Genomic DNA, 72,089 nt, shown 5'->3' on the forward strand with positions numbered 1-72,089 from the left:
GGCTATCGGCGACTGCTTACTCAGGCAGCTAATCATCTTCTACCTCTCGCCCATCCACCGAGCGATCTACGACACGCCGTCAATAGTCGGCGGGACGCACGGAGCTCCATCAACGCTTCGCGCGAACGACGACACGAGAACGTGATTCGGTGCCGAGAAGAGTATGATCGGGACCACGGCGTCCCTGCGCGAAGTCAGGCCACCACAGTTGAGTCGGCTTCGACAGGCGGCACGACCCGAGGACGGTCGAGGCACCACGTCAACAACTCCCCTCCCCAGGACTGACATCACCATCATCGACAGGAGGACACGTTTGGAGTATCGGCGCTCACCCCATGTCTCAGGGCCATTCAGTGGCCCTCTGACTTCAAAGTCTCCAATGTTGACAAGTACGAGCCTAAGCAGGATCCGGGAGGCTGGTTGGCTATCTACACCACCGCCGCCCGAGCCACTGGAGCAACTGAAGATGTGATGACCACATACTTGCCCATCGTCCTCGGGCAGGATGCGCTGTAGTGGCTGCGACACCTACCCCGACACTGCATCGACGACTAGAGCGACTTCAGTCGGCGCTTCATCGCCAACTTTCAATCTCTCTCCGACAAACCGGCGCAGCCATGGGACCTCAAATCCATCAAGCGCCGAGGGGACGAGACTCTACGGTCATACCTCAAAAGATTTCAGACCATGAGAAATCGCATCCCAGAGGTTGCGAAAGCAGCAGTAATCGAGGACTTCTACCGAGGATCTAATGACTTGGCCTTCGTCCGAGCCATACTGCAAAAGGCACCGACTACCTCCGAGAAGCTATTCCGGGAAGCGGACCTCTACATCATCGCCGACAAACGAGCTCAGGACCTCATCGGAGGAGCGAAACCTGCACCGGCGGCACCACGACGCGACACGAACCAACAACCCGACAAGCGTTGGGAGAAGAGGCCTCACGAAGAAGTCCACGCTGCCGGACCACCCGCCTCTCGCGCCCCACGAGCACCTCATGGAGGCGAACGTACATTGGACGACATCCTCGACGCCCAGTGCCCATACCACTAGGACATGCGCCACACCCTCTAGAACTGCAGAGACTTCAAGCATTCCGTCGGGAACGGCCGACCCTTCCAACCTCTGCCACCTCCCCCACCACGAGGAGGACCCGGAGAACCTCGACAGCCTCAGCAGCAGGAGGGGGGAGGAGGCGGAGTGTTCCCGCGCGTCGACGGAGAAGTCAACATCATCTTTGGGGGACATGGGTCGCAAGAAAGTAAGAGGCAACAGAAGCTCAACGACCGTCAGATACTGGTGGCGACCACCAGCCCTCTCGCCCCGTATCGATGGTCTGAACACCCGATTACCTTCACTCGGGCGGATCAATGGCTCAACTTCGATCACCCTGGCAAGTACCCGCTCCTCGTTGATCCGGTGATCCGAGAGAGCCAGGTAAAAAAGGTGTTAGTGGACGGGGGAAGCAGCATCAACGTCACCTTTCCTCGGACGCTTCAAGGCTTGGGAATCGCACTCAAAGAGCTCCATGAGTCAGACACTCCTTTCTTTGGCATCGTGCCGATTGAAGGAGAATATCCACTCGGACACATCTACATGCCGATCACCTTTGGAACTTCGGAAAACTACAGAACCGGGTTCCTGAGGTTCGAGGTGGCGAGCTTCGACTACGGATACAACACCATCATCGGCAGGCCTTGGTTGGCGAAGTTCATGGCTATTCCGCATTACACATACATGATATTGAAGATGTCGGGACCACAAGGAATCATCACTGTGCACGCTGACTTCCAAGGTGCCACGGAGTGTTTCCGAGTGGCCATTCATGCGGCCCTCACCACCAAACCATCGACGACTTCTTCTGCGCAGGCGAACTCAAAGGCTGAGGAGGACCTCACAGTACCTGCGAATGAAGCTCAAGTTGTGACCTCTATGTGGCTGACTGAGGAAACCAAGAGGATCAACCTCGGGTTCGCTGATGAACGTAAGACTGCCATCATCAGCTCCAGCCTGGATGACAAATAGGAAGGCGCGCTCGTCCAGTTTCTTCAAGATAACCGAGACGTATTCGCATGGCAACCTGCGGATATGCTGGGAGTCCCCAGAGAGCTGGTCGAGCATAAACTGAAGGTCTATCCCCAGGCGAGGCCGATCCGATAAAAGTTACGTCGTTTCACGCCCGACAAGAGAGAAGCCATCCGTGCTGAACTGGCTCGCTTGGTCGCGGCAGGATTCATTAGAGAAGTACTACATCTTGAGTGGTTAGCAAATCCTGTTATTGTACTAAAAAGAATAAAGTGGATTGGCGCATGTGCGTCGACTATACGGATCTCAACAAACACTGTCCGAAGGATCCCTTCGGACTTCCTAGAATAGACAAGGTGGTAGACTCGACCGCCGGGTGTTATGTGTTATCCTTCTTAGATTGCTACTCCGGGTATCATCAGATTAGCTTAGCAAAAGAAGATGAGGAAAAAACAGGACTCATCACCCCGTTTGGAGCTTTCTGCTATACCTCCATGTCGTTTGGCCTCAAAAACGCTGGAGCGACTTACCAGAGAGCCATTCAGACATGCTTAGCCGACCACTGGGGCAAGCGTGTAGAAGCTTATGTGAAGGATGTGGTGATCAAGACAGAAAACTCAAAAAATTTCATTGAAGATTTGCAGCTGGTCTTCAACAGTCTACGGTGATATCGATGGAAGCTTAATCCAGAAAAATGTGTCTTTGGAGTACCAGCAGGAAAATTACTCGGATTCATTGTCAGCCACCGAGGAATTGAAGCTAACCCAGAAAAGATCGAGGCTATCATGAGAATGGAAGCACCGCGGTCACAGAAGAAAGTACAAAGACTTACTAGATGCATGGCAGCCTTAAGCAGGCTCATATCAAGGTTGGGAGAAAAAGGCCTGCCGTTCTACAAGTTGCTCAAGAAGGTGGACAAGTTCCAGTGGACTTCAAAAGCCCAGGAAGCTCTTGATGCACTGAAGAAATTCCTAACAACACCACCAGTACTAAAGCCACCGCGCCGAGCTAGCCGGCCAAAGATCTGTCTTTATATATCTCTTGCACGACTCACGTGGTGAGCACCGCGTTGGTAGTCGAGCGAGCATAAGAAGGACATGCATATCCAGTATAGCATCCTATCTATTTCATCAGTGAAGTTCTAGGACCCTCAAAGAAGAAATATCCTCAAGTTCAAAAACTAATGTATGCAGTACTTCTAACTGCACGCAAGCTCCATCACTACTTTGACGACCACAAAGTCATAGTAGTCACTGGATTTCCAATAGGGGATATTCTCCACAACAAAGAAGCCATCAGAAGAATAGCCAAGTGGGCTTGCGAGCTGGGAGCTCACGACATCGAGTTTCGACCTCGCACTACAATAAAGACTCAAGCACTAGTGGACTTCGTATCAGAGTGGACCGAGCAACAAGTGCCTGACAACCCGGAGACTGCAGATGTATTTCGATGGCTCGTTGAAGCTACAGGGGGCAGGCACAAGAATCCTCTTCATCGCACCTGGAGGTGAACAACTCAAATATGCCCTTCAGTTGTTATTCTCAGCGTCCAATAATGCAACAGAGTATGAAGCTTTGATCAATGGACTGAACATTGCCATGTCACTAGGCATTAAGAGACTGATGGTATACGGAGATTCACTGGTGGTTATAAGTCAGATAAATAAAGAATGGGATTGCTCGAATGACTCTATGGGCAAGTATTGCACAGCCATCCGAAAGCTGGAGGACAAATTCGAAGGGCTGGAGTTCCATCATGTAGAGAGAGATCGCAACACGGCAGCAGATGCGTTGTCGAAATTAGGATCCAGTTGGACCCAGGTCCCACCTGGGGTTTTCGTCCAAGAAGTGCCACGCCCGAGTATTTCCTTAGATCAGGCAGAAGAATGCAATGTTCTGAGCCAGCCAGAGTCAGATTTAGATGACTGGAGGGAGCCAATCATCAGATATATAAAGAATGAAGAAGAGCCGGATGACAAAACTACGGTGGAACGCATCGCAAGGTAGTCAGCCCACTACACTCTCATCGGGGAAGCACTATACAGAAAGGGCGCGACAGGAGTCCTCATGAAGTGCATTCTTTCGGCTACCGGGAAGCAACTACTAGATGAGATCCACGCCGGGCAATGCGGGATACACGCAGCATCCAGGACTCTAGTTGGGAAGGTCTTCAGGTCTGGTTTCTACTGGCCAACAGCAAAGAGTGATGCAGTCGAGCTAGTCCATAGGTGTGAAGCTTGCCAATACTTATCAAAGCAGCAGCATTTACCAACACAACAATTGCAGACCATACCCGTAACATGGCCATTCGCGTGCTAGGGACTGGACATGATTGGACCATTCAAGAAAGCTCAAGGAGGATACACTCACGTGCTGGTTGCCATTGACAAATTCACTAAATGGATAGAGTACAAACCCATTGCTTCTTTGACTTCTGCTAAGGCAGTGGAATTCATATAAGATATAATATTCAGGTTCATAATACCGAATAGCATTATAACTGACCTGGGCTCCAATTTCACTAGCTCAAAATTCTTTGATTTCTGCGAACAAAGAAGCATCTAGATCAAATATGCATCAGTAGCAAACCCAAGAGCCAACGGTCACGTAGAAAGGGCTAATGGAATGATATTGGAAGCGCTTAGGAAGAAAGTCTTCGACAAGAATGAAAAGTTCACAGGGAAGTGGATCAGAGAATTGTCGTATGTGGTCTAGAGCCTAAGAACTCAACCTAGCCGAACTTTGCATGAAAATACTCCCTTCTTCATGGTCTATGGTTCGGAGGTAGTACTACCTGCTGATCTCAGGTTTGGGGCACCAATGCTGATCTTCGAAAACATAGCTGAAGCTGAAGCCACTAGACTGGAGGATATTCATATGCTGGAAGAAGAACGATTGAATATAGTAATCCAATCAGTCAGGTACCAACAAACTCTAAGGCGCTATTATGATAAGGCCATACGTCATCGATCCTTCGCAGTGGGAGATCTGGCCCTCCGCCGAATTCTAACGGGGGAGGGACGACACAAACTGTCGCCACTATGGGAAGGGCCATTCATGGTAGTAGAAGTCACTCGGCCAGGATCATATCGACTTACTCAAATGGATGGCACGAAAATAGGGAATTCATGGAATATAGAGCATCTCAGGAAGTTTTACCCCTAGCTAGATTTCAAAAGCTATCGGGGCAGCATTGTATTCTGTAATTGGAAAAGTATGTCATCAATAAAAAGACTTCGTTCTCAAAAGCTCTCAAACTATTTATTATCGATCTACATGCTTACTTAACTTAGGGTGACCACTATACCCTGTTAACGAAGCAATCGACTTAAGTTGGTAGTGACTTAAGACGGTGTGACATGCTTACACTTACTTAACTTAGGTTGACTACTATACCCTACAAACGGAGTAATCAGCTTAAGTCAGCAGTGACTTAAGATGGTGTGACATGCTCATGCTTACTTAACTTAGGGTGACCACTATACCCTACTAATGGAGCAATCGGCTTAAGTCGGCAGTGACTTAAGACGATGCGACATGCTCACGCTACTTAACTTAGGGAGGCCACTATACCCTACTAACGGAGCAATCGGCTTAAGTCGGTAGTGACCTAAGACGGTGCGACATGCTCACGCTCACTTAACTAAGGGTGACCACTATACCCTACTAACGGAGCAATCGACTTAAGTCAGCAGTGACTTAAGATGATGCAACATGCTCACGTCTACTCGACCTAGTATAAACATGCTTACGATCACTCATCTTAGGGTGATCTCTATGCCTCACAAAAATAGGAAGAAGTTTCGAAACTAGCATAATGCATTTACTTCTGCAATCATAACAACTGTTGAATGCAAACAACAGAAAAACAAAAACAACATTCAGTACCAAGAACACATACTAACATAGTATTCGGGCGCATCAATCACACACACATATGGTTCATGAATGTATTCTGTATTTCTACTTGGCAATGTTTTTCTTGGGAGCAACTGATGAAGAAGGGCGACTTGAGGAATCAGGAGCAGCTTTGACATCAGCGACTATATTATCAAGAACGATCACGCCAAGCCTTCTCATCAAAATCCTCCCCGCGCGAATGGCTTTATCCATAGCTTTGTCGCGTTGGGCCTTCAGAATGGTGGAATTGTCTTCGGCAATCTTGGTAGCCAGTTGAGCAGCTTCTAGCTCATGGACGACCGATCTCTTGGAGGCGCGCAGATCCTTGATGACAGAATCTTTACTCGACACCAACTGCCTAAGACGAAGGACCTCATCCTGGGATACTTGCAGCTCGCGACGGTGGTGTTCCAAGTCTGCCATGGTAAAACGATGGCTCCTCTCCAGGATAGTCACAGAATTGTTGGCGTCACGATACAACCTATCAAGATTATCGCGAGAAGCTGCAAGTACACGTTTTTCCTCCTACAAACTAGAATCATCCCTCAAACACTCAGTAAGCAGTAAAAATACAGCAGAGAAAGTCAAGTAAACTTACTTCATTAGCCGCCCTTTCAGAGTCAAGCTGAGCACTGAGAGAGGAATTCGATGAAGTGGCATCATCTAAGGAAGCAGAAACCTGGGCCAGGTCAATCTGACCTTGAGAATACTTCTCCTCAAGTTCAAAGTACCACCGGGCCATATCTAATAAAAAACAGTTGAAAAGGATACTTAGTGAAAAACAGACCAATCAAGTAGCCAAGGAAGAAACACAGTCACTAACCAGCATTTGTCATTTTCAAATCAGATATCTGCCTCTGAAGCAGCATCAGATTCCAATGCGTCAGAGACAGAGCTCCTTCTAGGACAGAGGCACCTTGTGATCTCAATTGACCAGCCATCCCGTCGACCAAAGCCTGATATTGAAAACAAATGAGTACAAAGACAGCAATTTGCCTGGAATATAGCCAGAACAGGAAAAGCCAAATTACCTAAAGATTAGAGAAGAATAAAGGAAATCCCAAATCACGAGAAGCCAGGTGGTAGCTCGATGAAGGAATATCAACTGGAGCAATCTGAAGAGCATCACCAGGGATCAACTCAGCGCCACCAGCAGGCATCAGAACTCTAGCATCCGGTGCGCCGACCTCTAAGGCAACTTCCTCATTTGAGGCATGCACTGTTACCATGCCTTCAAAATGTGAAGGAGAAGACCCAACGTGGACATCCATGGAGGTATGAGAAGGGGAGCCCGCTTGGACACCCTCGGGGGCTGGGTTGCAGCCTGCAATGCCCATCGGAGCCGGATCACCACCGGCAACACCCTCGAGGGTTGGGTCGCAGCTTGCGCTACCCACCCGATCCGGATCATTATCGGCAACACCCTCGGGGATTGGGCAACTGCTGGCACCATCCTTAAAAACTGGGTTCTCCGCAACAGCCACCTCTAAGGCTAAAGGACTTTCAGTCAACTCCATGGGAATAGAGCAACCATGACCAACCTATTGACTCCGAAGACCGCTTTCCAAGGTCGACGAGGCACGAGACGCTACTCAGAATAACTCTAAACCCACCTCTGGGATGTCAGAACAAACGTCCATCATATCACCATCAGCTGGCTCGGACAGCATATCTTCAGGATCGACATCTTTGAGAGCCTAATCAAAATTTGCTATGGATAATTCTTGCAGACCAACAAGAGCAGACAAAGCTGGAGAAGGAATATCGCTACTCCCCCCACTAACTCTGTATTGCCGACTGTTCTTTCGAACTAAGGGGACTTCCTCTTCCTCATCCTCGTCAACAATACGGACAATATACGGCACAGGGTCCCACCCATTGGGATCAGCTCTGTCAGGGTCACACCCATTGGGATCAGCTCTGGCAGGGTCACACCCATTGGGATCAGCTTTGGCAGGGTCACACCCATTGGGATCAGCATCAGCAGGGCCACACCCATTGAGTTCAGCATCAGTAGGGCCACTCCAGTGGGATCAGCAGCAGCAGGGACACACCCATTGGGATTAGCCCTAGTAAAGAGTTCCACTGGTACTTCTTCAGCAGCAGGAATAGAAGGGCCGGCATCACAATCCAAACACGACACTCGCCGAAGCCGTCTCTTTTTCTTCCCCTCGGCAGGAGCAGCTGGATGACTGACTTGGCGAAGACGTTTTGGGCGAGTACCCTCAGGCCTTCGAGTATCCACGGTTTTCTCAGGCTCTGGGATAGTTGCAATAGCCATTGTTTCAACAGGGACCGAGTCAGAAGAATCCCCAGCCAACATGTCCAGCATAGCGCTTATCTCTGTATCACCCGAACTCATAGGCATCTCAAAGTGAACTTGCCTCTCATCATTGGGAAAATCTCCAAGGGAAGCAACCAGAACCTCAACTTCTTCAAGAGAAGGTCGCACTCTAAGACCCAAACCACTGTCACTAGCAGGAGGATTTGATACATAATCGAAAAAGGACTTGGAAGGCGGCAGATTCCAGGCAGAATATGCAACAGGAGCACCAATGTTCGATACCTTGCCTCTAAGGATCATTTCTAGTCGACTCACCAAATCCATAGCAGGAATCCTCTTGTTGGAAACCCAGGTTGAATTGGTGACACCACTATACAAATAAGCTGGGTATGCTCTATCCTTCAGTGGCTGAATATACTTAAAAACAAAGTCTGCAACCACAGCTTCAGCGGTCAGACCTCTCTCCTTCAACAAGCAAATTTCAGCAAATATAACTTTGGCTTCTGCTATCTCCAAGTCTGTGGGAGACTCAATCTAACTTGGAGCGCAAACATTCGGCTGTCTCCCTGACCGAGCGGGGAGAGACTTGCCATGGTTTTCCACAATGAACCACTCTAAGCGCCATCCTTTCATGCTATCCTTGAGTGGGATGTCAAGGTATTCCATTTTCCTCCCACGGCGCATCTCCAGACTCGCACCACCCACGAGCTAATGCTTACCCCCAGCCATCCCAGGGCGACAATGATACAAGTACTTCCACAAACCGAAGTGAGGGAGAATTCCTAGGTAAGCTTCACATAGGTGAACAAAGACAGAAATTTGCAGAATAGAGTTGGGATTCAGGTGAGTTAGATTCAGATGGTAAAAGTCAAGGAGACCGTGAAAGAAGGGAGAAATGGGAAGAGCAAGGCCGCGGAAAAGAAAAGGGATGTAAACAACAGACTCGAGGGTATCCTCTGTCGAGACAGTAACCCCACGACAAATCCGCCAAGAGCAAAGCTCCTTCGGAGGAAGAACTCTGACGGAGACAAGATGGAGAAGATCCAACTCGGAAACAACAGATATATGATTACCTGCGAAGGGCAATTGACTGTTGAAATTGATAGGAGGAATGATCGCTGCAGCAGAATTCGGACTCTTCCGCTTGGGTGCCATCGCAATCTCGTTGGTGGGCTAAGCGGAAGCAAAATAAAAGCGAAACAGAGGAAATTCGGAGGCGAAAGTGAGGCTAGGGCTTAGAATGCAGAGGCGTGCGGCGACGTGATACAAATGGGGTTTTCCCGGGTCAGATACCGTTTCTAAAAAGTGCTTAGTCATCACTCGGTCGTTATTTCTAAAATGCCGACGTGGCCTGATACGACTCGGTTGTTACCTCTAAAAACGCTGACGTCGCCAGTCATCACTCGGCTGTTATTTCTAAAACGCCAATGTGGTTCGAAACGACTCGGCTGTTTCCTCTAAAGCGCCGACGTCGCCAAGCACCACTCGGTTGTTACTTCTATAACGTCGACGTGGCTCAGCAGAACTCGGATGATGCAATCTAAAATGCCGATGTCGCCAAGAACCATTCGGCTGTTACCTCCGAAGACGTCCGCGATAACTCAGCCGTTCTTTCTCCATGTAAATGCAGGCAAAATTAAAATGCAACACAGCAATCGCAAGTCATTACTCGAGCGTTATCTCTGAGAACAACGGCTACGTTGGGCACAAATACAAACTATCGATCGACTATAAAAAGATGATGGAAAGCTGAGAGAGGTGCACAAAACGGTCCGAAATTTTCTTCATTATATATAAAAAGGGAAGTTCTTCCACAAACTTAAAGGCCGACTCATTATGAGCCGGTCTTCTTCCCACTTTTCGCCACATTACATTACTACATTACATTACACTATGCTATACTACTAACTACTACTACATTATTCCACTAATACTACTTCTACTACTATTTATCTATACTAATATCTAAGCCAGGGGCGCTTTGCCACTGGCCTTGCCGCTGCCGCTACCACTACTGCCTTTGTCATCGCCCTTGCCGCCGTCGCCGTCACCATCGTTGTCGCCTCCGTCGTCGCCATCGCCCTCGTCGTCGCCGTCACCGCCGCTCCCCTCCTCGGACGAGTCAGAGGAGTTCTCCTCGTCCGAGGAGACCTCCGACTCATCCGAGCCCTCGAGCCCAGAGCGCTCGAGGGCCCGGATGTATGTCCACACCTCAGCGACGATCCCCTGGGAATCATTCGAGTCATCGAACGACTCCGGGGGAGAGGCGTGGACTGGCGACCCCTCGGACTTGGAGGAGAACTCCTCCTCTGAGTACTCAGAATCACCGAATTCCTCCGAGGGAGGAGTCGGCTCGCGCTTCCGCTTGTCACCGGAATGGTGCGATGAACTTCCGCTTTTCTTGCTCTTGCCCATGGTGGAGTAGAAGGGAAGAGAAGAGAAGGGAATAAGCAACAAGCGACAGAGAGATGTGTGAAGACGCCAGTGCAGCAAGCGCTCTATTTATAGAGGAAGAAGGCAACCGCTCATCTCCTACCACGGTCACTGAACAGTCGCAAATATTCAATAAGCAATTCAAATCGTCTGGAAACAAGTCAGGCGGCTGACGCCGTTTCACGTAACACGACACCCATTGGGACTCAAGTCAACTGCTTGGACGATATGATTACACCCGCGGTCACATCAAGTTACTACTCAGGGGCAGTTTGCTAAACGCTCAGCGCACCAAGCTGTCCCTTGCCCACACCCATTGGAGGGGGACGTCCAGGAATTTTCAATAGATTTTCCCAAGCAGTCACATCCACACAGTATACGCAATGAATGTATCAAGACAGAAGGAAGATATCGATGGAGATCGGAGGAAAGCCAAAAATAGCTGATGAAGTACAAGTCTAATCAACAGGAGCATTAAAGCACAAAGCAAAATGAAGACCAGTCAAGAGCCATCTACCGGATGTCCAATCTGTCGCAGATCAAATAAATTTCAAAACCTAACAGGACATGGGTAGACCGCGCTGTTGATCTCAAAGACAAAATTGTATGCTGATTTCTAAAGCATAAAGCTGGCGATATAATGCTGAACTATAAGGCATTCGACGAAGATAAAAGGATGATTTCTAAAAAGCATGAGATGAAGACCTTTGAGTGGATTATTTTCAGTAATCCATTCAAAGCTTGGGGGCTACACCCATTGGGTGCACCTACGGTGCACCCAATAGATCATTAACTCCAAAAAGATGGAATGTTGATCTCTAAAGCATGAGCTAATGATAAGATGCTGATTTCTATAGCATGAGACAAAGATAAGACAATGCTGATTTCTAAAGCATGAGATGAAGATGAAAATGGTTTCTAAAAAAGCTTGAGATGAAGACCTTCAAGTGGATTATTTTCAGTAATCCACTCAAAGCTCGGGGGCTACACCCATTGGGTGCACCTTCGGTGCACCCAATAAATCTCGAATCCCAGAGAGCAGAATGTTGATCTCCAAGGCATAAGCATGAAACAAAGCACTGGCCTCTAAAGAATAAAGCGAAGACCAATGAGTAAAGATAGTAGAGGATAGCATAAGATCATTTTCACCAAGTTACTCAGAGTTCAGAAGCAACAACTCATTTAGGCCCATTTTTCAAAGGTATTCTTTATCAAATTCAAGGACCGCAAGCTGGACCTAGAATCTTTGGGCCGATTATTTCAAAATCAACTCAAAGATTGGGGGCTTGTGCGGGACAGATATCCCCCGGGTCCACTAGAAGGCTAGAAGACCTCGCGAAAGGCTCTGGGCCCGATGTTTCGCAAGGCCATCCCTTCGTGGGCCTGGGGAGGGACGCTCGGCGAAGTGGATCAACACAAGATCGGATGAACTCGAGCTCAGACGGCCCAACAGATTCGAGCAACATCCACAGCAGTAACCCGACTTTCCTGCGCTGCATCCTCAGGCATCGAAACTGAATCGCGATGAGTCGGTAGATTTATAGGAAGATAGACTCAGTCAGTTCACTATTACTTAGGCTCACGTTGTTATCATATCCGCATGTAACACCCCACGGTCGAGTATATAAGGCCTAGGGGCATCCCCTCAAAAACATCTCACTCCTTAGCCATTTACTCAACTCTCTAGCATCTCCCATTCTAAAGAACTCCCTTGTAACCCACCACACAAAAGATCCACACCAAGACGTAGGGTATTACGCATCTCAAAGCGGCCCGAACCTGTACAAGATTGTCTACTGTTTCTCGTGCATCCGGCACGAACCATCGAGCTACAGTCGGTAACACCATCCTGCTCCAAAAAGCACCTCAAGGGGCAACCCCGGGTGCGCGGTCAAACCCAAAACACCAACAGGGGAGTCGGGCTCTGCTCCACAAATGTCAAAATAAAAGCAGTTCATGGCAGGTGGGTCTTAAGGTGGTGGTGGTGTAGCTCTTTCTTCTTCAACTTCTACTTCTTCGTTTTCTATATATATCACATATATAACCATGAATGCTCATGTAATGCTTATGAAAATGCAAAGATAAAAAAGTATATTATCTTATGTCTTGAATACAATTTTCCTTTACAGGACTCCAAGAAACTAGGGTTTTTGGAGTCAGAACTGTAGTTCCTAGGGCAAACATCACTAGAAGATTAGGGTTTTGGAGTTTAGGCACCAAACATTGTCCAAATCATGCCAAACTTTACCCAAGGCTTCTAAATAATATTTAAAGCTTATCTAAAAAGTTTAGTGATTTTTGGAGTTAATAATCAATTTCTAAAATTCCAGGAGTATGTTTTGGCTATTTTAAATACTCCAAAATTCCTTATTTGGATTAAAAATCATAAAACTTTTTTTATTAAATAGTATAGAATTTTAGGAGCCTAGCAAAATTGGTCTTGCATTTTTAGCATTTTCTACAATTTTCTATGAATTCTCTAATCCTGGCAGAAAAAGAAAAAGGAAAAAACATGAATAGTATTGGGCTGAAACTGGCCCAACACAACCCATGCCCAGGCGAAAACACGCGTGCCCGCGCCCGCGCCCGTGCTGCCGACTTTGCACAGAAGACCCTAGCTTTTTAAATAACCTGAAAGAGTCTGCGACACTATTGTTTTGTCTCACTAACATTTGCATCAAGGTCCCTCCCTTTCTAATTCTTTACAACCTGCGGTCCTCGACGGCGAACCGCGCCAGGTCGAGCTCCGGCGAGCCTGCACTGGCCGAAATACGCAACGACTAGCTCTCCCCTTTGCTGGACACCGAATTCAACCCTACGCAACCATTTCCCCTCACTTAATTGCTGGAATTGGGCTCTAAATCACCCCGTCCACGGAGACTGTGAACTTCAGATGAACAGAAGTGTTCCCGATGATCTAGCGCGGTCTAGCTTAATTAAACGGGTCGAGGAGCATCAGGGGCATGTAAGGGTGCTGAAACAAGAGAGTAGAGGACAAGATCGGAGCTGAAGCGCACTGGCCAAGGTGAGAACCTTTTCACGGCGGCGGAAAACCGATTTGGGGGAAGTGAGCAATTCGGGGGCTCTGGTGAACAATTGGAGGCAAGTGCTGGTGCTTTGGATGGGTAATTACCCTACGGAGCTCATGGCATGCTCAATTTATAGAGTCCATGAGTGGTGTTGCCCAATTTGAAGGGATTGCGTTGGCGGCCGAGAAGGGGGTGAGTCACTGCGGTGTTCTACCGTGGCAATCGCAGGGCGACTGAACTACGACGGTTACTGGATGGTCACTACAGCTCATACCGACATGATAAACGTCCTAAGGCGTGGCGCCCTCACGGTGAATGGCGAACACGCTGGTGACGGCCGCTCGGCCATGTCGCCGGTGCGCACAGATGAACAACCGAGCACACATTACTTCCAAGCTCATCCGCGGCAAGATCTTTCACCCTGTGATCGTTATCTGCGTTTAATTCGGGCGTGAATCGCGGCGATAGCACGAATCCACGCGCAAGGTCGCCGGCGGTGAGGCACATGAACGTGGCAATCTGATCCTAACATTGTACCATCGTGCTGCTCATTCAGTCATCCTGATAGAGCCTGTTTGGGGCAATTTGCTCCAAATTTTGTGTTGTGACCAGATCAACATTCTGTATCAAAGTTGTAGCCTAACAAACCGGCTCTAACTTTGTCACACAGGTTTTAGTTAAACATCCAACAATTCGAGCTCCACATGGTCCCAAAGTTGATCCAATCCACTGTCTTCTCTGAATATCATGGAGTCTGGGTCTGACAGCTAGACTTTAGGGCCAATTATCTCCACTTTTTGTATAACAACAATGCTTAGTCACTTAAGCAAAGTTGTACACCTATAGTAGCTCTAGACTTTTGATGTGTTGACCCTAGGCAAATTCCTAATATTTTTAAAACTATAGAGCTCCAAAATCAGCCTGTTCACTGGTTTTCAGACTTAGTCACATGAGAGGTGTAGAGTGGCTTTTTGCAAATAAGCCCAAATCTCATCTTTTGGCTTGGAAATCCTCAAATGTGTGAACTTTATGCTTTGGGGTACCCTAATACCTTTGTTTTTGCACTTGGGTCCAAAAGTGTGCAAAATTTACATATAACCCCCTAGGGTTTAAATTTGTGGTTTTTAGTGGTCTTTTAGGGTTTCTGGTACTTCTAGGGTTTGGATGTCACTCAAGATCATTAATGGTGATATCTTATGACCATTTCTAATGAGTTTTGAATTTTTCTCATGTTTGGGCTATATCATCACCCCTAAGCCTAATTTAGGGTTAAGTACCCTACCCTAGGGTTTCACCCATGACCAGTCACATCAATACAACTTGTTTGAAATTTTTTTGCCTAGTGAATGCAATCTAAGTGTAACAAACACATGATATGCTAATGCTCATGATGTTATGCTCAAATTTTAGTGACAGTAACACCAGGGGTGTTACAAAGATCATTAATGTTAATTGGAATATGGAGCTTAACTTGAGAAACACGTGCCACCACAAGGGAGGAATGGGACCCCTTGGCTAACTAATTAGGAAAGCTAGTGGAAGACTACCTTACCCGAAAGGGGCAAGGGCAGTAGGGAAGTTGCATGCAAGGAGGTTCTCGGGTTGATTTTGCTGCGATGGCGGTCAGACGGGGGATTCTTGCAAGTGCAATTCCCATAAACTGTAGCGGGTTTTTGGAAGCTAGTGGAACTTTGTAAAGGCCTCGTAGTGTTGCCCTGCCTCGCTTCCTTGGTAGAGGTGTATGGGAGTCGTGATCCCTTGGCAGATGGGTAACATGACTTGTGGGTATTGGGTACAACCTCTGCAGAGTGTAAAACTGGTATACTAGTCGTGCTCGCGGTCATGAGCAGCTCAGAACTCTTGCATGATTAATTTATGGAACTTAAATTCAATTTGTCATTTACATTGCATGGGATTATTTATTAATTTTGTTCTATTACTTTATTTAAGGTTTGGTATTTACTTACATTTAGTAACTGCTAATAAAATTTTGACCAACTAATTAAAAGCAATGTTCAGCTTTAACCCATGTTGTTGATTAGCCTTACACATCACATGAACTCACACCTTTGGTGCGTTCATGCCCACTGGTTCCCCACAACTTGTTGAGCTATGATCGTGTGTGAGCTCACCCTTGCTGTCTCACACCCCCCCCCCCCACAAGAGAAGAACAGGTGGTTCAGGAGGAGCCACAAAGCGAGGAGTTTGATCTGATCTAGGTGGCGTTTCCTAGTTGACTTGCGCCAAGGATGATCCTTAGTTCATTTTATATTTATCTTTTATTTTATAATAAGACTTCCGCTATGTAATAAATACTCTGATGTTATTGTGACATTTATCTCTATACACTCTGTTTATATATGTTGTCTTCTTGGCACATGTATGAGATGCACCTGACTTTGTTCCTTAAAGCCCGGGTGTGACAGAAGTGGTATCAGAGGAAATGTTGACTATACGACGAAACCTAGATAGAAATGGACAAAACCCTTACCTACTTACCTTACTCTGATTCTTTCTATACTTATCTTATCTTGATCCTGTCTCACCTTTTGCAGTCATACTCTGACTACTCTTACCTTTTCTACTATAAGACAAGATGGATTTCACACCTTGGAATCCTACAATTATGAACTTTTTAAGAAATAGGGAACCTAAAACGAAATTAAAACTATTTTCCTCTATTTAAAAATGTTGGGTGATTGTTCTGATGATAAATGTCTGATTTGCTTCTTTGATTGATTGAAATATTATATATGGACATCTTAGCATGTACCACCATAAGGTAATGAATTAGCTATGGTAGGTAAAACATTAATCTGCTTAGCTAAGAAATTCCCCCAAAGTAACATGATTCGTAATAACATGCCTTGTCTACTATTCTTTCCTACCATATGTTTCTAACTCAGATGGTCAATACCAGGAAGGGTGGTGGAATTGATCTACCTCCCAATCGACACACTCGGAGGATATTTAGACAACCCCAGCCACAACTATTAGAGATGGATCCTCCACCACCGCCTCCACCAGTCGGAGTTGACCCAACTGTTGCAACACAGATGAGGATAATGCAATAGATGGCTGACACTATGGCGGATATACACGCGCAGATGCGGCAGGAACGCCAGGAGATGCGCCAAGAGTGAGAGGATATACGACAGGAGATGTGCTAGGAACGAGAGGAGATACGCCAAGAGAGAAGGGCGCAGCAGCAACAGCAGCAGCAACAACAACATCAGCAAGCACCACTGCCTCCACCACCACCACCAGTTCCACCCTAGGACAAGCACCGGGAGTTCATGAGCCATAAGCCACCAACATTTGCTAGCTCTCATGATCCACTGGATGCTGATGATTGGCTGAAATATGTGGAAAAGAGGTTGAATATTGCACAATGCTCTGACCGGGAGAAGGTTCTATATGCTTCAGGTCGTCTGACAGGTCCTGCTGCTGATTGGTGGGATTCATACACTACTACCCACGATGCTGCTGACACTATCACATGGGCGGAGTTTGCTACACAGTTCAGGAACTATCATATACCAGCTGGACTGATGAAGATCAAGAAGAAAGAATTTCTGTCGCTGAAGTAGGGAAGCATGTCAGTCAGTGAGTACCGCGACAAGTTCATCTAGCTATCCAGATATGCACCTGATGAGGTTGCTGAAGATGAGAGGAAACATGAGCATTTTATTGAAGGACTCAATGGACCTCTGCAGTATGCTCTTGTGGCACATACATTTCCATCATGCCAGAGGCTGCTTGACAAGGCCCTAGCTATTGAACACAAGCGTGTTCAGCTGGGAGATTTGAAGAGGAAGGCTATATCCCAAGGACAAGGAAGCAGCAGTGTTCGTCCTCGCTACAGTTCACCCCAGGGCACACCAGTTCGCACTGGTGGAGGCCAGCGCCCAGTTCAACAATCACCTCAGAGGACTCCACCGCCTCGTTAGGCTACCCCCACTGGTACCCCGACGAAGTTTTCAGGACAGAGTGCAGGCACTACTTGCTTCAAGTGTGGGAAGACTAGACACTATGCAAATGTTTGCCCATAGAGGATTGCTACTACCCCAGTTCAAAGCAAGCAGCAGACTCCAGGATCTAGCAAGGGATACTCTATTGCCAGGGTTAATCAAGTCAGCGCTGATGCTACCCCTGACGGAGCTGACATTGCACTTGGTATGTTTTACATTAATGCTATACCTGCAACAATATTATTTGATTCTGGTGCTACACATTCATTCATGTCTGCTCGATATGCCAACACAAATGAGATACCCCTTCTAAATATGAGAAAACCAATGATAGTGATTACACCTAAAGGGCCTGTTGAGGCAAATCATATGACACGTAGATTGACATTAACAATTATGGGAAGAGAATTCTGGGCTACCGCTATAATATTAGAGGCAAGCAGTATAGATCTAATCCTTGGTATGTCATGGTTAAGAAAGGCAAAGGCCATTATAGCATGTGGTAGGGGTACTATAGAAATCACCAGCCCTAAAGGAGAAAGATTTCAAGTTCAAGTTGCAGTAACCACCTCTTCCAAACGTGCAATGTTCTTTATAGCTGAGGAGTTTGTTGGTGACAACATCCGTGTGGTTAGGGATTTTTCGGATGTCTTTCCAGAGGAGTTACCAGAGATGCCGCCAGATAGGGAAGTTGAGTTTGTAATAGATCTCTTACCTGAAACTGCTCCTATTTCTAAACGGCCATATAGGATGTATGTAGAAGAGTTAAAGGAACTTAAGAAGCAGTTAACGGAGTTGCAAGAGGCTGGGTACATTCGTCCGAGTTCCTCACCTTGGGAAGCGTCGGTTCTGTTTGTACAGAAGAAAGATGGATCACAAAGGATGTGTGTGGATTATAGATCCCTTAATGATGTTACTGTGGAAAACAAATACCTGTTACCCCGTATTGAGGACTTATTTGATCAGATGAGAGGTGCTAGGGTATTCTCGAAGATTGATCTCCGATCGGGTTACCATCAAATGAAGATTAGGCCATCGGATATTCCCAAGACGGCTTTTTCGACTCGATATGGATTATATGAGTTCATGGTTATGTCATTTGGACTAACTAATGCACCAGCATATTTTATGAATTTGATGGATTATATGAGTATTTGGACAGATTAGTCGTAGTATTCATCGATAATATTCTTATTTATTCCAAGAGTGATAGTGATCATGAGGAACATCTAAGATTAGTGCTACAAAAGTTACGAGATAATCAACTCTACGCCAAGTTTAGCAAGTGCGAATTCTGGATTAGTGAAGTGCCATTCCTTGGACATATCATTTCTAATGGAGGGATATCAGTGGATCCTGCTAAAGTTAAGGAGATAATGGCGTGGAGCATACCCACTATAGTTACGGAGATTCAGAGTTTCTTGGGGCTTGCAGGATATTATCGGAGATTTATTGAAGGATTTTCTAAGATTGCTAAGCCCATGACCTCGCTTTTGGAGAAGGGAAGAGAGTTCAAGTGGGATGAGAAGTTCCAAGATAGTTTTGATCAAGTAAAGAAGAGGTTGATGTCGCCACCAGTGTTGGTTATGCCAGATCTATAGAAGGGATTTGACATTTATTGTGATGCATGTAGCCAAGGCTTGGGGTTTGTAACACCCTGAATTTGGGGTGTAAAATTTCTTTTTTTTCTAATATCCACCAAATTCAGGTGTTACTCTCTCTTTTCCTTGCTTTTCTATTTTTTTAATAATGAAGTGTTATTTTGTTAACGTAAGCCTACTGAATTGAACCCTAGGGAAGCTTTGTGTGCTCCATTTCATGCTGAAGCATAGTTTTGTTTGCTATCGCATTTAGTTTTATTTAAATTATTTTGGGCTGGATCTAATATATATTTAATTTCTACTATTCCTATATACGAAAAGAAGAGAAATAAAAAAGAGGAGAAAAGAAATAAAAGAAAAGAGAACGGCCGTTCAGCCCATCTCCCTGAACCACCAGGCTCTCATCTCCCCTCCCTCCCTCTCATTCTTACAAGTGGGCCCCATGCATCATCTCCTCCACTTCTCCCTCTATCTCCATTGTGATTCACTTTCCTGTTCACGTCGTTGGCGGTTCCAAGTTTCCCCGACGAGCACGCCCTCTCTCCCTACGCGTCCGACCATCCCAGGACTATCTCCCACACCTGTCTCTCCTCTGTCCTCAGCGCTGTAGCGGTCGTCCGGCTCGATTGCCTGGAGCGAAGGCACAACACGATCCGCGGCCAGCTCAGCTGCCTGGCGCGGCAGCCTCGGCTCGGCGGCCCACGACCTGCCAACGCAGCGGCGCGCTGGCTCGGCGCGACAGCCTTCACAGCTCGCCCGCAGCGACGCGACGGCCCAAGCGTGGCCATGGCGCGTAGGGCCCACCGCGCCCCATCCAACAGCGCGCCCTCCCCCTCGACCCACCCTGCGCAACCGCATCCGCAGCCGCTGCCCCCGCCCTGTACCATCTCGGACATTTGGCCCAGCGCGCCCCCAACCCACCTCTCGTGCTGTTTGCCCGGCTGCACAACGTGCACGCGTGGACAAGTTGCCCAGCCCGCAAGGCACTATTCATCTTCCCAAAACCACCTCTCTCCTCTGGCTATGCCCATGTCGCCTCTCCCTCACCAAAACCGCTCGCCCAGCCGCCCATGACGCTCCAGATCAGCACCTTGCTGCTCGCCCTCGTCTTCCTGTAGCTGCTCGTCGTGCCGCCAGATCGACGTCTGCTCGCTGCTGCCGTGTAGGTAAGCTCCATGGCGTCCTCCCACTCCCACCTCGTCCCAGCGAGCTCACCCTGTGCCATGTCGCGCTTTGCCTCATCGTCTGCGTCATGCCGCCAGTGAGCCGTCATGCTGGCGAGCTGCTAGCCCGCCGAGCTCTCCTGCACGCGCGCCGTCAATCGGCCCGCCCAGCCGTGCCTCCACCTCCCCATCTGCTCACGGGTCCCATGCGCTCGCCGTGGCACCATCCACCGCGCCCCTCTCCTGCTCCACCGCCGCCGGCCATGGCAGCACAGCGGCCACGCCCACCCCGACCGGTGGACTCCTTCCCCTTGCTGCTCGTACATGGAAGAAACTGTCGGGCGCCGCTACCCTGCTCCACTGGCCGCATCACCGTCGCCTGGCCATGGCCGCCGACGCCGACGTGGTCCATTCCATTCCCTGGCCAGCAACTGACTCGCTTGAATGCCCCTTGCGGTTAATCGTACGCGTCATGCATGGGTGCAAGGAAAAGGCATGCAAGTAGAAATGCCCGTGGGCCCCATGTTGCATGTTGCATGTCGTATTCCCCTCCTGGCTGCATGCGATCAAGGGAAATAGTCCTCCAAGGATCCCATGTGGATGCAAAATCCATGACCATCCTTGAGATTTGGCTCGGACCAATCACAACGCACCACATCACTTTAAATTTGCGGTTTATTAAATACATGTTAGAGTTTATGTTAAATCCATTTTATTTTGTTCGGATTGCGTTAGCTTAATAATAATGTCGTGCACACATTAAAAATATTGTTTTGTCGAGACCCATGTTTTATTTATTTAGTTAATTGTTAGTTCGTTCGTTGGTTATTAAAAAATAACAGTTAGTTAAAACTAACTTATCGTTTTAAGCTACCCTTTTATAAATACATGTTAATGTGATTATGCCAATTCAAATGTTTTTTAATTTATTCTTGCTTAGTATAAACGCGACATTAGTTAGTCATTCGCGTGTGTCGTGCGCACCGTTTTCGCGTGTCGTACACATTGCCGCGTGTCGTTCGCGCAGTATCGCGCGCTGTCCACGCGTGATATTAAACCCTTAGCTTATAATCTCTCATGTCAGTTAATTAGCTATTTCTTTAATCGTCCACTATTAAAATAGTAAGTTAGTCAAAACTAAGTGATAATCAATTAATATAATTATGTTGAATTAAATGTTCTAACTAATACTTGTTTAGCGTAAACTTGATAACTTCTCGGCCGTAGCTCCAACTATCGCGGTTATTTTCCTCGCGTAATCGTAGAAGCGCTCTCTATTTTATATTGCTCGCTTTTATAATATTTTATCTTGTATGGTGTAATGTTCTTATGCAAGTATATGTTTACTTGTGCCTATTTGTATTCGTTGCGCGACACGAATAGACTATGATCCATTCCGAGCTTCGAGGAATCGACGATCAAGCTTCGGCGACCAAGAGATCAAACTCTTCAAGTTCTACAAGGCTGAAGACCCTGAGCATATGTTTGGTGAAGGCAAGTGTCCTCTGACACATTATGTCCCATTTACATTATAATTTATTGTCTTGCATACTATGAACAACATAAGGATTGACTAGCTTTCTATTTACCTTGTCCTTGATTACCTTTTGAGTTACTATGGTTAGCTTCATGCTAGCGCTTTACTTTAATCAATGAACATGATGAGATACAATGATGATACTATGGTTTTATTCTGGATATGATGATATACTTGTGGCATTTAAGGGGACTCGAGTTGTTTCACGAGTGCCTCTCCGTAAGGACTGGTTCGTTGGATTACCGCCCGGGAAAACAGTGCAACCATGAGGGTGGAATGAGACGCCCTTAGCTGAATAATTAGAGGAACTCGGGTGTAGTTCGCTTCGTCGTCGTGCCGTTAATGGGGCTCGGTGTATGCGACTCGCTTTGCCAAGGTTGGTTCGCCCCTTGGGGAGGAGTGCATTGCATTTAGGAAACCTAACGGGCGGCTACAGCCTTAGGGAATCTTTGTAAAGGCTTCATAGTGAATCTCTAGCCATTCACCTTGTAAGTGAATAAGGGTCTAGCAAGCCTGGGCTAGAAAGGGAATCACGACTTGTGGGTAAAGTGCGCAACCTCTGCAGAGCATTATGAAACTGATATATCAGCCGTGCTCACGGTTATGAGCGGCCAAGGGAGCTCCATTGATTAGAGACACATTGATCAGAGATGTTCTGTTTACAGATGATGATGAGGATAATGCTGGTTTCTATTATGATTATGGTTTCTAGTATTCTTTCCGTTTGGAAAGGGTACTTTTGGGTTAACAACTCGAGTTAATGTTAAAACCTGGCTCTCTACTAGTAATAATTACCAGATCAACTAAAAGCAACTGCTTGATCTTAACCCCACATAAAGCTAGTCCACTACAGCCAAACAGGACATTTGCTGAGTACGTTGTTGTGTACTCACCCTTGCTTTCACAAAACACCAGGTTGCCCTTGGTGCAATCTATGCTCAGGTAAAGAAGAAGGTGTCGAGGTGGATCTCCAGGAGTTCCAGGACTTCGACGAGTTCGAGGATTAGGCTTGCAACCTCCCCCAGTCAGCTGCCTGTGGTGGGTTGTTTACGATGGCTACGTTTCGATTCTGTGTACTTTGATTTATATTATGTAAATGGCTCTAGTTTGTAATATTATTACTTACTCTTTATTGTAATTCGAAGCATTGTGTTATGATGAGTCATTTATGTAATCGTTGTGTACATGAATTTCTGATCATGGCACGTACATGGTTCACATTCGGTTTACCTTCCAAAACCGGGTGTGACATAAGTGGTATCAAAGTCGTGCTGACTGTAGGACCGTTAACCTAGAGTAGCATTAGCCGTTTTAAAGACTTATTGACTATTACTTCACCTCATCCTTGATGTTGCTTCAAAATATTAGTCATATTGACTAATTCTATGGTGTGCTCCTATATGCCTCCTTGCTAAAAAAGTATTTTATTCTAGTATGGTCTATACTTCTCTCAATCTATTAGATCTGACCTCACTCTTGTGCTTGCGACATATTTGTAGGTGCCCCCTGACCATAACTTTCTTGTCTTTCAGGATTCTTTCCTTTTCTATCGTTAAATTCCCAACCTTTGACAATATTTATTACATTGGTATTGACATGCTACATCTTTTAGATTCTTCCATATCCCTTAATTCAAATACTTAACTCTAAAAAACTCTGTTGCCTATTTAAACATTCCAGTTTATATTTTCATGACCTTCCCGTCTTTTGAGACCCCTTCCTATTCCGTTGTGAAGCCGTCACCTGTTGGCTTTTTTTATTCTCTTGGTCTTGGTACGCTCGTACCATTTGAATCTTGCATACTATTATTTTTATACATGCTTACCTTTATATCTCAATGCTTGTTTAAGACATTCCGGTTAACATGCTTTTGACCAGCCTTATTTCTTGGTGATCCATGAATGTCCGTTCTATTTCGCACATCCTTGATGATCTCATCATTTCTTTATAACTTCCCTCGGTAATAATTTCAGTTACTTCAACCATTTTGTTGGAATCTTACCTATCTTACCCTTGCTTGTTTTCTCCACTTCGTCAGTCTTGCCTTAACTTTGTCCATGGTTATGCTTTTCATCATTATCACCTTTATCCTTATCACCTCTATATCTTACCTTGATGTTTATCTTATACCGGTCTTTAGAATATTCTCTTTTTCATCTCAATCTGATCATTGTATTGTACCTACTCTTCCCTTGGTCGTATCCTCTTCTTTGTCACCTGCAAGTTTTTTTAACTCTATCCTTTGTTGTGTTTTGTTTGTCATTTCCTTTACCCTTCTCATCACTCTATCCTACCTTGTGATTACATTATGTCTATTATCTAAAATCTCTAATCTCCCATCTCAGTTCGAGAGTGGTGTTTTACTTATTCCGCCCTTGTTCGTAACCTCATCTTTGCCATTTGCAAGTCTTGTCGTGATCCCATTCTTAGTTGTACTTGTACTGTTGGCTCTTCAATGCCTTCATCTTCTCTCGCATACCCTTGTCTGTTATCGCCTTTGACCCTTGCAAAATTGATGTCTTCTACTTGAATGCTTACCTTGAACTTATCCTTTAAAAGTCTCCCCTTTCTTTCAACCTAGTTTGAGAGTTGCGAGTTACCTATCTCTCCCTTGATTTCTTTTCACTCCTTGTCACCTTACAAGTTTTGTCTTAATTCCATCCTTTGCTGTGTGTTTTATTTGCTTCACCATTACCTTGTCATCCATTGGTCTTGCCTTAATACTTATCTTTATTCTTGCTCCTTAAAAATCTCCTCTTTTCCACCTCAATTTGAGAGTGGCAGTTTACCTATTTGGCCCTTGGACGTACCCTCTCCTTTTCCATTTGCAGGTCTTGTCTTAACTTCATCCTTTGTGGTATTTATATTCTTGGTTCTTATGCACATTTACCTCCTCTCCTACATCCTTGTCCGTTATCACCTTTAAACTCTCGTGATACCTATGCCCTTGCCCACATGCTTACTTTGAACCTACCCTTTAAAGCCTCCTCTTTTTCATCGCTGTTTGAGGATAATGCCTCACCTACTTCACCATTGATTGCTTCCCCTTCTTTGATGCCTTGCAAGCTTTGCCTAAAATACATCCTTTGTTGTGTGTTTGTTCATAATCACCTTAACCCTTGTCATCCCTCGATCTTTACTTTGATGCTTATCATGTACCTGCATTTTAAAGTCGCCTTCCCCATTTCATTTCAAGAGTGTCTGTTCCCTTTTCCTCTGTCGCGTTGCAAGTCTTAGCTTTTGCTCGATATCACCCTTACCTTCCTAATATCTAGATCTTTCCATGATGCTTATCCTATGCCTACCTTTTGAAATATCATCTTTCCCATCTCGATTTGAGAATGGTGTTTTACCTACCCTGCCCTTGGTTGCATTTTCTCCCTTGTCGATTACAATCCTTGCTTTAGCTCCATCCTTTATTATGCTCATGCCCCTACCCTACATGTCTTATTATTCCCCTTGCCTTTCGATGGCCTTAGAGTAGTATCCCCTTTTTAAGGAAAGACCACCATCTAGTTAACATTAACGTATAGCAACGAGATGTTTGTTGATGTGTTCTCATGATGTTTGTCCTTCTGCTATGACTGATTTGCTTCTTTGGAATGAGTGTTGATGTGTTGTGGCCCTTGGTTCGCAATGACATCTGTTTACTAGGTGAGTGTCGTAGAGTTAAGTAGTTGGGTTCTCCCCCTGCTCTCTCTGATCCGTCTGTACTTACCTTTTCTCGCTATTCTTTCCTCTTGCGCCTATCCATTTGGCAACCTCCAACTCCTCCAAATCAGTCAAGATCAGAGTCGGCAGCATCTTCATCAAGTGTGTATCAATGCTCCTATAAAGGGGTTAGCCGCTAACCCCAATGAAGACAACGCGATCAACATCAACCAACAAGATCAGAGTGGCACAACGAAAGCGTGTGTGGGTCCTAACCCACAGGTCCAAGAGATCCTCAAGAATTGCATCAATCAGTCTCAATCATCTAAAGGTCAAAGCAACCGGTCCGCAAATTAAAGTTGCCAGAGTCAAAGTCGAGTTAGAAGAAGCTATGAAAGACCGATGAACCAATCTCATTTTCTTGCTTGCCTCTTCTTGAATCTCGAGGGCGAGGTTTCTGTTAAGGGGGTTAGATTTGTAACACCCTGAATTTGGGGTGTAAAATTTCTTTTTTCTAATATCCACCAAATTCAGGTGTTACCCTCTCTTTTCCTTGCTTTTCTATTTTTTTAATAATGAAGTGTTATTTTGTTAACGTAAGCCTACTGAATTGAACCCTAGGGAAGCTTTGTGTGCTGCATTTCATGCTGAAGCATAGTTTTGATTGCTATCGCATTTAGTTTTATTTAAATTATTTTGGGCTGGATCTAATATATATTTAATTTCTACTATTCCTATATATACGAAAAGAAGAGAAATAAAAAAGAAGAGAAAAGAATTAAAAAAAAGAGAACGGTCGTTCAGCCCATCTCCCTGAACCACCATGCTCTCATCTCCCCTCACTCTCTCATTCTTACAGGTGGGCCCATGCGTCATCTCCTCCACTCCTCCCTCTATCTCCATTGTGATTCCCTTTCCTGCTCACGTCGTTGGCGGTTCCAAGTTTCCCCGACGAGCACGCCCTCTCTCCCTGCGCGTCCGACCATCCCAGGACTATCTCCCACGCCTGTCTCTCCTCTCCCCTCAGAGTTGTAGTGGTCGTTCGGCTCGATTGCCTGGCGCGACGGAGCAGCACGATCCGTGGCCAGCTCATCTGCCCAGCGCGGCAGCCTCGGCTCGGCGGCCCACGACCTACCAACGCAGCGGCGCGCTGGCTCGGTGCGACAGCCTTCACAGCTCGCCCACAGCGACGTGACGACCCAGGCGTGGCCATGGCACGTAGGGCCCACCACGCCCCAGCTCAGCAGCGCACCCTCCCCCTCGACCCACCCTGCGCAACCGCAGCCGCTGCCCCTGCCCTGGACCATCTCGGCCATTTGGCCCAGCGCGCCCCCAGCCCACCTCTCGTGCTGTCTGCCTGGCTGCACAACGTGCACGCGTGGACAAGTTGCCTAGCCCGCAAGGCACTATTCATCTTCCCAAAACCACCTCTCTCCTCTGGCTATGCCCATGTCCCCTCTCCCTCACCAAAACCGCTCGCCCAGCCGCCCATGACGCTCCAGATCAGCACTATGCTGCTCGCCCTCGCCTCTCTGGAGCTGCTCGTCGCGCCGCCAGATCGACGTCTGCTCGCCGCTGCCGTGTAGGTATGCTCCATGGCGTCCTCCCACTCCCACCTCGTCCCGGCGAGCTCACCCTGTGCCATGTCGCGCTTTGCCTCATCGTCTGCGTCATGCCGCCGGTGAGCCGTCGTGCTGGCTGCTAGCCCACCGAGCTCTCCTGCACGCGCACCGTCAATCAGCCCGCCCAGCCGTGCCTCCACCTCCCCATCTGCTGACGGGTCCCATGCGCTCGCCGTGGCACCATCCACCGCGCCCCTCTCGTGCTCCACCGCCGCCGGCCATGGACCCTGCTCCACAGGCCGCATCATCGTCGCCTGGCCATGGCCGCCGACGCCGACGTGGTCCATTCCATTCCCTGGCCAGCAACTGACTCGCTTGAATGCCCCTTGCGGTTAATCGTACGCGTCATGCATGGGTGCAAGAAGGAAAAGGCATGCAAGTAGAAATGCTCGTGGGCCCCATGTTGCATGTCGTATTCCCCTCCTGGCTGCATGCGATCAAGGGAAATAGTCCTCCAAGGATCCGATGTGGATGCAAAATCCATGACCATCCTTGGGATTTGGCTCAGACCAATCACAACGCACCACATCACTTTAAATTTGCGGTTTATTAAATACATGTTAGAGTTTATGTTAAATCCATTTTATTTTATTCGGATTGCGTTAGCTTCGTAATAATGTCATGCACACATTAAAAATATTGTTTTGTCGAGACCCATGTTTTATTTATTTAGTTAATTGTTAGTTCGTTCGTTGGTTATTAAAAAATAACAGTTAGTTAAAACTAACTTATCGTTTTAAGCTACCCTTTTATAAATACATGTTAATGTGATTATGCCAATTCAAATGTTTTTTAATTTATTCTTGCTTAGTATAAACGTGACATTAGTTAGTCATTCGCGTGTGTCGTGCGCACCGTTTTCGCGTGTCGTACACATTGTCGCGTGTCGTTCGCGCAGTATCGCGCGCTGTCCACGCGTGATATTAAACCCTTAGCTTATAATCTCTCATGTCAGTTAATTAGCTATTTCTTTAATCGTCGACTATTAAAATAGTAAGTTAGTCAAAACTAAGTAGTAGTCAATTAATATAATTATGTCGAATTAAATGTTCTAACTAATACTTGTTTAGCGTAAACTTGATAACTTCTCGACCGTAGCTCCAACTATCGCGGTTATTTTCCACGTGTAATCGTAGAAGCGCTCTCTATTTTATATTGCTCGCTTTTATAATATTTTATCTTGTATGGTGTAATGTTCTTATGCAAGTATATGTTTACTTGTGCCTGTTTGTATTCGTTGCGCGGCACGAATAGACTATGATCCATTCCGAGCTTCGAGGAATTGACGGTCAAGCTTCGGCGACCAAGAGATCAAACTCTTTGAGTTCTACGAGGCTGAAGACCCTGAGCATATGTTTGGTGAAGGCATGTGTCCTCTGACCCATTATGTCCCATTTACTTTATAATTCACTGTCCCGCATACTATGAACAACGTAAGGATTGACTACCTTTCTATTTACCTTGTCCTTGATTACCTTTTGGGTTACTATGGTTAGCTTCATGCTAGCGCTTTACTTTAATCAATGAACATGATGAGATACAATGATGATACTATGGTTTTATTCTGGATATGATGATATACTTGTGGCATTTAAGGGGACTCGAGCTGTTTCTCGAGTGCCTCTCCGTAAGGACTGGTTCGTTGGATGACCGCCCGGGAAAACAGTGCAACCATGAGGGTGGAATGGGACGCCCTTAGCTGAATAATTAGAGGAACTGGGGTGTAGTTCGCTTCGCCGTCATGCCGTTAATGGGGCTCGATGTATGCGGCTCGCTCTGCCAAGGTTGGTTCGCCCCTTAGGGAGGAGTGTGGTGCATTTAGGAAACCTAACGGGCGGCTACAACCTCAGGGAATCTTTGTAAAGGCTTCGTAGTGAATCCCTGGCCATTCACCTTGTAAGTGAATAAGGGTCTTGCAAGCCAGGGCTAGAAAGGGAATCACGGCTTGTGGGTAAAGTGCGCAACCTCTGCAGAGCGTTATGAAACTGGTATATCAGCCATGCTCGCAGTTATGAGCGGCCAAGGGAGCTCCATTGATTAGAGACACATTGATCAGAGATGTTCTGTTTACAGATGATGATGAGGATAATGTTGGTTTCTATTATGATTATGGTTTCTAGTATTCTTTCCATTTGGAAAGGGTACTTTTGGGTTAACAACTTGAGTTAATGTTAAAACCTGGCTCTCTACTAGTAATAATTACCTGATCAACTAAAAGCAACTGCTTGACCGTAACCCCACATAAAGCTAGTCCACTACAGCCAAATGGGACATTTGCTGAGTACGTTGATGTGTACTCACCCTTGCTTTCACAAAACACTAGGTTGCCTTTGGTGCAATCTATGCTCAGGTAAAGAAGAAGGTGTCAAGGCGGATCTCCAGGAGTTCCAGGACTTCGACGAGTTCGAGGATTAGGCTAGCAACCTCCCCCAGTCAGCTGCCTGTGGTGGGTTGTTTACGTTGGCTACGTTTCGATTCTGTGTACTTTGATTTATATTATGTAAATGGCTCTAGTCTGTAATATTATTAATTACTCTTTGTTGTAATTCGAAGCATTGTGCTATGATGAGTCATTTATGTAATCGCTGTGTACGTGATTTTCTGATCCTGGCACGTACATAGTTCGCATTCGGTTTACTTTCCAAAATCGGGTGTGACAGGATGTGTGCTCATGCAAGAAGGACATGTGATCACCTACACGTCTCGTCAGTTGCGGAAACATGAGTTGAACTACCCCACTCATGACTTAGAACTGGCAGCCGTTGTGCATGCGCTTAAGATTTAGAGACATTATATCATGGGAACCAAGTGCCAAGTGTACACGGATCATAAGAGTTTGAAGTACATATTCACTCAGAAGGATCTCAACCTTAGGCAACGCCGTTGGTTGGAGCTTATTAAGGATTATGATTTAGAGATTCACTATCACCCGGGCAATGCAAATTTGGTTGCAGATGCCTTGAGTCGAAAGGAGCACGTTCATGCAGCTGTTGTTGCCCAGCTACCTAAGGAGATTATTGAGGATTTCAGGTGACTTAACCTAGGGATATTTGCTCACACTGAAGGAGTTACTATTGATGTGGAACCTACCTTGGAGCAAGAAATCCGGAAAGGTCAGGTTGGTGATGCTAAGATACAAGAGATTAAGGATCTGATTACTGAAGGTAGAGGTCCAAAGTTCACGGAGGATGAGCAAGGCACTGTGTGGTTCAAGGACAAGATATGTGTTCCTGATATTGAAAGCCTTCTTGAGACTATTTTAAAGGAGGCCCATGACTTAGATTATTCTATTCATCCTGGTAGTACCAAGATGTATCAGGATTTTAAGCAAAAATACTTGTGGTATGGTATGAAGAGAGATGTGGCTGCGCATGTGGCTATGTGCGATGTGTATCAAAGAGTTAAGGCTGAACACCAGAGGCCAGCTGGACTACTGCATCCACTAAAGATACCCGAGTGGAAGTGGGAAGAGATTGGTATGGATTTCATTACTGGATTGCCTCGCACCCAGAAAGGATATGATGCTATATGGGTGATTGTGGATAGATTGACTAAAGTAGCTCATTTCATTCCAGTCAAGACTACTTATAAAGGTTCTCAGATGGCAGAGTTATATATGGCTTGGATTGTGTGTTTACATGTAGTACCAAAGAAGATCGTGTCTGATGGGGTTCGCAGTTTACCTCAAGATTCTGGAGAAGCCTCCATGAGAATATGAATACAAAGTTGAACTTTAGTACTGCTTATCACCCTCAGACTGATGGACAGGCTGAAAGGACTAATAAAGTATTGGAAGATATGTTGAGAGCTTGTTCCCTTCAGCATAGGGGAAGTTGGGATAAAAGTCTACCATATGTTGAGTTCTCATATAATAATAGCTATCAGGCCAGTCTGAAGATGTCACCATTCGAAGCTTTATATGGGAGGAAGTGCAGGACTCCTCTATATTGGGATCAGACTGGAGAAAGACAGTTCTTTGGGCCTGAACTGATTCAAGAAGCAGAAGAACAAGTCTGTATCATTCGAGAGAATTTGAGGGTAGCTCAGACTAGACAAAAGATCTATTCTGATAATAGAAGAAGACCACTGGAATTTGAGGAAGGAGATCATGTGTACCTCAAGGTGTCACCACTTCGTGGAATGAGGAGATTCAAAGTTAAAGGCAAATTGTCCCCTCGCTTTATTGGACCATTCATGATCTTTAGGCGAGTTGGGGAGATGGCATACCAACTCGATCTACCTGCTAATCTATCTAATGTGCACAATGTATTTCACGTGTCTCAACTTAAGAAGTGTCTCTGTGTTCCTTAGGAACAGTTACCAATGGAAGAGCTCAGTGTTCATGGTGATTTGACTTACACGAAGTATCCTGTCAAGATTCTTGATACATTGACTCGAGTTACAAGAAATAAGGTGATAAAGATGTGCAAAGTGCAATGGAGCCATCACGGAGAAGATGAAGCTACTTGGGAGAGAGAAGAAGAGCTTCGCATAGATTTTCCCCATCTTTTCCCTAGTCATTCCTAAATCTCGAGAACGAGATTCTTGTTAAGGGGGTAGGATTTGTAATACCCACTTTGTAAGAAAAGTCTAAAAAGAGAAATTATATTACTTTATATCTATATGTGTTATCTATATTTCTCATTTCATGTGAACACCACAATTAAACAAATAAATAAATGACAAAAGACACCCAAAAAAATACATGCATCATGCTGGGATTTTATTTTTGTGCGCATTTTGTGACAATATAAAGATAATGTGACAAGAAAAATATTAAAGTCCCAAAGTGGGAATTTAAGATTTAAAGGGAATTCTAGAAATGTGGAGAAAAAATAAAGGGTATGAAAATATAAATAATATATATAATTATAATTCTAAAATTGGTACTTTTAATTTCACAATATAATTGGAGGATAATCTGGCACAAGATTTGAATTTAAATCTGAATTTAAAATGGAATTTTGAAATAAAGAATAGAGAAAAGAAAAGAATAAAGAGAAAAGGAAAGAACTCATTTGGGCCCCAAAAACGCGCAAATCGGCCCAACCTGGGTTCCCACCGCTCGGCCCATCTAACCTTTCTCTCCCCGCAGCCCAACCCTCTGTGCTACTAACGTGCGGGTCCCACGGACAGCATCCTAAGCGCGTTGGCCGCAGAATACTCGCTCTGGCAGGCGGGCCCCCAACGTCAGAACGTCCGCACCGTTCCCTTCATTGTGTCCACGCGCACGTCTGCTGTCAGTCACAGGCAAGTGGACCCCTCCTGTCAGCCGTTTCTTCCCCAGCGCAACAGAACCGCGCGGGATTGCCGCCGCGCGGCGTGGAACGTGGCGAAGACCTCTCCCTCCTCCCAGGCCCAGACTTCGGGAGTTAAATAGGAATCCCCATGACCCGTTCTCTCCCCAGCCACCGTCACGCATGTGCTTGTTTGCCTAGAACACCACCACCGTCGTGCGCCATTGCTGCCAAGATCCGCCCCGGCGAACTCCCCTCTGCGCCACCATCTCGTCTCTGTTACATCGCATGCCAGAAGTGCCGGGCGCGGGAAGCCGTACATACCTTGGCAAGGACCGGACGGCCGAGGAATCCTCCATCCACGCGTTTCGCCGCCATGGAATCTTCCTTCGCCGCGGACTGACCTCTTCGCCACGACGATTGCTGGTGAGGACACCTCCTCCAATCTGGCCTTGGACTAGTAGTGCCGTCGAGCATGTTTAATTAGAAAATGGGGGCGGCGATGGCGAGACCGGACAACTCCGGCGAGGTTGGGTAATGGCGTCGTCGTGGGGGAGCTTTGCTCCGCTGCCGGCATTTGTTCCGTGGGTGGGAGATATTTTGGTCGTTGATCTCTCAAGCAACGGTGACGATTAGAATCGAAATACCGATTTGACCCGGGGAATCTACACCGTTGGATGAAATCAGACGGAGTAGGGTTGATCGGGGGAATTTTAAATCGTGACCGTTGGTCCTCGATCCGAGGGCGGCTGACGCGTACCGGTTTAGGATGAAATCGGATCTAATCCGTGCCGTCTGCGCACGATCCAGGTTCAAATATTCACCGTGTCTAGGAATTATTACCCCGAGACCCCTGCGCTTCACAGTAATTGACTCCCAATCCAGAATGTTATGAAACCATGGAAATTAAATTATAAATGGATTATTAATATATAAATAAGTGCTAGAATTTGTAAAATTCATAGAAAATTCATTTGTAGTCCAAATTACCTCATTCTAGTTTCTAAAATTTTGTAATATTATTCTCTACCTTTTAGAGTCTCTGTTTTGACAAAAAATAGTAAGAAAAATAATTTCTCACTTAATCCGATTTCAAGCACATAAAACCTTTGGAAATTCATATCTTAAAATCTATAACTCCAAAATTAATGATTCCTGTTCCTAGGATTTTATTTTAATGTGTAGATTATTATTATGTATTTTGTTTACATGTTTAGTGTGATGTTAATTTTTTCTATACATTGTGCTTGTTTGTATTTTGGCGAGTAGAAGAACCTGTGATTAAGGATCCTGGTGACCAGTAGATAGAAGTAGCTAAGCAGGAGCTCATTGAAGGCAAGTTGTGCCCTTGACCACTTTTCTTTACCCAATAATGTCCTTTAATATCACTTATTCATGCATAGGTTAATTCTGATGGGACCTAATAGGTCACCCTAGACTGTTTATCACTTTACCTTGTTATCCCTGAATCACTAGGGTAGTTTTGCTATTGCTTTACTTTGTTTTGGGTTAATAATTCATTATATCCATGTTCCAATTATTTTGTTATTTTATTTATGTTCATGTCAAGATCATTAATGTTAATTGGAACATGGAGCTTAACTTGAGAAACATGTGCCACCACAAGGGAGGAATGGGACCCCTTGGCTAACTAATTAGGAAAGCTAGTGGAAGACTACCTTACCTGAAAGGGGCAAGGGCAGTAGGGGAGTTGCATGCAAGGAGGTTCTCTGGGTGATTTTGTTGTAATGGCAGTTAGACGGGGGATTCTTGCAAGTGCTTTTCCCATAAATTGTAGCGGGTTTTCGGAAGCTAGTGGAACTTTGTAAAGGCATCGTAGTGTTGCCCTACCTCGCTTCCTTTGTAGAGGTGTATGGGAGTCACGATCCCTTCGCAGATGGGTAACATGACTTGTGGGTACAGGGTACAACCTCTGCAGAGTGTAAAACTGGTATACTAGCCGTGCTCGCGGTCATGAGCAGCTCAGGACTCTCGCATGATTAATTTATGGAACTTAAATTCAATTTGTCATTTGCATTGCATGGGATTATTTATGAATTTTGTTCTATTACTTTATTTAAGGTTTGGTATTTACTTACATTTAGTAACTGCTAATAAAATTTTGACCAACTAATTAAAAGCAATGCTCAGCTTTAACCCCTGTTGTTGATTAGCCTTACACATCACATGAACTCCCACCTTTGGTGCGTTCATGCCCACTGGTTCCCCACAACTTGTTGAGCTATGATCATGTGTGAGCTCACCCTTGCTGCCTCACACCCCCCCATAGGAGAAGAACATGTGGTTCAGGAGGAGCCACAAAGCGAGGAGTTTGATCTGATCTAGGTGGTGTTTCCGAGTTGACTTGCGCCAAGGATGATCCTTAGTTCGTTTTATATTTATCTTTTATTTTGTAATAAGACTTCCGCTATGTAATAAATACTCTGATGTTATTGTGACATTTATCTCTATACACTCTGTTATTATATATGTTGTCTTCTTGGCGCATGTATGAGATGCACCCAGCTTTGTTCCTTAAAGCCCGGGTGTGACATCCAATTCACGCCACCCCGACTGCAAGGTTTGCCCGATGAAACCACGGACACCAGCAGGGTGTTGAGGCGAAATTCCCAGGCCGGCACGGGTCAGCCCAGATGGCGGATTACAACCTTCCACGACGGTGGGATTCCTACGGCCATGGCGGCGCGCTGCACAGCGGCGGGTGGATCATGGGCACGACGCGGCCACCAGGGCGCCATGGCCGGGCGCTGAGGCGCAACTAGAAAAGCGAAGGAAGGAGTAGAGTGGCAGGGCACGACTGTGGAGCGCAGCCACCGGAGGGTGCTCGCCATGGGGGAGGCGACTGAGGAGGGAGCTCGGCGTAGCATGCGGCCGCAACAAAGATGGGATGGGGGAGATCGGAGGGAGGAGGGGACTGGACGCATGGCTTTTATGCACTGAGAAGCAAGATGAAGCAGTCAACACGGGTGCGAGAACGGGGAGGTAGCTCAACGTCCCGGCAAGTTTGGCGGCGTTCTGTTGCGAGGAGCGCGGTCTGTTTGTTGAAGACTTGTAGGGGATAGAGATGACGCATCAGTCCCACATGCCAGAGAAACCGGTTGGTCTGAGATGTGCTGGCGAGCGGGACCCACACGTCAACGACGGGTGACGCGCAGCTCGGATTCTGGGCGACATTTTGAGCGGGTTTGGGGCGCGCACCGGGTGACTGGCAGGGTAGGTCCCATTATCAGCGACGAGGAAGCCAGCCCGGGCGCGCGCGGTGTGAGTACTTAGGTTGCGCGAGCTGAGGCGGTTAGCTGGGCCAGAAGGTTGACAGTCGGCCCAGTTGCACAGTTCGGTTTCTTTTTTATTCTATTTCAGATCCTTTTCTATTTATTCAAATTCTAATATTCGAATTTCAACTTGATCTGTAGATTGTTCACTAATTATATTGCACAATTTAAAAGTACCAATTTTGGAGATACATTTATATATATATATATATATATATATATATATATATATTCTTTATATTTTATACCCTTTCCCATTTTCTTTTCTCTTTTTCCCATTTCCATTTTCAAACCCTAATCTCCTTTTGGGTTCCAATTCAATTTTCTTATTAGTATATTTTGATTAATAGTGTTGCTATTATTATTATATGCACAACGAACAAAACTCCAATATGATGCACATGTTGTTTAGTTCACATTAGTCATTTAATCCCTTTAAATGGGGTTGTTCACATGCTTAGTTAAATTGAAACAAAGCAAATAAGAGAATTATCTCCATTACCATGGTTTACAAATTTGGGTATTACAAATCCTACCCCCCTTAACAGAAATCTCGTCCTTGAGATTTATAAGGAAAGGGATGTAAAAAGTTGTATTTATGGTTTGGCCTTTAACTTCTAATTAGTTTATGAATAAGAAGTTTCATGTTATTTAGAAAGTGGTTAGGAAAGCATGGGTATATATACGTATAGTCACCTTATTGTGTAGGATAAAAGATAGGTTAGGGCAAAAATAGCCAAGGGTAAGCAAGTTTATGATGGGAAAGAATTCCGTGTTGAGTGGTAATGCATCTGAAGATTGAGTTTGACTTCTCTCCTTCCTTGACGAGGTTGATATTTTCTCCTCTGGTCTTGGTTTCATTGATTCGAGGTTAGTGTATATCAGCAGAGTTGGGGCATATGGTTAAGATAGGTATGTAGGTAACAGATGGGTAGAGGGTTTAGTAGGTAGCTATATGCTAGATGGGATTAGTTATGCAACCTGTTTTGTAGATTAAGTTGTTGGGTAGGGTCAGGTTGATCTAAGATTTCAAACTTCTTTATAGGAGCAGGGTCTAATCTCTTCTACCAGTATCACTAGTCTGATTAAGTAGACCACATTCGATTAGCTCACGTTAGATTGAATAAGATCTAGATTAGATTGGGTATGACGAGATTAGACTAATTTAGGTTAGATTTATCTACTAGGGTAGGATAAATATTATGTTAGAGTCCTTCGAGATAGGATAGATTATATGGGTAGGTAGGTCAGAGTCTCTGTTATGTTAAAATAGAGAGGTTATGCAACCATCGGATGGGTAAGGTAGTTGCATAAAGTCGGGTTGGTCTGTCGTGCTAAGTTAAAACATATTCTATAGGAGTAGGGTTTCATTTATTCATTAGTGTTACCTTCTTTGGTAAGCAACTTACATTAGATTAGCTCCACTTTATCCTTCGTTAGGTTAGATTAACCTATAACATTAGATCGGATCTAAATATGACTAGCTTCGACTAGATAAGATCCAATTAATTTGGGTTAGATCATGATCATGGTGGCATAAGTCAAGTGGTTTTAGACACGCAAATATAACTTAGATCTGATTTCATTAATTAGATCATGGTTGTTACTTTAGGACGAGATAAGTAGGGTGGTTAGGATAAGACGAATCTTTCAAGATAAGATGGACCCATTAGATTAGATCACATTAGATTCTAAAATCCCATTTAAGAATACCATTTAGTTAAGCATATCAAGCTGACTTAATCTTTATGAAATTCTAGTATTTTTTATCTTAGTGGAGCTTCTAATTGGTATTTTTTTGTATACACCTAAAATTCTTCATGCCATTAGCAGGTGAGTCTTAGAAATCGAGGGTACTTCAGATTTTGGCCATTAGGTGGGTGTAGAGGAGTTTTGGGGGTAAAAGAAAGTTAGGTAAGGGAGACCTTTATTCCGGATGGTGGATCTTGATTCATCGGAAGATCTATTTTTTACTTGTATCTTTTATTGTCGAGGTTAACCTTCTTCTTAGATCTGATTTAAGAACCATCGGTTGTGGTGTTGGATGTCGTTATCTGAGTTGGGATAACAATTGTGACATATGGGGTAGGTAGATTGAACAAAGTATTACTTCCCTTGTAAGATAAATGGGTTGGGAAACCTATAACATAGGCTAGGTCGTGATTTCATGGACGAGTTGGTCTAAGACACCAATTTAGATTTAAAACCCATTTATAAGAATATGGTCCAATCTATTTTCCCAGTATTATCTATCATGTTTGTCCATTAGATTAGATCTAACCAGATTAGATGGGATCAGAATTAAATTGGTGTAATCAGATTAAGCTACATAAGATCTACTTAATTTATTTTGGAATAGATCATGTTTGTTACACCATTATGAGATAAGCAAGGTGGTTGGGATAAGTATGCTTATTAGAACAAGATGAATCTATAAGAATAAGATAGAATCTTTTGAGATTAGTTAGATCTATTGGGATAAGATGAAAATCTTTTCGTGATAAGATGGACCTATAAGAGTGTATCTTTTAAGATAAGGTGGATCTATTAAGATAAGAGAGAATCTTTTAAGATAATAGGGATCTATATGAAATATTCTAGTTGGTCTAGTTTATCTTATAAACAATTTAAGAGGATAAGATTTTTTAACACAAGATGAACCTATTAGGATAAGATAGATTCCTTTAAGTTAAGAGGGATCCATTAAAGTAAGAAAGAATCTTTTAAGGTAAGAAGGATCCATTACAAATAGATACACTTTAATGGAGGATAATCTAAGTTGTTTAGATATCTCATGAATTTTATTTATTTATATTCATGCCTATACATATATGTAGATGTAATCGTGGACACTACTCCACACTTATCACACTCAATCAAAGATCCAAATCAGACAAATATCATAAGAACAAACACTCAAGCGTGTAGATACCTAAAAAAATAGTTTTATTTTTGTTCCTAAGAGTAGGTCTCTTATTCCTAAAGTCACTTTAGGCACATGATTTCAAAAGTGTGAAATCCACATTTGTCTTTAGAAAGAAGAGGTAAGAATAATCAGAGTAAAGCGAAAATAGATGAGAAAATATTAAGAAAAGTTAAGAAAGAATCAGAGTAGCAAAGGTAAGTAGACAATGGTTGTCCAGTTCTATCTAGGTTTCGTCCTACAGTCAACATCCCTCTGATACCACTTCTGTCACACTCGGTTTTAAGGGATAAAGCCGGGTGCATCTCATACATGCGCCAAAGAAGACAACACATATAACAACAGAGTGTATAGAGATAAATGTCACAATAAAATCAGAGTACTTGTTACATAGCGGAAGTCTTACAAAATAAAAGATAAATATAAAAGGATTTAAAATCTATCCTTGCCGACAGAAAGTCAACTGGGAGACGCAACCTAGATCGAATCAAACTCCTCGTGATGTGGCTCCTCTTGAACCACTCGTTCTTCTTCTGTGGGGGGTGTGAGACAGCAAGGATGAGCTCACACATGTTCATCGCTCAACAAGTTGTGGGGAATAATGTGCATGAACTCACCAAAGGTGGGAGTTCATGTGAGGTGTAAGGCTGATCAACAAAATAAAGGTTGAAGCTGAGCATTTCTTTATAAGTTGGTCAAAATTTTATTAGCAATTACTAAGTGTAAGTGAATACCAAACCATAATAAATAATAGAACAAAAGTAAAAAATAATCCCATGCAATTGTGACACCCCAGGTGTCAATTTCGGGTTATGTCGGGAGATTTATCCTAATCTCGGATGCTCAGTGAAAATCTCTATTTCTCGCTCGCATATGTCTCTGATTATCCAGACTATTCGTACACATTTCATCGAATTCGGAGTTATTCAGTCTCATAGAAGGCCAAATTTGGAGCCTGTTAAAACTTTTGTTCTCGGCACGAATGCGAACTCGATAATCCATCTCGATTTATAAATCTCGTCTAAAGCTCATTTAATCAAGCGCTCGACAGTTGCTAGTCGAGCTGTGTCCGAATCCAATTTTCTCGACGTTCGATCTATGTCTAAAAATTAATCCAATTCCGTACACTTAAACGGAATACTCAATATGTCGTCCTCTAATTAATTTTTATCCGACTCAGCTTAATACCTCTGTGTCCGATCCGATTTCTAAAATCAACATCGGTGATGATTTTTAAGTGTCGCGATGTATCTCTTTCAATCATAAATCCGAAAGCCAGTTATATCCCGAGGCGATTTATTTTCGAATCATGTGCGAGGAGTTATTTCCGAGTGAAATCAAATCAAATTCTTGGTCTAGTTAATCGCTCAATCGCCCGACCTTCCGAACTCCGTTTCGCTCTATTCTTCGTAGAGGCGAATTCCGAAGGAGCATTTTTATTCCGGGAAATAATTAGCGATCCGATAATCCGTGTTAATCAAAACACCATAAAATAAAATGGAAATAAATCAGCGCAGCCCGAGTTAGCGTTTTGGGCCAGCCCAACCCAGCCCAATAGGCCCACTAAGAAACCCTAACCCTAGGGCTCCATGGCCGCGGGCATCCCTACTCCTTCCTCCATGGCCGGTGCACAGGAAGCCAGTAGCTCTGCTCGCCTCCTCTCCATGGCGCCTCCACCTCCCTGCGTGCTCTATGTCCCTTCCCTCCGGCACGCTGAAGCACCTCCTGGCGACCTCACCTTCTCAGCGCAGGAGCATGGGGCCTCCCATGGCGCCCTCCTCCCTGGTCTCCCTTGCGCAGGGCAGCCATGGCTGGGCTCCCCTGGAGCAGGCGCTCCCAGCAGCCATGGCTCCCTCCCTCGGTTGCTCCTCGCTGCTTCTTTTCCCAGGGAACTGGTGCAGGGACAACTCCATCTCTCCCCTTGGCGCCACCTTCAGGCAGGGCAGCAGGGAGCTTTTTCTTCCCTGCGTGCAGGAGCCCCATGGCCGAGCTCGCCCAAGCCTCCATTGCTGTCGGCCTCTAGGCACCCGAGATCCACTGCATCTCTACCCATTCCCTCTCCCACGCCACCCCTCTCCCTCCTCAAAAACTCGGCGCCCAGCTCATCCCCTCCCAGCGCCCCCTCTGCTCCATGGCTGCAAGAAGTCTCTCCATGGCCGGCACTCAGAGCTCCAGCAGCCACTCCTCCAACTCCCCATGGTGTACTGCAGCAGACGCCTTTAAGCATCCTCGCCATGGCTCGCGACTCGGTGTCCTCCCTGCTTGCGTGCTGCTGCGCAGTGCCCATGGTGCTTGCTAGGTGCTCGAGGAAATGTGCAGCAACCCCGTCGTCTTCGCGCGCTGCCGGCTCGCTGTTTGGTGGAGCCAAGGGACAACACGCCGTGATGCCGCCGTGTGTTCGCTGTTTTTGCGCAGCCCCAAACGTCGTCGTCGTTCACCCTCGGTGAGACCGCGACGATCCTTGTTCGATTCCGCATTGGCATTGTGTTCCTGTGATTAATTGTGTATGTGTGCTGTTTTGTTTTTGTGGAGGAGAGGAACCTCGTGTTTTGCGTGGAGAAGGCAAGTCGTTCAACGCTCGTCGGATGTTCGGAGCGATGCACAAATCGGAATCGCCATCGTCCTTACAAACACCGATTGGGTTTGTTTATGGTGAGCCGATGTATGCCGCTCTCGATCGACTCGATTAATTATTTTGAATGGATGTGTGTAAAATGTTTCGGTTATGCGCATTGGTAGGATCACGTTTGCGATTGGAGAACAAGAGGTTGTTTGATGTGTGCGATTTGTAGTTAGTCTAATTAGGTTTTGGTCGATGATGTGCATGGGTGATTATGTGTGCGAAAATACATTGGTATGAATGGAAGCGTGTAGAGAGGAAAATGAAGTAGAAAAGAACTCCGGTGTTTTTATATTTTGATAGGAAAATATATGATGTCTTGTCTGATGCGAAGACTAAGTTTAAATAAATAAATACGGATCATGTTTTAGGGAATGCATCGGTAGATGTTTATGTGAAGAGGGTATTGGTTTTATGCATGGGATCGGTGATTGAGATAGTTGATGCGAATGAGGAGTATGAGCAATCCGGTCGGAGTCACTTGCGCGGTTGATGCCTTGTGCATATTTTGGGGACCCGTAGGTGCGTGGGTGAGCCGAGGTTATTTTGTTGTTGGATTGGATAGATATGTGGCTGCGATAGTTCCTTGGTGTGTCGTAGGGATTGGTCGCGAATGTGTTAATGAATTGCTAACATGCTTCATCGTAGATTAATGTGTTAGTGCGGCAAAAATTTGGTAAATCCTAAAGCATGCTTGGTGTCTTCCGCACTCGGCTAGTGAGTCGGTCTAGGATAATTATATTTACGTATTCATCGTTGGTGTAGGTTAAATTAGGTGAAAAACGTAAATTACGTGATATATATTTAGTGTTTGGAAGATGAGATAGATTAATTTAGAAAGATGTGTTATCAAACATGTGTGCCGAAGTGCGTTGTAGTAGTAATGGCGTTAACTTGAACAAAGAGTCTCAAGTGCATGTCGTGCTATGGTTATATTTGAGATAGTAAATTATAAAAGTTGCGCAATATGAGGTTCGATCGATGTAGTTAATATTGATTGAACTGTAGAGAGGTGGTGACATGCCGAAGTAGTCATCACTTCCTCTGCTGTTAAGTCGAGGTCATGTGTGATCATGATATTTACGTGGTAAATGTGTTTGTTGAATTTATGTGGTAATTTTAGTGCACTAAATGGCACAGATAAAAATTAGTAAGTCTACTTGTTAGTTCCCACTTGGTTATTTTAACTCTAACAATTGTCAAAATGTTAGAATAATTCAAGTATCTAGAACGCGACAATTCTTGAATTATATAGGAGCTGAAAATTTATTGATTGCTGTTTTGGACTGCACGCATTGTTTTCGTTGTGCTGTTTGTTTGATAAACCAAATCATGTTTTCTGTAGAAAGGTCATATAGAAGAGTTGTAGATAACATGATTATCTTGCTTGTACTAAAATTTGACAGCCATAAACCTGATCGTTTAAGAGTTGTGCTTTTCACAAGCCCAGCACCTGAATCTGTCGAAATTCTGAACAGATTTCAGAAATTGCAATGGTTGCTTAAATTAATATTGAAATAAGTTATTGGTGGTCACAAGAAAGTTTTAGATAACTCTATTATCTTACTTGTGTTAAAATTTGACGGCCATAGTTCTGACAGTTTAGGAGTTATGCTTTTTACAAATTCAATAACTGAATCTGTCCAATTTCTGTACAGATTTCAGAGACTGTACTGTTTGCTTAAGTTAATGTTTGAATCAGTCCTTGTAGATTATAATAAATATGTAGATGCTTTTCTTATCTTGCTTGTGTTAAAATTTCATAACTAAAGGCCTGACGGTTTAAGAGTTATGAATTTTACAACTTGGTTGCTGTGTTCTGTCCACTGACAGAACATATTTCGAAAACTGAATTGTTTGATTCAGTTCAACATAGAATAAATTCTTGGTGATTATAAAAGTTATGTAGTGCTTTTTCCAAGCTTTCCAAAAAGTCTTGGATCAATCTTTTTGGTGATCTGAAGATTAAGTTATGGATGTTTAAAGTTTGACGACTTAATCTGTCCAATTCTGGACAGCAAAGCCTTCTAGTGTCTCTTGTCCTTAGTTAAATATTGAATCACCTTGATATGTTTATAAATGATATGTAGGCAATTTTATTATCTTTCCAGAAAGTCTAAGATCACTTTGTTTGGATGTCTGAATCTTCAGTGGTGAATTTTTGAAGTTTCAAGTCTGAATCTGTCCAAATCTGGACAGAGCTGCTGTGATTGCACTTTTTGACCTTGCTAAGTGTTGAATCAGGTTGAGTTGAAAATACCAAAGTTGTAGCTCACTTTTTAAGCTTTCCAGAAAATCTTAGTTTGCTAGTTTTGGATTAATATTTGAAGAGTTATGGTTAAAACAAGTAACTGCCGTGCTGCTGTCCTAAAAATCTGCATGTGCGCAGTTGATTGTTTAGTTCACCCTATTTGCTAAAAATGTTTGGTAAACACTTAAGTAATATAGAATTACCATGGCTAAGCTTGAGATAACATATGTGTCATGTTTTTATACGTTTCTTCTCTAGTTAATTGTGATGTAGTATTGTGTTGCGTAAATATCCAAAATGTTTGTCGTCTTTTTAGTGGTGTAATGTTGTGCGCTCGACGATATGTAGTTAGCTAACGCTAGTGGGTGTGGTTGCTTGTGATGTCTCGCTACTTAGTGTTTAATTCGCTAGCGTGTACTTAAAGTATCTTGTGCTATTCCATTATATTCATATATATATATGCATCTTGCATCTCATATAGGACCGAGAGATGATGATCGAGCAACTGATGTGGTGCCAACCACAAGATGCAGTTGGTGGACGACCTGAAGAATGAACTTAACCAGTGGATGCTCGCCAAGCGAGTACCTCCCCCAGCAAACACTATCTGAGTGTTAAATTAAAGGCAAGCCCCGGTTTTATGCATAACCGTTATATATGCTATTTTAGTGCACTTAATGTTTGTAGGCTTGTACTGTGCACTTAAGTGTAGGAGTTCACTGAAACCCTAGTTGCATGAACTCAGGATTCCTTTTTGAGATGGATACTAGTATGCTAGGTCGAGTAGCTGCTTTTGCTAATTAGGGATCTCGGTAGAAGTCGAGTGATTTTTCTAGCACTCGCGCGAGGTCAGAAATTGGTTGTACCCACTTTCATATCATATTAATGATTGGTCTGTGGACACGGATCCATGGGGATGCGTGGTCTACGAGATGAAATTGGAATAAGGATTAACATGCGGATACCTGTGTCAAGCGTTTGAATATACTAAACATATGTCGAGAAATATGGTAAATCGGTAAGCCTAGTACCTGATTGAACCTGCCCGCAGACATATCCCCTCACGCGACCTGAGACGTGGTCTCCCATTCCGGTTATGGTGGGTACAAGTGCGGTCACTGCACGACGGCAGTCAGGGTCAGTGAGGCATTGTACGCCAAGGCGGTGAGCCCTGATCTGTTGCCAGGGAATCGACGGGGACGGTTGATGTGTGTGGGGACGGAGTGCCTCGACACATCGTGTGTTTAGGTTTACCTTGCAAGGATAAAAACTCGATTCGAATCGTCTGCTTCTCGCAGCTAATGAGACTGCTTGATCCATTGTACTGCATTGACTAATAAGTGGAAATGAGGTGACTGGCAAAATGATGTTGATTGATAAAAATGTTTGATATCATGTATGACTAGCTAGGTACACATCTAGTTTAGAAAGGTTCTTACTAAAACTTGAAAAGCTAAAACTTGATTTTAGACTCAGCTAGTGCTTTTGGCAAACCAAACCCCTCAGCCAAACAGCTGCATGTCTAGATGTAGAGGAGTAGACTCCTCACACCGGGTAAGTCTAGCTGAGTATTAGTATACTCAGCCTTGCTTGTGGCACAATTTTTGCAGGTACTCCTTGAATTGGTTGATGGTGTGACTTGGCCTTCGTCCCTGCCACCGGGACAGATGGTCGAGTGGGTTACTGCTTCTGCAGGAGAGGACCAGGAGGAGTAGCGTGGCCAGGCTTCGCCATGTTACTCGGTTTTCTCCATTAGTTATTTCCGCTGCATTAAAATTTATGGTTATTATTTCTGAAACTCCGATAATGTAATCACTAATGATATTTCTTAAATTTGTGGTATTATGCTTTATTGTATTTCTCTGTGCCTCACCTTCGAGTGAGCTAGTGGTATTTGATCCTGGTAAGTGGCTTTATCGGACTAGATCCGAGGGACTGACGGGTTATTCCTGTTTAAGTGTGTTGCTGCCCTCAAGGGTGCGACTTGGGCACTTAAGCTGGAATAATTCGGGCGGTTCCGCCACAGCAATGCATATGACAAATTGAATTTAAGTTCCATAAATTAATCATGTGAGTGTCTGAGCTGCTCGTGACCATGAGCTCGGCTAGTATAACAGTTTTACACTCTGTAGAGGTTGTACCCTGTACTAACAAGTCGTGTATCCCATGTCGCCAGGGTTTGCAAGGCCCTTAGACACTACCGAGGTGAATGGCTAGAGATCCACTACGAGGCCTTTACAAAGTTCCACTAGCTTCCGAAAACCCGCTACAGTTTATGGGAAGAGCACTTGCAAGAATCCCCCGTCTGACCGCTATTGCAGCAAAATCAACCCGAGAACCTCCTTGCATGCAACTCCCCTACTGCCCTTGCCCCTTTTGGATAAGGTAGTCTTCCACTAGCTTTCCTAATTAGTTAGCCAAGGGCGTCCCATTCCACCCTTGTGGTGGCACGTGTTTCTCAAGTTAAGCTCCATGTTCCAATTAAGAATATAATGATCTTGACATGAACATAAATAAAATAACATAATAATTGGAACATGGATATAATGAAATATTAACCCAAAACCATATAAAGCAATAGCAAAACTACCCAAGTGATTCAGGGGTAAACAAGGTAACATTTTTGTCTTTGAAGCCAAGTACGCGATCTGTCCATATCTTGCTAGGTCTTGCAATTTATTTGATCTGCGACTGATTGGACGTTCGATAGATGGCCTTTGGCTAGTCTTCATATCACTTCGTGCTTCAATGCTTCTGTCGATTAGACTTGTACCTCATCGGCTATATTTGGCTTTCCTCTGATATCTGTTGATATCCTCCTTTTGTCTTGAGGTATTCATTGTGTATACTGTATGGATGTGACTGCCTGGGAAAATCTATTGAAAATCCCTGGACGTCCCCCCTAATGGGTGTAGGCAAGGGACGGCTTGGTGCACTGAGCGTTTAGCAAACTATTTCTGAGTAGTAACTTGATGTGACCGCGGGTGTAATCATATCGCCCAAGCCGTTGACTGAAGTCCCAATGGGTGTCGTGTTACGTGGAACGGCGTCAGCCGCCTAACGTGTCTCCAGACGGTTTGAATTGCATATTGAATTTTTGCGACTGTTCGGTGACCGTGGTAGGAGGTGAGCTGTTGCCTTCTTCTTCTATAAATAGTGCTCTTGCTTCTCCGACATTTTCACATCTCTTACCGCTGCTCGCTGTTTACTTTCTTCTCTTTCCTTCTACTCCACCATGGGCGAGAGCAAGAAGGGTGGTAGTTCTTCGCATCACTACGGCGACAAACGGAAGCGTGAGCTGACTCCTCCCTCGGAGGACTTCGGCGACTCGGAGTACTCGGAGGAGGAGTTCTCCTCCGAGTCCGAGGGCTCACCGATCCATGCCTCTCCCCCGGCGTCGACTGATGACTCAGACGACTCCCAAGGGCTCGCCGCAGAGGTGTGGACCTACATCCGGGCCGTCGAGCACGCCGGGCTCGAGGGCTCGGATGACTCGGAGTACTCCTCGGATGAGGAGAACTCCTCGGACTCGTCCGAGGAGGGCGGCGGCGGCGATGGCAGTGACTGCGACGACGACGGAGGCGATGGTGATGGCGGCGACGGCGGCGGCAAAGGTGGCAGCGGCGACGGCGGCGACGGCAGCAGCAGAGGCAGCAACAAGGGCAGCAGCAACAGGGCCAGTGGCTAGATGCCACTTGTTTTAAATGTTAGTATAGATTAGTAGTAGTAGTAGTATTAGTGAAATAATGTAGTAGTAGCTAGTAGTGTAGTGTAGTGAAATATGATGTAGTAATGCGGAGGACATCAACTCATAATGAGTTGATTTGTAAGTTCGGTAGTGCTTCCCTTATAATGAAGAATGATTTCGCCTCATCCTGTGTGTACCATTTTGCCTTCCTGTCGATCGTCGATCGTGTTAATGCTTACTGCAGATGCTATTTCTGAATGTAATGCTTGAGTAGCGACTTAGAATCGTTGAGTCGCGCTTTAGACTGCCTTCTTCGCGATGTTAGCGCTTTAGTAGTAGCGGCCGAGTGATTATCAGCGATGTTGGCGCTTTTAGAAGTGATAGCCGAGTGATAGCGGGCCACGTCGGTGTTTTAGAAATAACGACCGAGCAGTTACTGGTGATGTCAGCATTTTAGAGGTAACAGCCGAATCCTTTGAAGCCACGTCACTGCTTTAGGAATAACAGCCGAGTGACTGCTGGCGAAGTTGGCGTTTTAGAAGTAACAGCCGAGTGATAACGGGCCACGTCGGCCGCTTTGGAAATAGTGGCCGAGTGAAGTCTGGTAACGCCAGCGTTTTTAGAAATAATAGCTGAGTTAAATTGGGCCGCGTCGGCCGTTTTGGAAATAACGGCCGAGTGATGACATGGCACGCCAGCGTTTTAGAAATAACAGCTGGGTGATGACATGGCACGCCAGCGTTTTAGAAATAACGGCTGGGTGATGACTGGGTGCTTTTTAGAAATGGCATCTGGCCCGGGAAAACCACATATGTACTGCACTGTCGCACGCCTCTGCATTCTGTGTCCTAGTTTTGCTTTTCTTCATCCAGGCCTTCTCTGCTCTCTTGCAATATTGCCTCCGCTCTGCTCGCCAGCAAGGTTGAGATGGCACCCAAGCGGAAAGCCCAGAGTTCGTCTGCCGCAATCATTCCTCTTATCGATCCCAACAGTCAGTTGCCTTTCGCAGGTAACCACATGTCTGTCATCTCTGAATCCGACCTTTTCCATCTCGTATCCATCGGAGTTCTTCCTCCGAAGGAGCTCTGTTCTTGGTGGATCTGCCGTGGGGTCACTGTTCCGACAGAAGACACCCACGAATCCATCATTTACGTTCCTTTTCTCATCGCGGCCTTGCTCTTTCCATTTCTCCTTTTTTCCGTGGTCTCCTTGATTTCTATCACTTGAATCTGACCCATCTGAATCCCAATTCCATTCTGCAAGTTTCTATTTTTGTTCATTTGTGTGAAGCTTTCCTTGGCATTCTGCCACACTTCCGCCTATGGAAATACTTGTACCACTGTCGGCCTGGGATGGATGGAGGGCAGCACCAGCTTGTGGGGGGCGCGAGTTTGGAGATGCGCCGTGGGAGGAAGACCAACTACCTCGACATCCCACTCAAGGACAGCATCAAAGGATGGCGCCTGGAATGGTTTATCATGGAGAATCAAAGGAATTCCCTCCCCCCACGGTCAGGGAGACAGCCAGATGTTCGCACTCCGAGCTGGACCAAATCCCCCACAAACATGGAGGTGGCTAAGGCAGGGGCTCTGCTTGCTGAGGTTGAATTGTTGAAAGAGAGGGGTCTGACTGCAGAAGCTGTGGTCGCCGATTTCATTTTCAAGAACATTCAGCCACTATAAGACAGAGCCTACCCGGCTTATCTGTACCGAGGTCTCGCTGATTCAACCCGGGTTACCAACAGAAGAATTCCTACTGTGGATTTGGTCAGCCGGCTCGAGATGATACTCAAAGGCAAGGCGTCGAACGTCGGTGCTCCTGTTGCATACTCAGCCTAGAATCTGCCTCCTTCTAGGGCCTTTACCAGTTTTGTGTCAAATCCTCTTGCTGGTGATAGCGGTTTGGGCCTTAGAGTGCGACCCTCTCCCGAAGAGGTTAGTGCTTTGGTTGCTTCACTTGGTGAAATCCCTGACGATGAGAAGCAGGTTCATTTCGAGGTACCTTTGAATCCAAGTGATGCAGAGATAAGTGCCATGCTGGATATGTTGGCTAAAGATTCCTCTGATGCAGCCCCTGCTGAAACACTGGCTGTAGTACCCATCCCAGAGGCTGGCAAAGCTTTGGATATTCAGAGGTCTGATAGTGTTCGCCCGAAGCATCCTCGCCGAGCCAATCAACCAACTTCTCCTACTAAGGGGAAGAAAAAGAAAAAGAGACGTCTTCGCCGAGTGTCATGCTTGGATTAGGATGCTGGCCCTTCTGCTCCTGCTGCTGAGGAAGTGCCAGTACCAGTTTTTGCTGAAGTTGACCCCAATGGGTGTGACCCGACTGATGCTGACCCCAATGGGTGTAACCCGACTGATGCTGACCCCAATGGGTGTGACCTAGATGATGCTGACCCCAATGGGTGTGATCCGGCCAAAGCTGACCCCAATGGGTGTACCGTCCACATTGTTGATGAAGATGAGGAAGAGGAGGCTGAAATCCCTCTAGTTCGGAAGAACAGCCGACGCTACATAGCTAGCGGGGAAAGTAGTGGTGTTCCTTCTCCAGCTTTGTCTACCCTCATTGGTCTGCAAGAATTGTCTCTGGCAAACTTTGATCAGACTCTTAAGGACATGGTCCCAGAAGATCTGTTGTCAGAGCCGGCAGATGGTGGAATGATGGATATTTGTGCTGATGTGCCTGATGCCGGGCTGGAGTTATCTCGAGCAGCGTCTCGTGCCTCATCGACCTTAGAGCGTGGTCTTAAGGGTCAGGAGGTTGGTCTGGATTGTTCTGCTCCCATGGAAGTGGGCGAAGGTCCTTCAGCCTTAGAGGTGGCTGTTACAGAGAGCTTGGCCCTCAAGGATGGCGCTAGCGCTTACCCAGCCCTCGAGGGTGTCGCCGGGGATGATCTAGCTCGGATGGGTAGCGCGAGCTATGACCCAGCCCCCGAGGGTGTCCGAGTTGGTTCTCCCTCTCACACTTCCATGGATGTTCATGTAGGGTCTTCTCCTCCGCATTCTGGTTGCATGGCAGCAGCTCAAGCTTCGGGTCAGGAAGTCGCCTTAGAGGCCGGCGCTCCTGACGACAGAGTTTTGATTTCTGCTGTTGACACTGACTTGGTCGCCACTGATGCATTGCGGGTTGCTCCGGGTGTTGATCCTTCATTGAGCCATCAACTGATTTCCCACGACTTGGGAGTTCCTTCGTTCTTCTCCAACCTCCAGGTAACTTGGTTTTTCCTGATCTGACTATACCCCGGGTGTGATATTATTCTTAAACTCATTTGTTTTTAATGTCAGGCATTGGTTGATGAAATGGCTGGTCAGCTGAGGTCGCAGGGTGCTTCTGTCTCGGAAAGAGCTCTATCTCTAACGCATTGGAATCCAGTGCTGCTTCAGCGGTGGGTATCTGATTTGGAGATGGCAAATGCTGGTTAGTGCCCTTTTGTTTCTTCTTTGGCTACTTGATTAATCTGCTTTTTAGCTGAACACCCTTGCTTGGCTATTTCTTGACAGATATGGCTCGGTGGTACTCTGATCTTGAAGAAAAATATTCCCAAGGTCAGACTGAACTGGCCTGGGTTTCTGCTTCTCTGAATGATGCTAACACGCTAAACTCCACTCTCCATGCTCAGCTTGACTCTGAAAAGGTGACCAGTGAATTAAGATTTACTTGGCTTCATCTGCTGTGTTCTTAGTGCTTGCTTGACGTTGGAGAAACTGATTCTTGTCTACAGGAGGAAAAACGTGCTCTTGCCACTTCTCGCGACAACCTTGACAAGCTATATCGCGACGCCAGCAACTCGTTGACCATCTTGGAGAGGAGTCATCGCTTCACCATGGAGGATTTGGATAATCATCGTTATAAGCTGCAAGAGTCCTTGGATGATCTGATTCGCCTCAGGCAAGTGGTGTCGAACAAGGATATTATCATCAAGGATCTGCGTGCTTCTAAGAAATCAGTCGTCCAGGAGCTAGAAACTGCTCGGTTGGCTGTCAAGGCTGCTGAAGAGACTTCTGTTACTCTGAGGGCCCAGCGCGACAAAGGTATGGACAAAGCTATTCGCGCGGGGCGGATCCTGATGAGGAGACCTGGTTTGGTTGTTCCTGACGACTTAGTGGCAGATGTGAATGCCGCTCCTGATTCCTCGAGTCGTCCCTCTTCGTCGGTTGCTCCTGAGAAGAACATTACCAAATAGAAACACTGAATGCTTTGAATATGTGGTTAGCGTGCTCGGATATTTTGTTAGAAAACACTTTTTAGTACTGAATGCCGCTATTGTTTTCCCGTTGTTAGAATACAACAGTATCTACAATCGCAGAAGTAAATGCAGTATGAAATTTCTTCGCGGGGCATAGAGGTCGCCCTAAGATGAGTAATCGCAAACGTGCTTGTGTTGGATTTAGTAGGAGCGAGTGTGCCATGTGAATTTAAGTCATTACCAACTTAAACCGACCGCTCCGTTAGTAGGGTATAGTGGTCACCCCGAGTTAAGTAAGCGTGAGCATGTCGCACCGCCTTAAGTCATTGTCGACTTAAGCCGATTGCTCCGTTAGTAGGGTATAATGGTCACCCCGAGTTAAGTAAGCGTGAGCATGTCGCACCACCTTAAGTAATTGCCGACTTAAGTCGATTGCTCCGTTAGTAGGGTATAGTGGTCACCCCGAGTTAAGTAAGCGTGAGCATGTCGCACCGCCTTAAATCGTTGCTGACTTAAGCCGATTGCTCCGTTAGTAGGGTATAGTGGTCACCCCGAGTTAAGTAAGCTTGAGCATGTCGCACCGCCTTAAGTCATTGCCGACTTAAGCCGATTGCTCCATTAGTAGGGTATAGTGGTCACCCCGAGTTAAATAAGCGTGAGCATGTCGCACTGCCTTAAATCATTGCCGACTTAAGCCGATTGCTCCATTAGTAGGGTATAGTGGTCACCCCAAGTTAAGTAAGCGTGAGCATGTCGCACCGCCTTAAATCATTGCTGACTTAAGCCGATTGCTCTGTTTGTAGGGTATAGCGGTCACCCCGAGTTAAGTAAGCATGCAGGTTGACAGTGAACAATTCGAGTGCCTTTGAAGTCTTTTTATTGATGATATATTTCCCAGTTTACATAGTACATTGTCGTCCCAATAGCTTTTGAGATATAGTTAGGGGTAAAACTTCCTAAGATGTTCTATGTTCCATGAGTTCCCGATTTCCGTGCCGTCCATTTGAGTGAGACGATATGATCCAGGCCGAGTGACTTCTGCTACTATGAATGATCCTTCCCATAGAGGCGACAGTTTGTTCCGTCCCTTCCCCGTTAGAATTCGGCGGAGGACGAGGTCTCCCACTGCGAAGGATCGATGCCGTATGGCCTTGTCATGATAGTGCCTCAGAGTTTGCTGATATCAGGCTGACTGAATCACCGTATTCAATCGTTCTTCTTCTAGTACATTGACATCCTCCAGCCTAGTAGCCTCAGCTTCTGCTATGTTTTCAAAGATTAACCTTGGTGCCCCAAATTTGAGATCAGCAGGTAGCACTGCTTCCGAACCATAGACCATAAAGAAAGGTGTGTTTCCATGCAGAGCTCGACTAGGTTGAGTTCTCAGGCTCCAAACAACATACGGCAGCTCTCTGATCCACTTTCCTGCGAACTTTTCATTCTTGTCGAAGACTTTCTTTCTGAGCGCTTCCAATATCATCCCGTTGGCTCTTTCTACCTGCCCGTTGGCTCTTGGGTGTGCCACCGAGGCATATTTCATCTGAATGCTCTTTTGCTCGCAGAAATCGAAGAACTCTAAGCTTGTGAAATTGGATCCCAGGTCGGTTATGATGCTATTCGGTATTCCAAACCTGAATATTATGTCTTGTATGAATTCCACTGCCTTAGCTGAAGTTAGAGAAGCAATGGGTTTGAACTCTATCCATTTAGTGAATTTGTCAATAGCAACCAGTACATGAGTGTATCCTCCTTGAGCTTTCTTGAAAGGTCCAATCATATCCAACCCCCAGCATGCGAACGGCCAAGTTACGGGTATGGTTTGCAGTTGCTGCGCTGGTAGATGTTGCTGTTTTGACAAGTACTGGTAGGCTTCGCACCTCTGGACTAACTTAGCTGCATCACTCTTTGCTGTTGGCCAGTAGAAACCCGACCTGAAGACCTTCCCAACCAAGGTCCTAGATGTTGTGTGTATCCCGCATTGCCCAGCATGAACCTCTTCTAGCAGTTGCTTTCCGGTGGCTGAGAGAATGCATTTCATGAGGACTCCTGATGCGCCCCTTCTATATAGCGTTTCCCCAATGAGAGTATAATGAGTTGACTGCCTTGCAATTCGTTCTGCTGCATTTTTGTCATCTGGTTCCTCCTCATTTTTTATGTACTTGATGATCGGCTCCCTCCAATCATCAGAATTTGACTCTGGTTGGCTTAGAGCATTGCATTCCTCACCCGATCTAGTGAAATGCTCGGATGCAGTATTTCTTGTATGAAAACTCCAGGTGGGACCTGAGTCCGACTGGATCCGAGCTTGGACAATGTATCAGCTGCTGTGTTGCGATCTCTCTCCGCATGATGAAATTCTAGACCTTCAAATTTGTCTTCTAGTTTCCGGACAGCAGTGCAGTATTTTCCCATGGAATCATTCAAGCAATCTCATTCTTTGTTTATCTAACTTATGACCACCAGAGAATCTCCATATACCATCAGTCTCTTGATACCCAGTGATATGGCAATGTTCAGTCCATGAATCAGAGCTTCGTATTCTGCTGCATTATTGGATGCTGGAAATAACAATTGAAGAGCATATTTGAGTTGTTCACCTCCAGGTGCAATAAAGAGGACCCCTGCGCCTGCTCCCTGCAGCTTCAACGAGCCATCAAAATACATTCGCCATACTTCTGCAGTTTCCGGGTTATCCGGCACCTGTTGCTCGGTCCATTCTTATACAAAGTCAACCAGTGCTTGAGTTTTGATTGCGGTGCGAGGTCGAAACTCGATGTCATGAGATCCCAGTTCACAGGCCCACTTGGCTATTCTTCCAATGGCTTTTTAATTGTGGAGAATATCCCCTATCGGAAATCCAGTGACTACTATGACTTTGTGGTCGTCGAAGTAGTGACGGAGCTTGCGTGCAGTTAGAAGTATTGCATATAATAACTTCTGAACTTGAGGGTATTTCTTCTTCGAGGGACCCAGGACTTCACTAATGAAATAGACAGGATGTTGTACTGGGTATGCATGTCCCTCTTCTGCTCGCTCGACTACCAACGCGGTGCTCACCACGTGAGTCGTGCAAGAGATGTATAATAGCAGATCTTCAGCCGGTTGAGTCGGCGTGGCTCAGCGCGGCGGTTTTAGCACTGGTCGTGTTGTCAAGAATTTTTTCAGCGCATCTAGAACTTCCTGTGCTTCTGAAGTCCACTGGAATTTGTCTACCTTCTTGAGCAACTTATAGAATGGCAAGACTTTCTCTCCCAGCCTTGATATGAATCTCCTCAGAGCTGCCATACATCCGGTAAGTATTTGTACTTTCTTCTGTGATCGTGGTGCTTCCATCCTCATGATAGCCTCGAACTTTTCTGGATTGGCTTCAATTCCCCGGTGGCTGACAATAAACCCGAGCAACTTTCCTGCTGGTACTCCAAAGACACATTTTTCGGGATTAAGCTTCCATCGGTATCGTCGTAGACTGTTGAAGACCAGCTGTAAATCTTCGATGAAATTTTCTGAATTCTCTGTCTTGATCACCACATCATCCACATAAGCTTCCACACACTTGCCCTAGTGGTCAACTAAGCATGTCTGAATAGCTCTCTGATAAGTCGCTCCAGCGTTTTTGAGGCCGAACGGCATGGAGGTATAGCAGAAAGCTCCGAACGGGGTGATGAATGCTGTTTTTTCCTTGTCTTCTTGTGCCAAGCTAATCTGATGATACCCGGAGTAGCAATCCAAGAAAGACAACACAGAACATCCGGCAGTTGACCACCTGGTCTGTTCTAGGGAGTCCGAAGGGATCCTTCGGACAGTGTTTGTTGAGATCTGTATAGTCGACGCACATGCGCCAATCCACTTTATTCTTTTTGAGTACAAGAACAGGATTAGCTAACCACTCAGGATGTAACACCTCTCTAATGAATTCGGCCACGACCACTTATACTTAGGGGCTTAGGTCGGATGATTTTGATAAGATTGGGAGTAGTTGATGGTTTCAATCCACTCCACTCACCAACCTTGCAAAAACTGGACGAGCGCGCCTTCCTATTTGTCATCCAGACTGGAACTCATGATAGCAGTTTTGCGCTCGTCGGCGAACCCAAGATTGATTCTCTTGGTTTCTTCAGTTGTCTGCATAGAGGTCATGGCTTGAGCTTCATTCGCGGGTACCGCGAGGTCTTTCTCAGGCTTTGAGTTCGCCTGCGCAGAAGAAGTCGACGATGGTTTGGTAGTGAGGGCCGCCTGAATGGCCACTCGGAAACATTCTGCGGCGGCTTGGAAGTCAGCACGCACAGTTATGATTCCTTGTGGTCCTGGCATCTTCAATATCATGTATGTATAATGCGGAATGGCCATGAACTTCGCCAACCCAGGCCTCCCGATGATGGCGTTGTATCCGCAGTTGAAGTTCGCCACCTAGAACCTTAGGAACTCAGTTCTGTAGTTTTCCGGAGTTCCGAAGGTGACCGGCATGTAGATGTGGCCCAGCGGATATTCTCCTTCAGTCGGTACGATGCCGAAGAAAGGAGTGTCTGACTCGTGGAGCTCTTTGAGGTGAACTCCCAAGCCTTGGAGTGTCCGGGGGAAGGTGACGTTGATGCTGCTCCCCCCGTCCACTAATACCTTCTTTACCCTGCTGTCTCGGATCACCGGATCAACGAGGAGCGGGTACTTTCCTGGGTGGTCGAAGTTGAGCCACTGATCTGCTCGAGTGAAGGTGATCGGGTGCTCAGACCATCGGTACGGGACGGGTGGACCGGTAGTCGCCACCAGTATCTGACGATCGTTGAGCTTTTGTTGGCTCTTGCTTTCCTGTGACCCGTGTCCGCCGAAGATGACGTTGACTTCCGTGTCAATGCGCGGGAAGGCTCCACCTCCTCCCTCCTCCTGTTGTTGGGGTTGTCGCAGTTCTCCTGGTCCTCCTCGCGGAGGGGGAGGAGGTAGAGGTTGGAAGGGTCGGTCGTTCCCCACAGAATGCTTGAAGTCTCTACAGTTCTGGAGGGTGTGGCGCATGTCCTTGTGGTACGGGCATTGGGCGTCGAGGATGTCGTCCAGTGTGCGTTCGCCTCTGCGAGGTCCTCCTCAAGCGCGAGAGGCGGGCGGTCCGGCGGCGTGGACCTCTTCATGAGGCCTCTTCTCCCAGCGTTTGTTGGGTTGCTGGTTCGTGTCGCGTCGCGGTGCAGTCGGTGCAGGCTTTGCTCCTCCGATGAGGTCTAGAGCTCGTTCATCGGCGGTGATGTAGAGGTCGGCTTCCCAGAATAGCTACTCCAAAGTGGTCGGCGCCTTTTGTAGTATGGCTCGGACGAAGGCCGAGTCATTGGATCCCTGGTAGAAGTCCTCGATCACTGCTGCTTCCGCGACCTCGGGGATACGATTTCTCATGGTCTGGAATCTTTTGAGGTACGACCGGAGAGTTTCGTCCCCCCGGTGCTTGATGGATTTGAGGTCCCATGGTTGCGCCGGTTTGTCGGAGAGAGATTGGAAGTTGGCGGTGAAGCGCCGACTGAAGTCGCTCCAGTCATCGATGCAGTGTCGGGGTAGGTGTCGTAGCCATTGCAGCGCGTCTTGCCCAAGGACGATAGGCAAGTACGCGGTCATCACATCCTCGGTTGCCCCAGCGGCTCGGGTGGCGGTGGTGTAGACGGCCAGCCAGCCTCCCGGATCCTACTTAGGTTCATATTTGTCGATGTTGGAGACCTTGAAGTTAGGGGGCCATTGAATGGCCCTGAGGCGTGGAGTAAGTGCCGATACTGCACAATTGTCTTCTTGTCGTCGGTGATGATGTCTTTCTTGGGGAGGGGAGTGGTTGTCGTGGTGCCTCGACCGTCCCCGGGAGGTGCCACCAGTCGAAGCCGTGGCTGACTCGGTCCTGGTGGCCTGACTCCGTGCCAGGATGCCGTGATCCCGATCATCACTACAACATTTATGACCTTCTATGACGAATAGTCGATGACACTAGAGTAATTCGTCATTATATCACCTTGTTTATGACGATTTTCAGAAGATGGCGTAGTATAGTGACAAAAATTTAACCTCTGTCATTAAAACTGTCATAATATACTCTAGCAACATTTTTATGTTAATTTTCTATGACAATATAAAATCGTCGTACGAGTAAATTGCCATAACCTTCTCAACAAAATAAATTGCCATAACAAAGCACATATGTCATTAACATATGATGATTTTTTTAAAAAGAATCATCCATGTTCAGATATCCTACATAAATAGTTAATGTTGTGGGAGTCTTAGTCTTAGGTTAGTCATCGACTCCTCTTTTCAAGCTGAACACGAACTCTACATCTTCATTAGAAATTTGCCTCTTCATTTAGAAATTAATATCTTTCACGATTTAAGTCTGTTTTAGATTTTTTACGCATGATCATATCAAAAGATACTATAATTATATTTTTAATTTTCTAAAATACAGCATAAATAGTGTATGCATGGCCTTCCTCTATGACAAATACTAAATAGGTTTTTATTTATCGTATACGTAATAAAACAAAATCATATTAGAATATGTTGTATTTATATTTTAATTTTCAAAAAATAGCGCAAATAATATACACTCGTCTTGGCTATATTACAAATAAAAAATAGATATTTATTTATTTTAATTAGATATTTTGTTTATCTTATATTCATATGTATGACATTTTTTTGGAAAAAGTACTTATTACGTGAAAAGTAGCGCCAAAACAAATAAAGAACTAGTTAAATGATTTATTATTAACAAGAACAATAGAAGTAGTGTTAAAAAGTTAATACCGTCGATTTAGATGTTAATAGTTAAAATTGTGTCAAAATCCCCACGCGAGTGAAGCCCCTCTACCGCTAACAAGATATCAACAAAAAAATATTATAATCCCTAACCCTAATAACATTTCCTACTCCTGCCGGATCAGACTAGCGAGCCAAGCCACCGACGGCCGACGTCGAGCCTCCGCGGCCGAGCCTCCGCCTAGCACCAACTCCGTCGTCGATCGTCCTATGCGACCACGCCCCCGTCCGCCTTCCGTCTCCTGCCTCCACTGAGTCGCGGGCGCGACATCGGGGAACGCCAAGGCTGAGCTTCGCCCATACGCCTACCGCCCTGTTATGCCCCGAACCGCCGTGCTGAGGTCCGCCCAGGCCGGGCCAGGAGCTTCTCCCGGCAGACCCACCCCCGCCCAACGGAGCTCCATGCCTCCGCCCAGGGCCATTGTCCGAGCTACGCCCCACGCTCCTGTCCAGTGCCCTGGCCACTTAGATGGTTCTGCTCAGTCATGGTATTGTAAGTGTAGGTTCTCTTGTAATAATTGCTTTAATTGTGTATTAGTGGGTATTGTGAATTTCTAGGGAAAATTATCACTAGATTTTGAGGAGAATTTACTAGTGATGTGTGGATCTGGTGCCTATCTAGTTGTAGGCTTGCTATGGGGCATGGAAATTGCTTGTAGCATGATCACATTCAGTAACTTTGGTTTTGAATTTATTTTGGTTGTTGATGACTTAAGAAGTAAGGACTATGGATGCGTTCTAGAGGTCTGACACCATCTTTTTCTTTGCCAAGATTAAATTTCATGGTACATTAAGAGGATATATGAAAGATGATAATTAGTGGAAACTTATTTATCAGACCATTTGTAAAGCTATAAATACATATGTTAAATACCATTTTGTTAGATTATCCATCCACTGACCAGTGCGAAATATATAATATATGTAGTATGATTCTTCGGGATGGTATTGCGTCAAGCAGTTTTGAATTACATTTGGTGTTTATGAAGGTTGCAAACTAGACTAATTGGTAGTTGGCAGTAACTATGCACCAGTTTTGAATTGCCTTTGGTGTTTATGAAGGTTGCAAAATAGACTAATTGGTAGTTGGCAGTAACTATGCACCAATTCCAAGCTAAACCACTCTCTCCGATCATTGGTGGTTCTATTTCTTATAGTAGCAGTTCCGAGCTGAAAACATTCGTTGTTCCCATGTATCATATTCAACTGTCTAGTTTAGTGTGAGCTTGTGGTGATTGCTACTTGTGTGGAATATAACAATCTAATGTTTTTGCTTTGTCTAGTTTAGTGTCTGGTTCAACAACTTCAACTTCAACCAAGGGACGCATCTATCACAAGACGTATGGTTGCCAAATGAATATAAGTGACATGGAGATTGTGCTTTCTATCATGAAAAATGAAGGTTATATTGAAATTGTTCCTCATCCTGAGAGTGCATATAATATTTATCAACACCTATGACATCTAGGACAATGTAGATAATATTTATCAACATGATACTGATGTATCCTTAATCCTTACTGTTCTCCATATATTACTCCCATGGTACATTGTTGCTCTGGAGATTTTCTTACCTATGCTGTTATGATCATAACTAGAATGACCAATTCGTTGAACAGGAGTGCAAGAAACTTGTCATTGTTCACCTATCCGAGAGTATTTTGTTGTTCTAAGGAATTTAAAACTGCTTGTTGTTCCACTATTTGAACTCTGCAACAATGTTCAGGTGATGCAGCATTCATAGTCTCGTTGTCGATGGTGTCCGGCTGAAACTTTGGAAACTTTACACATCCATTGAGTTCTCGATCTGGGAGCAGTAAATTTATCTTTTTTGAAGTAGAGATTGTACATGGCATTCTTGTTTTATCTATTTTGTTTCGATTAACCTTGTTTGTCTTAAACTGCTTACATTCCATATATAGGTTACTGCCTCCATTCTACAGGGTATTGCTAGTATGATGATTGAAATACACAATTTATTGATATTCAGACTTAATATATTCTTGTGAGCCTTTCCAGCCATAACTGTTGTACATGGTTTTCCTTCTTTTGTTTGGCCATAACCAGTGTGTGCTAATATTGTATATTGTGTCATGCTTTCAAGTTTCAAGAATTTATTAAGATTTTGTTTCTAAAACCTGTTTCATGTACATTGATGCAGCGATACGGGTCTGCCATCTCTATATGACATTTGGCTGTAAATGGATTATGATCATAGTTGAATAAGGTATTTTTCACACTCATCCTCTATTTTTTTAGTAATGATTTGCTTTAAACTGTGTTGTGAATTTCCTTTCGATGTTGTGATAGCAACACCTTAACTTTGTGTCGTCATCCGCCATTGAATGCAATGTGTGCAGAGCTTGGGCAGTCTAATGTGTTATGTTGTGCTTTCTGATAGCTTTCAAATTACTTGAAAAGCGTCGGCGTAGGAAAGGGTGATGTCGTATTTGTCTTGTTTCTGGAACAATAGAAATTAGTTTGAGATTAGATATAGTGCAATATTCTTAGACAATATTCTATACTCCATGTACCTACACCTTTTGTTAGTAAGCATGTCTATTTTCCATTGGCACCGACTTCGTTGAGGTTGATTTAGGGTTTAGAAACTGAATGCTAGATTGTCTAGTTCTTATATTTGCATATTCATATATTAAGATTCTGTGTAGAATGTTTAGTTCTTTGTTACTCCTTTGGCCATTATATATTTATGTAGTGATGATGATTTTTTTCTCTTCTTTTCCATGCATAGCACTCATGTGTTCTCTGTTCTCTAATGTAGTTGGAGCGTCAGGTCAATGGTCCCCCCAATAATTAAACTAGATGGTGGAGTGGAGCTTTGTTTTGGGATGATGCAAGCAACTTTTATGTTTCAGAACATTGTACTCAACTGATGCTTGTGGCCGTTGAACCTATTCTACTTACTTTTGGATTTAAGTTAAGGATAGTTAAAAATATTTGATGTTTAATACTTGTGTTGGATGTTTTATGTGTCAATTCTATGTGGATGCTAGAAAAGTTGTGTACACTCATGTTATTTGATGAAATTGTATGCACGATTTGGTTTGAATTCAATTGAATATTGATTTTTATTAATTAATGATGAACTAAAAACGTAATGAACCTACCATGTTTGTTGCCACGTCATCATGCTTTATGACGAAAATATTCGTCACAAATTGTTTGACATGTCAGTTGCCATGTCACCTGCCACCTCATCCTACTTGTGACGAAATTAATCGTCACACTTTTTTGCCACCTCAGCTGCCATGTCAGCCCATTTATGACGAACATATTCGTCAAAAGACTGCCACGTGGCATTGGTCCAATGCTACACTATATGACGTTTTTTGGCCTCATTTATGACAATTTAGAGCGTCATAGATTCTATGACAAATATAGTTTTCGTCACAACATTTATGACGTTTTCTTGCCTTTCGTCACAAAAGATCCTTTAACACGCACCTTCTGTGACAATGGTATTTTCGTCACAGAGGCGTCACGACAACAAAAACTATGACAAAAAAACCTTATTTATGACATAATGAGAATGTCATAGAAGGTCACATTTGTTGTAGTGCATATTCTTCTCGGCGACGGATCTTGTCCTCGTGTTGTCGTTCGCGCGAAGCATTGATGGAGCTCCGTGCGTCCCGCCGACTGTTGATGGTGTGTCGTAGATCGTTCGACGGATGAGCAAGGAGTGAACAGCCGCCAATAGCCCTCGGCGTCGGGAGTCCGCGGGAGGCCATCAGCTATCCGAGCCAACACTCCACCGACTTCACTCGGCGTGTTCGTGGCTCGGGCGAAGTCGGGGTTCAGGTTGCGTCCGAAGGGTGGATTTTCCCGATGTTGCCTCGTTTCCTGCTCGGCCTGTTCTTGAGCCTGCCGACGATCACGTCGTCGAGAGTTCCTTCTTTCTTTGAGGACCCGTCCTTCCGGAGTTTCTCCCACTTCTGAGACCTCGTCTCGCTATACGGGCTGTGCCAAATCCTGTTCTCTGGCTTCGTGATGTCGCCAAATATTTCGGCGTCGGTTCCTCCGCCGACGAGACTCTCGATGAAGAGGTTCTTCTCCTGGTGCAGTTGGTTCGTCGTCAGAGATAGGATTCGATTCCACTCTTCCCCTGATGAAGAGGACGTCGGGGTAGAATGGAGCAGCTATCGTGACGATCTTCTTTCTGTCCTCCTTTGAGGACGGAGGCACAGAAAGAGCAGCTTGACGACCCTTGGCCTTATTCGTTTCTTTCCTCCTTGTAATCCGTGTCCATCTTTCTGTCGGAGAGATGGACAGCGGGGTTCTCCGGGTCGACGGACCCTCGGCTCCTAGCTTGCTGAAGGTGATCTTTTCTCGGAGCGCTGGAGGTTGCGCTTTTCCCTGCTTTGCTCCGATTTTCTCGGAGATCTTTGAGGACGACTTTCTCTCCGGTGGATCCGCGATGCGATGCAGAGTTCCCTCCTCATCCGCTACAGATGAGATAGTTCCAAAGCAGAACACGGACCCGGGACAGAGGATGATCTTGTGCTGGAAGGTGACGACCATTGAGCTAGCTTGGACCGATGACACACCCCCTACCTGGTGCGCCAGCTGTCGGTGTTTTGGGTCCGACCGCATACCCGGGGTTGCCCCTCAAGGTGCTTTTTGGAGTAGGACGGTGTTATCGACTATAACTCGATGGTTCGTGCTAGATGCACGAGAGACAGTGGACAGTTGTGTATAGGTTTGGGCCGCTTTGAGATGCGTAACACCCTACGTCCTGGTGTGAGCACTCTATGTGGTGGGTTACAAAGAGGTTCTCTAGTATTGGAAACGTAGAGAGTTGGTGTGGGTGGCTAAGTAATGAGGTCGATCGTCTTGAAGGGGTGCCCCTAGGCCTTATATACTCGACCGTGGGGCATTACATGTTGATATGATAACAACGTGTGCCTAAGTAATAGTGAACTAACTGAGTCTATCTTCCTATAATTCAGCCGACTCATCCTCGCTCAGTTTCGATGTACGGGGCCCCTGCGCAGGAAGGTCGGGTCACTGTTGCGATCACTGCTCAAATCCATCGGGCCGTCTGGGCCTGCGTCGATCCAGCCTTGTGTCAATCCGCCTTATTGGACGTTCCTCCCAGGCCCATGAAGGGATGACCTCATGAATTATTGGGCCCACGGGCCTTTCGTGAGGTCTTTTATCCTTCTGGTGGATCCGGGGGATATCTGTCCCCCACAGTATGTTACTTCTCTAATAACACCGGCACTTAGAAGTCTTTTAACTTCATTTCGTGCACCTTCGGCCTTGTCATCAGACTTTTCTGAAGTCTATGCTTCCTTGGTCTGAAGGACGAGTCTACATTTAGTGAGTGCTCGATGATGTCCCTATTAACACCACAGAGATCATTGGTTGTCCAAGCAAAAATATCTTTGTTGTTAAACAAGAACCTTAGCAAAGTCTTTTCCTACTCATCTGATAACTGAGACCCCAACAACACTTTTTGCTATGCTATGTCTTCACACAAAAGCATAGGCTTTGTCTGATCTACCGAAGCAGTTTTTTCACTTTTATGCTTATACTGCTGATAAGCTTCGGTTTCATCTATGTTATGAATAGCCTTCGAATCTGTCCAACTTCCTTCGGCTCTCCTAACAGCTTCTTGACTCCCATGCATAGCAATTGGTCCTTGTTCTGATGGTATCTTCATGCAAAGGTATGCTGGGTGGAGTATAGATTCGAAGGCATTGAGCGTCCCTCGACCAATGATTGCATTGTATGGATACTCCATATCAACAATATCAAAGACAACCTACTCTGTCCTTGCGTTGTGAACGTAGCCAAAGGTGACCGGCATTGTTATCTTGCCAAGTGCCACAATCTGTTTTCCTCCGAAACCACAGAGAGGGTGCGTTGCATCATGTATCTTGTCATCTGGCTCTTGCATTTGCCTGAAAGCCTTTGCAAAGATGATATCCGCTGCACTGCCTGTGTCCACTAGGACATTGTGGACCAGAAATCCCTTGATAACACAATATATGACCATTGCATCGTTGTGAGGATAATCCTTAAGTTGAAGATCTTCCTGAGAGAAAGTGATTGGAATATGAGACCATTTGGACTTGATGAAGGGTCCTTGCACCCTAACATGTTGTACCCTTCTCTGTGCTTCTTTCTTTTGCCTCTTGTTATCTGGTTCAGAAGTTGAACCGCCTGTGATCGGGAGCACTAGCTTCGTAACCGAAGGTTGGTTGCTTTGGAGAGCCATCGTCACAATTGTGGAAGTGAGTTCACCGGAGGTGGGCGCCAATGTTGGTCACTTGTTCTGAAATGCTATAGATCAAGAACAAGGCAACACAATTGTTAATGGTTAAAGACCTTCGTCCTTCGAAGCATTATTTTCTTTCGGATATAATGATATTCAGACGAAGGTCATGAAGGACGTACCTTCATCATCTCAGTATATAAGTATGGATATGAATATAAATATAAATAATAACGTGAAAGAACATTAAATAATGGAAGATAATAATCAGATCCTCACAATTTATTTATATTCATATCCACATGTAAGAATTAACATTAATGATGTTTATAAAACAATGGTACCTTCGGTTCGCCAGAAGGTGGGAATGCAAAGATGACGCGAGAGAGAGATTACAATCCACCATCCCCAGTCTGGTGGTACTGTTCATCTATTTATAGGCGTGGGACGTAGCCCGAACACAATTACATTTATGTCCCCGACATTTACATGCAATCATAATGTGAGTGAACAAGGACTAAACAATCTTTTTCCCTTGACTTGGTGACGACCTTTGGCTTCGTCATAATACTAAGTCGAAGCTTCTTCAGTCATAGCTTTGGCTTCCATCCGTGTCATCATGTTGCGTATGCCTTTGTATTATCTTGCCGAAGGTGTTTTTGCCTTGAGGACCTTCGGCGGGGAAGAAGACCCCTAACACCATCTTTCTTGCAATACCCTTGGGCAACCAACCTCGCCTTCTTTGTCACCACCAACCCATCCTCACTCTCTTTGTTTTTGAAAACCCATTTGTACATGTGGGATGGTAGTTTGAAGGAAGTGGCACCAAAACCCAAACCTGATTTCTCTCAAAATTTCCAAGCTCCTCATGCATAGCATTGATCCAGTTAGGATCAAACAAAGCGTGTCCAACATCATAGGGCTCAAAAGTAGAAATAAAAGCTAAGTGAGCAAAATGAGAAATCTGTTGTGACCTGGAGCGAGTGACTCACTCGTGAAGCTCCCCGATCATCTGCTGAGGAGGATGATGACGTTGAATGTGTTGTGGAGCCTCCCTCGAGGAAGTGACCTCCCCCTCAACAGCAGCTTGATCACCTCTAGGATTAGTAGGCTCAGGCTCGACTGGACCCAAAGTTGTAGAAGAAGTGATATATGGTCCATTAGCCAAAGTAGTGAAAACAGACTCAATTAGGGAAGCTAGTGGAGTCAGCTCGGGATCACCCCAATCGGTCTTGTCGTGCTCCTCCTCGACAAAGTTGGTTTGTCCTATCTAATTTAGACCTGCAGGCTCAAAGACAGGGGATCAACAAGTTGCAGTCTCATCCAATGTAACCTCACAAGTCTCCATAATGTGATTATTCTCTAGGTTAAGAACACGATAAGCACAAGAATGTAATGCATAACCTAGGAAAACCTCATCAGGAGGCTGAGACTCAAATTTGTCCAAGTTTGCTTGTTTCAGCACAAAGCATCTGCAGCCAAACACCCTAAAACAAGTAACCTTGGTTGGTCGTCCAAACCGCAACTCATAAGAAGTCTTGTTCAAGAAAGCTCGAAGAAAGATGTTGTTTGATACATGGCATGCAGTGTTGATCGCTTTGGCCGAAAACCGCTTAGGAGTCCTATGCTTATCAAGCATCACCCTAGCCATCTCAACAAGGGTCCGATTCTTGTCTCAACAATTCCATTTTGTTGAGGCACATACAGAGACGAAAATTGAAGCTCGAGTCCCAAAGAAGCACAAAACGTCTCAAAATGAGTATTTTTGAATTATGTGACAATGTCACAGTGAATCGCTCTCATGGCATTTTTGGGAAACTCATTTTGCAACTAAGAACCAAATCTCGAGCATGAGTTAAAACCTCAGCATTCGCCTTCATGAAGAACACTAAAAAATAGCGAGAAAAGTTATTAACGACAACAAGCACATACCACACTCCCCCAAAAGAGCAAACCCGAGCTAGACCAACAGTGTCCATGTGAAGTAATTTGTCAGGTTGCGAGGTCATTAGCTTGGTGACCGGGGAATGGGAAGCAGAAACCATCTTGCTGTGAAGACAAGGGTGACAGACAAGATCCTTCTCAAATTTCAACTTGGGCAATCATTGGATCAGGCCAAGTGAGCTCAGTCTACACAAAATATCAAAGCTCCAGTGGCTTAGCCTCCTTTGCCACTTCTAAATCAAAGAGGAAGATCCTGACAGAAGACATCGAGAAGGAACAGGAGAATGTGAAGAACCAGCACTGAAAACTTGACCAAAAGGGGAAATTTGACAAACAAGATCCCCTAGGCATCCAAAACCCGAGACAAGCCCCTTTTTAATGCACACTTCATAGTCATCAAGGAGTTGCGAAACAGAAAGCAGTTTGAAATGCAAATTCAAAACCAAAGCAATATCCTTGAGGACAAAGCTCTAGTTCACTCAAACTGAGCCATGAAAGACAACCTTACCTCTCAACTTATCACCGAATGTGATATATTCCTTACCATTCACGGGGTTGAAGCTGGAGAACCATTTGTTTCTTTCGGTCATGTGGCACGAACAACTAGAATCCATGAGCCATATGATCTCTAGGCCTCTGTCCTACATCAATAGAAAGACACGGGGTGAACAAATGGCATAGCACTAGGATTAGGATACTGAGAATAATAAAAGTTGTTGAACACCAAAAGTGGCGGACGGTTCGGCCCTAGGGCCCAGACGGTACGCGGCCCCGCGATCAGATTAACTCGGGCGATTATCCTTATCTCATGCATCGTGATCCATCTAATCACGTGGGCTTTATTGGCTATCGCCTAGGAACGGGTCCAGACCTCCCCCTATATATATGAAAGGGTACGACCAATTGAGAACTCCCGAACACATTTCAATCAAACCAATTACTTTCTTTATCATTCCTTCCCTAGGAGTAGATGTAGAGTAGTTCTAGTTATAACTTTCCTCATATCCACCTCCACCCCTATTTGACTCTACGTCATCTAGATCCGTCTTGGGTGGCCTGCCGACCGCAAGAGGACCCTAGGATCTTACCCCTCCTGGGGGACAAGATCTAGTTGTCCACCCAAGGCCTCTTCCTCGAATTGATCTCTTAATTCCTAGGCGACTCCACGTTATCTGGGGACGCCCCGGGTGACCTATCGACCCAGGGCGCCCTAAGACCTCTTCCCCTAGAGGGCAAGATCTAGGTTCCAGCAAGGAGGAGGAAGACAAACCTGCACCATCGTGGACCATCTGGCTCAGTGCACGGATGGTCTGGTGCGACGCAAGAAGGCGTCGCTCCTGTGCCCTGGTCGCGGACCGTCCGGCCCAGAGCCACGAACCATCCGTGCCTCCGTAGAGGGCACCGCAAGACGGTACACCCCTACTGTATTGGCATTGTCCAGATTGGCGCCAACACCAGTTCTACGGCATCTGCCCATAAAAAGTGTTAGAAAAACACCACCCATCCCCGGACCAGAAGGGAAGCGATCACCACAAGAAGGAAATTGTGGTCCGCCAGGGAAGTAAGAACCAAGTGCACTGCCACGGGATCCTTGGCCATATCGCACACAACCAGCACCCTGTCGGGCATGACAACCCTATGGTCTCTCTGCCTGAGGCCTAGCATCAAGAGGCAAAGCAACTCTAGGCCTCGCAGGATGTCTTCGAACACGAAGATCAATAATACCATGAAAAGGCGGTTCATTTTCTTTCTGCTCGGCACAGAAACTCGTCGCTCATCTCTCTTCCTCCTAAAGCAAAAAAGCAGCCAAATGCCCATCCCTCTCACAATACTCACATGGAACCTCACCTCTCTCTTAGGTAGAATTTGTTCGTGGGAGGGGCTTTATTTTTGGATGTCTAAGGGGCTCTAAGAAGGGGATCACTAGAGATGTAGGGAAGCATGTCATGTGTGTTCCTAAGGTGGTTAGGTTTTGGAACCCACACTTGTTTCTGAGGAGGGGCTCTCACAGGCTCCTCAATCACACCATCTCTCACAGGGGTGATAGGCTTAGGTAGGATGATTTTGATAAGATTGGGAGTAGTTGATGGTTCTCTGATGTAACTCCTCCATTACGTCGTGGAGTGGAAAGGTTACTGGGCTAGTTTGTTGGGCTGAAACACCCCTAAGTATAAGTGATTTTCTGGGCCACGTCCCAGGCCATGGCCCAGGTGGCACGGGACATAAATCTGTCCTGGTTGTTGCATATGTGCATATATAGAATCATGGCCTTCAAATTTAGAACTAATGGTGCGTGATTGTTTTAAAAAACATTCCATGTCTAACTTATTCGTTTTTTATAAAAACACCAATTTTAGTGGTTGTCGTCCTGCATCACGCGTGAAGTGCGTATATCTATAGATAGGCGGTGAAACCCATCCAAGTCTCTATTAGTAGGTTGTTACTCTATAGATGGACCGTGAGAAGAATCTAAGCCAACATTACAGAAAGTTGCGCGCAGTGCAACACTCACTTATAGTACCACCGAGCGAGGTAAAGGTGACAGAAGATGAACGAGCTAAAAAAAGTACTTTTAATTTATAGTTTTTAGGCTTTTTGACTAAGATGATCTGTAATATTTGTTATTATATGTTATCACAATGAACAACATTATACTAATCTCTACTACTATTAAGGCTACAAGAGTAGTCGACCATTCCCGTGTTCTGCCATTCCCGTTCTGCCACCGTTCCCATTCCCATTCCCATTCCTATGTCTGTCATTCCCATCATTCCCCCGTACAGCCCACGTCTAGCTAAAATTAAAAAAAACACATGTCCTCAAGGGGATTTGAACCCGTGACCTTTTAAGCAAAGGCCAAGAGTAGCTACCAGTACACCACATATGTGTTTATGTCTACATTTATGACAGGAAACACATCTACTACATCTCTCACCAAGCTCACTTGCTACCCTTGCACAATGCGTAGTAGTAGATAAGTATCACCGAGATTCTTGAATTAGATTTTTGGATGGAGGTAATATTATTTAAAGAAGAGCTTTACATGCAATTTCTTTTGTTTGAATAATGTATTATACTTAAATTCTTTTTTTGCATGCGTGACATTTTTCTCCGTAATATTTTTTCCATAGATCAGACTTCTGAGTCATTTTCATAAACCAACGCCAAGTATGAATCCATGTTTCTTACTTGAAACCCCGAACAAACACCATGAGCAGGAGGCACTCACGTTGGCGTCGCTCATCGATGACGAGAAGAAGCTTGGCGACTGTCAGTTCGACCTCTAGAAGCAGTCCTACGTGGTCGCATGCGCCGCTGTGTATGACAAGCTCCCGTGAAGCCACCACTTGGACGCGGTCCAGAGCAGCTGCACCGCGTTGTCCATCGTTAAGCAGGGAGGCCTCATGGTTGTCGCCAACATCGACGACTCTCGGGTTGTTCTGGACACCGCATCCGATGACGACGCCATCACGTCGTCTAGCTCATCGTCCACCTGAAGCCCAACCTACCACGTAAGTCGCTACTGACCGGACATGAATTCTTGTGCGCTGGGACGATGGACGTTGCTGACGTTGTGTAAGTGTCCTCGAACATGATGTATGTAGTGGAGTAGCGCATCTGGTGGTGCAACGGCCAGGGGTACTACCTCGCTGATGAGCCCGGGGTACACTTCGTTTGGCAGCCCAACCAAAAGTCATCGGTACTCGTCATGTCGCACGCGTTCGACGACTACTATATCGAGGATTGTGGCGTCATCTTAGCGTCGGAGGTGACGTAGACGAGGATCGACAACAGTGACCAGTTCGTCATCCTCGCCACCGTCAGGGTAGCTTTTGTGCCGACCTTCCTTTAATTCTCTTCGCAAACACACACATTTACCTTTTTGTTTAAGCAAGAGCGTATGGTGGTGCGTGTCTGATGACTAACGATGTACGAGGAAATTTCTTCCAGCATATGTGGAACGTGCTCTTCAATGATGAGACTATACAAATCGTGGCATATATCGAAGTCTGCATGATACTGATGGTTGCAATGTAGTGGTGAAACAACTAAATTAAAATAAAAAATTTATGTATGACTAGGATCACAAATTCATTATGAAACATTTTCTCACAACAATATAACACACATTTTATATATAAGTTATCGTAGTATACTGGTATTATATATTACCGTTGCAACGCACAGGCACTCAGCTAGTATACATATATGCACCATCCCTTTCATATTTAATTGAATCATCCAAACCCGTCTATGCAAAAGGGAACGAATATAACACAAGTTATGTGGTACAGAATACAGAGTGAGGACTGAGGCTATCTGCAGTCGTCGACTGGGAACCTCACCCTAAACGTATAGGGTAACCATTTAGGGTGAAAAGCCCTGCAGCGGATGACTCTAAACATCACCCTACCACAAGGTGGACACTCTCTCACCCCATATTTACAGTGCATCGAGTTGCTCCCCTATGGACTCTCTCTCCTCTGCGTGATGGCTGGATCGGCAGCAACGCAGCTGGATGTGAGGTAAAATAAATAATAGAATATGTGATAGTTGGTATAGGGTAGAGATTTAGGGTAAATATGACTGCGGGGAATTGTGTGATAGAGTAGAGAATCTTGCTGACCAGGATAGAATATTCTTTTTAGAGTAGAAATTTAGAGTTGCCCGAGTGCGGATAGCCTGAGGACTGACGATTACACTCCAAACACTGCTCCAATCAAACGAAGCTAGTACAAGTCGTCGTTGACCACCTGTTTCTTCCTCTTTCCCTCCGTCTCCTCCGCCATCTCGACGTTTTTGCCGTCCAGGGACTCAGACTCAGAAGCCGCCGCCGGTGTCACCTTGAACTTGGCGTAGATATCCCCCCTGTAGAAGTTCCTTGTCCTCCAGACCAACACCAGCGACACGAGCGCGCCGGCGAACGTGACGCCCGTGATGATGATGAAGGGGCGCTTGAAGCACACCACCCCCTTGCAGATCTTGTCCCCCACGGCGGCCACGCCGCCGTGCTGCCTGGTCGCCTCGGCGTCGTACATGCGCCCGGTGATGATCACGTTGAGCACGTAGGCGCCGGCGGGGCTGGCCGCGGAGCCGAAGTTGAAGAGCGACGAGTAGTACTTGAGCCCGAACACCTCGGAGATGATGGCGAACAGCAGCGGCCACTGCGCGCCGAAGCAGAAGCCGATGATCACCGACGCGGCGTACAGAGACTGCGGCACGCCGAATGCGATGAATAGGTGGCCGATGCAGGAGACGAGGAGCACGGCGGTCAGCACCAACGGCCGCGGTAGCCTGTACCGCGCGAGGAGGAATTCCGAGATGTAGCCCGCGCCGGCGCGGCCGGCGTAGTTCCAGATGCTGATGAGCGAGACGAAGGTGTTGATGCTCTTGGCCGGGTAGCCCAGCGACTGCCCGATCTGCGCCATGTTGTCGATGGCTGTCAGCGTGCCGCCGATGCCGAACACGGAGATGACGAACAGCACCAGCATCTCCACGCTGACCAGAGCCTGCATGATTGAATAGTCCTCCCCGAGCGCAGGCGGCTTGAACATGTTGGTGAGGCAGGCCATGCCGCCGCCGCCACACAAGGGAGGCGACGATGACTCGTCGTCGCCTTTGCCAGCAGTGCCTGCTTTTGGTTCTTCGACAGCGATGGCCGGCGGCTGCTGCAGTGACTCCTCTAGCTGGGATACGGCCTTGTACTCCTCCTT

The 72,089-nt window shown here is 45.6% G+C and overlaps 2 protein-coding genes and 1 pseudogene across 3 annotated transcripts; 2 read left to right on the forward strand and 1 right to left on the reverse strand.

Moving 5' to 3' along the window:
- The first annotated feature begins 13,811 nt into the window (after positions 1–13,811).
- On the forward strand, positions 13,812–23,181 carry LOC109945042 (uncharacterized). Its single transcript, XM_020550823.1, has 4 exons — positions 13,812–13,862; positions 19,853–20,408; positions 21,789–21,899; positions 22,858–23,181. Exons 1-4 carry the CDS (start codon positions 13,812–13,814, stop codon positions 22,947–22,949), a joined length of 810 nt encoding a protein of 269 aa, XP_020406412.1. The 3' UTR covers positions 22,950–23,181.
- A 35,090-nt stretch (positions 23,182–58,271) lies between these two features.
- LOC100381343 (uncharacterized) lies at positions 58,272–61,305 on the forward strand. 2 transcript variants are annotated; one of them, NR_182278.1, is made up of 4 exons: positions 58,272–58,683; positions 59,474–59,592; positions 60,352–60,417; positions 60,973–61,305. NR_182278.1 is itself a non-coding variant. In NM_001174211.2 (4 exons), exons 1-3 carry the CDS (start codon positions 58,509–58,511, stop codon positions 60,414–60,416), a joined length of 354 nt encoding a protein of 117 aa, NP_001167682.1. In that variant the 5' UTR covers positions 58,272–58,508; the 3' UTR covers position 60,417; positions 60,973–61,297. The 2 variants fall into 2 exon arrangements, 1 of the variants encoding a protein (NP_001167682.1); NM_001174211.2 differs by having other exon boundaries at positions 59,479–59,592; positions 60,973–61,297.
- Positions 61,306–70,634: 9,329 nt separating this feature from the next.
- LOC103650392 (uncharacterized) overlaps positions 70,635–72,089 on the reverse strand; it is a 2,374-nt pseudogene continuing 919 nt past the window's right edge.

The sequence above is a fragment of the Zea mays genome, chromosome 3 (genome assembly GCF_902167145.1).
Source record: "Zea mays cultivar B73 chromosome 3, Zm-B73-REFERENCE-NAM-5.0, whole genome shotgun sequence".
Taxonomy (NCBI): domain Eukaryota; kingdom Viridiplantae; phylum Streptophyta; class Magnoliopsida; order Poales; family Poaceae; genus Zea; species Zea mays.

Excerpts from the sequence above, each read along its gene's own strand:
- LOC109945042 (XM_020550823.1), top strand. The coding sequence starts at position 13,812 with ATGAGTGGTGTTGCCCAATTTGAAGGGATTGCGTTGGCGGCCGAGAAG. Across the intron at positions 13,863-19,852 it reads CGTTGGCGGCCGAGAAGGGG|CGGTCGTCCGGCTCGATTGC; the intron begins GTGAGTCACTGC and ends TCAGCGCTGTAG. Across the intron at positions 21,900-22,857 it reads TGAGCATATGTTTGGTGAAG|GTTGCCCTTGGTGCAATCTA; the intron begins GCAAGTGTCCTC and ends ACAAAACACCAG.
- LOC100381343 (NM_001174211.2), top strand. The coding sequence starts at position 58,509 with ATGCCCCGAACCGCCGTGCTGAGGTCCGCCCAGGCCGGGCCAGGAGCT. Across the intron at positions 58,684-59,478 it reads TTCTGCTCAGTCATGGTATT|TGTCTGGTTCAACAACTTCA; the intron begins GTAAGTGTAGGT and ends TGTCTAGTTTAG. Across the intron at positions 59,593-60,351 it reads TTCTATCATGAAAAATGAAG|CGATACGGGTCTGCCATCTC; the intron begins GTTATATTGAAA and ends ACATTGATGCAG.